Source organism: Podarcis bocagei (assembly GCF_964188305.1).
Source record: "Podarcis bocagei genome assembly, chromosome: W".
In the NCBI taxonomy this organism is placed as follows: Eukaryota; Metazoa; Chordata; class Lepidosauria; order Squamata; family Lacertidae; genus Podarcis; species Podarcis bocagei.
In genome coordinates this window covers 49,216,043-49,288,131 of record NC_138131.1, presented here as the reverse complement: position 1 = coordinate 49,288,131, position 72,089 = coordinate 49,216,043, and positions in this window count along the sequence as shown.

Genomic DNA, 72,089 nt, shown 5'->3' with positions numbered 1-72,089 from the left:
GCCTAAGTACTCCTTCCTTCCTTCCTTCCTTCCTTCCTTCCTTCCTTCCTTCCTTCCTTCCTTCCTTCCTTCCTTCCTTCCTTCCTTCCTGTTTTTTCCCCTCCCTCTTTCCACTGCTCCCCTCTTTCTTTCTTTCTTTCTTTCTTTCTTTCTTTCTTTCTTTCTTTCCTTCCTTCCTTCCTTCCTTCCTTCCTTCCTTCCTTCCTTCCTTCCTTCCTTCCTTCCTTCGTCTCATTCCTTCTTATTTCATTCGTTTTCTTCCATTCCTCCAACCCTTCGATGCTCCTTCCTTCCTCCCTTCCTATTTCATTCCTTTCTTTCCTTTCCTGCAACCCTTCCCTGCTTTTTCTTTCCTTCCTTCCTTCGTCTAATTGCTCCTTATTTCATTCATTTTCTTTCTTTCTTTCCTTCCTTCCTTCCTTCCTTCCTTCCTTCCTTCCTTCCTTCCTTCCTTCCTTCCTTTTCCACCCCCTCCCTCAATCTCACCCTCCCTCCCTCCCTCCCTTCCTTTTTCCTTCCTTTCTTCCTTTCTTTGTTCCAACCCTTTCCTTCCTTCCTTTCTTCTCATTGCTTCCTGTTTCATTCATTCCTTTCCTTTCCTCCAACCCTTCCCTGCTCTTTCTTTCTTTCCCTTCTTCCTTCCCTCTCTCTCTTTCCCTCCCTCCTTCCTTCCTTTTCCACCCCTCCCTCAATCTCACCCCCCTCTCTCTCTCTCTCTCCCTTCCTTCCTTCCTTCCTTCCTTCCTTCCTTCCTTCCTTCCTTCCTTCCTTCCTTTCCTCCAACCCTTTCCATCATTCCTTCTTCTCGTTGCTTCCTGTTTCATTCATTTCTTTCCTTTCCTCCAACCCTTCCTTCCTTCCCCCACCCCTCCTCCCTCCCCCTCTCTCAATCTCACCCCTATCCCTCCCTCCTTCCTTCTCGCCTTCCCCACAGATTCACACTCTCCCCCCCTCACCGCCCGCCCTACAGCCCAGCTGAAACTCTCGCTCACCCTCCAGCCGCAATTGATTTTATATCGCTATTCTCCCTTACTCCCCGCTGCTGCTGCCGCCTCTCCCCTCACCCCCCGCTCCCCCCCGCCCACCTCCCAGTACATGCCTTTCCCTGTGGTGTGTGTGAGAGAGAGAGAGAGAGAAAGGGGGGAGAGGGAGAGAGAAAGAAAGAAAGGGGGCACACACCCTTGTCGATGCCTTCTATACACTGAGAGGTAGAAATCACATTCATAATAGGAACCAGAGAAGCCACACTGAGGCTAGCAGGTGGGCGCTCGTTAGGAGCACGCTGGGCAGGTTGTGTGTGTGTGTGTTTGGGGGTGGTGTCGGTGGAGAGGGGGGGGCGGACAGACCGTAGCTGGGTGCCGTGACATCAAGGCGAGAGGGAAGCTGAGCCGAGGAGCAGAGCTGCGCGATCGGCGGCGGCGCTCTGCTGGAGGGGCGCCCAAGATTATTGGGGGGGCAGAGCCCCCCAAACGAATTTTTGAGGGGGCTCGGGCCCCCTCAGGCCCCATGGAGTCGGCGCCTATGCCCTCAGGTATTTTACTTTTTTGACTAATGTTAAACCTGTCTCCTTCTGAAACCTCTCTTTCTCAATCGGTGTTAAATTTTTCTCAAGCACCTTAGTTTTTAACTTATTCAGCTTAAATCCTGCCACATGACCAAATTCCTGAACCAATTCTAATACTCTTTTAGTACTAGATTCTGGCTCCTGTAACGTCAATACTAAGTCATCTGCAAAAGCTTTCAATTTGTACTGTTTAGCTCCGACCTGTATACCCTTGATCAAACGGTCCCTTCTAATCATGTTTAGCAAAACCTCCAGGACCGAAATGAAAAGCAATGGGGAAATTGGACAGCCTTGTCGTGTCCCTTTTTCTATCTTAAATCCCTCTGTTACCACATTGTTAACTATTAGTTTGGCCTTTTGCTCTGAATAAATTGCACCTATACCATTTTCAAACCCTTGGCCAACCCCCATCCCCTGAAGATTTTTCTTCATGAAACTCCAAGAAATATTGTCAAAGGCTTTCTCCGCATCTACAAAGATTAAGACAGCTTTAGTGTTAATATTCACTTGCAGCTTCTCTAGAATATTAATTATATTTCTCGTATTGTCAGACAAGTGTCTGCCCGGGAGAAAGCCCGCTTGGTCCTTGTGTATCTCCTCTACTAGGACTTTTTTCAGTCTTTTAGCCAAAATGTCTGCAAAAATTTTGTCATCCACATTAAGCAAGGATATGGGGCGGTAATTCTTAAGTTGCGTCTTTTCAGACTCATTTTTAGGTATTAATGTAATATAAGCTTCTTTCCACGACTCTGGCGCTTTTTCCCCCTCCAAAATTTCATTACAAACCTCCTTTAGTGGTTGTATTATCCAGTCCTTCAAAGATCTATAATATTTTGAGGTTAAACCATCTGGCCCTGGAGCTTTGCCCAACTGCATATTCTGAATGGCACCTTCCCAGAGTGGGTTTTTAAAAGTGTTGACCTATCTAGCATTGTAGTTCTCTGCATTGCAGCAGAGACTACTGTGCATGCGATGTTGATTTTGGCATTATAAGAAGCTGTATCTAATTTTTGAAAAGTAGTTTCGAGTAGATAGCTTTGCAATTGTTACTATATGGCCTATTACGCTTATGTATCTAAACTTCCAAGCTGCAAATCACGACTCAGAGTTCAAGGGCCAATGGCAGAGGCCCAAATCCTGAAATGTTCTGTGATTGGACATCATTTATCAAATCAATTTATCAAATTATCACAGGAGCTCAGAATCCTTAGTCCAGGCTCAAGCTCAGGCAAAGACAGACCACTGAATACATAACAGTGAAAATATATTATTCCTTTCCACTTGGGATAATCTTGCCATAAATGCCCAAAACTAGCCTGACTAAGGAGTGGTGGAGAGGTATACTTCTGAATATTCAATAATTCCATAACACTTGCAGTATCAGATTGAGGCCTGCTGTTTCACATCAACAAGCTGAATGGATTTACTCCATGACTTTATACTTTCCTTAATGGTAAATATTAAGTAGGGTAGACAAATTGCAACACTGAGCTATTGTAGTTCCCATGCCAATATTGCAGTTCCCCATTTAAAATTCCTTCTTGCTCCCTGTCAGTGGAGGCTCATCCTTAAGGGGGACTGGGGCACTGCTCCACCAAGCTCAATTGCTTCTCTGCTGTCCTCCAACAGCCTGCTTCTTTCTTACATCCTCTCTAGGGTTGGCATGAGCAGTGAGCTCTTTCCTCCTCAGTCTCAGGCTGCCTTTGCAGAACTCAACGAGGGGAGAGGGGCATGCCCCATATGCCCCTGTCCAGGGGAGGAGAGGGGCAGGGAAGCTGCTGCTCAGGCTCCTTGAGTGCGCCAGGTCAGACGTGACCCGGAGGCGGAGCTGCTGCTGTGACTGGGAGCGAGGTGCACTGCGGCCACCCACCCTCCTGCTCTCTTCCCTGGGTCAGGCCTAACATAAGGACAGAACTCTGGCCAGCAGAAGCACAGCAGCTTAGGTCAGCTCCTTCTCACACAGAGCCAGGCACCAATGAGGGAGCCTGCTTTGGGGGCACCTGTTTGTGCCCCCTGCCACAAATTTGTGCCCCCACGGCCCACACATGCTACACTGTAGTTGGCTTCATCCATGGGCGTAGCCAGCATTTTTGTTAGTGGGGGCAGGCCTTTTGTTAGGGGGTCAGAACCTCAGTTAGCTATGTATTTTTATTTATTTTTATTTAGTAGGCCCCCCTTGGCCACATCCATGGCTCCATCTATCATAACATTTTGGAAATGCCCTGACCCACCCACCCCAACACTGATGTTGATTTTCTGAGATATCAGGCGCTCAAGCACAAGTCAAACATAAAGAATCGCTGCTGTTTCTTTTTGTGTAGCCTGTTTAGGCTGGAAATTTGCCTCAGTTTTTTATTCTCTAAGGAAGGTTCTGTAAAGTGCAGGATAATGTAGTAGCTCACAGCATGGCAGGATCACTTAGTTGGGGACATGGGCATAGCCAGGGGGTGAAGTGGCCACCCCTAAATCAAGTAAATAAATAAAAATACAGAGAGTCTGATATTCCAGATGCAATCACACTTCTTCCTTAGGGCAGCCTCCTATTCATTTATTTCTTGTTGAAAGATAAAGAAGTGTTTTGCAGAAACTAGCAACAACTTTATATATCAAGAAGACACATGTAGTTCATAGTAACTGTCTTTCAGGGCAGTTTGTCTAGGAACAAAAGCAACTGTTGCTATGAACACTGACTAGTCACTAGAATAATAAGATGAAAGCTGGAGGTGGGGTTCGGGGTGGGGTTAGTCTTTCTTTAAACAAACATGTAAGTATGGATGCTAAGCAGAAGAAGAAGTAAGACAAGCGTTTCTGTGGGGGAGGGAGTTTATTGACTGCTCAGATATAAGACTCACAACATCATTTTATAACCAAAGAAAGTGCCTTTATGTGACCATTAAAACAAATCAACTGGAATTATATTCACAGAAAGCCTTTAGCAGAATCATTTCCTGTCCTCGGAATCCAGCTGGAAGTGTTGGGCGAGCTGACTGCATAATCAAAAAAGCCAGTAAGTTACTGTGAGACAAACAGAGGAAGCTGTGTTCCTTTTCAAATCTGTCTGTCAACAGTCACACACACCAAGCAAAAGCCACCCATAACACACGTTTTCCTTGATAAATGGGAGAATTGTCTGATAATCAACAACCATATAATTTTATCCAGTAGTATTAGTTTGATCTGACGGAAACTGCACATTTCCCAAGAAGCACTGAAAGAACGCTTCATTTAACTACAAACCCCCAAATCTGGGATCCCATCAAAACTGATGTTTGGCAAAAGTTTTGCAGCAAAACCCCCACATTTTGTAACACCCCACAAACAGAGTAATTGATACATCAAACTGGGGTGCATAATTAATATCCAAAACCAAACATTGTCCAATTCACTCCACACTGGTGCCAAAGTCTGGCAAAAGTTTTGTAGCATTTTGCAGCACCCCACAAACCAAGTAACTGACAGGGGTCATGAGGTCACCCAAAAACCCAATGTCGTCTGACTCACTCCAAATCAGGGCCAAAGTCTGGCAAAATGTTTACAGTAAAAACCACACATTTTGCAGTGCCCCACAAAGGGAGTGGTTCCTAGCACATCAGGAGGAAGAGTCCAGACAACCAAAAGTGGATAAATAGGTTGTATTTATTAAATATAACAACTTGAGGATCAGCAAAACTAGTCAGATTTGACCAATGAAACCAAATCAAATTAAGTCTGGGCAGGTGTGCTTGTTCACCTCCACCCACAAACACACAAGTGCTCAAACAGAGCTCTTTGCAGATCCTTAAGAATCATGTCACAACCCAAATCAGAAAGATGCATACCACCAGGTCTATACAACTGTGGGGCACAGAACATAATTCTGCCATGAGGGATATAAGCACCCACATTCTCAAACACAAACATCGTTGTAGAATGATTAGCTTTATGTCTTGCCCATCCACCTTCTTAGGAAGGCTGCCCCCACTCCATAAGCACCTCTACAACATTCCAAACCAAACTATGATAAATTCAGGGATGAGGAAGCACAGCTGATATTTAGTGATCTCAACTGAATTTACCTCACCAGATTGTTATCCCCAAGATGGATGACCAGAATATCAGGATTAGGGTTAGGGAGGGGATAGGTGGACGTTCAGGGTTAGGGTTAGTGCCTGGGTTTTTTTTTTTTTCATGCTTTTTAAGCTTCTAATGATATTGCTTCATTTTTATGAGACTCGATAATTCCAAAAAGTAAGCAAACTACCTGAAACGTAGCAAAACCAAGAGAAATGTGAAAACCAAAAGTGAGATACCAGAAACCCAAGAAGGAAGGAATTCATGAAAAAGGAAAATTGCCAGACAGAGACTTCAATCAAATCATTACCAAATTCACCAGAATCCCAAAACCAATTGAAAAGAAGCAGATTTATAACTTTGTAATCAACTTTGCATAGCCTCCCCTCTCCCACGAAGTGTTGCTATCTTTCCTTTCCGGGGATTTCTGTTTGTCGTTGGCTGTGGACTGCCATGGACGCTCAACGGAGTATAAATCAATTTTACAACGGCTAAGAGTACTTCTGCTGACTCACGTGCTCTGACATTTTCTTAGACCAACATTTTCCTGGTTTGAGGAACGGAAATGAATTGTATAAGACTGACATAGACTGACATAGATTGAGAAGAGGGTTGAAAATTGCAGAGAGGGAGTGACTCAAACAGCGACATCAGCTGGTGAATAAAAATTTTGCACTCTTTCGAAAAAGACGTTCCTCTAACAAGACTTATAAGATCAATTACAGGGATTTTTGCAAGATCAGCAACTAGTGAAGATACCAAAGCACTGCATCATAATCTGCTGAAAGAGAAAAGGTTTCATAAAATTTTATAGACCTTATACCCCATTACTGGAATAGCATTCCTGTTGCCCCTGGAAGAGTAACATCTAGAGAGAATAGTACCTAATATTATTGCATTGTACATTATTAATTGAAAATACTCACCAGCTCCTTTCTTATTATTTATATATACTTTTCATATTTTCTTCCCCCTCTTTATTCCTTTACAAATTATAAATTATAAATAGCATTATTATTATTACTTTCTCTTGCTTTATTTCTCTCTTACCCTCCCATCTTTTCTTTGTTTCTTTCTTTTGTAAATTTTTTTGGGGGTATTTTTTGTTTTGTTTTGTTTCTCTGTTTCACTTCTGTTGTTTTTTCTGGTTGTGTTTTTGTGTGGTTTTGTCTTGTGTGTGTTTTTTGTTTTTTGTTGCTGTTTTTTCTGTTTTTATTTGCTTTGCCTTTCGCCATCTATTGGTAGCTAATGCAGCTGATATTAGCATCAGATGTCATTAGTTTTGTTGTAAGGTGCTGATTAACTGAACCGCTAACCTGTTTAAAGATTTGTATATATGATCTATCACCCTGAATGAGTAAGTGAACGCAAGGATTGCAATCATTTATTATATTTATTTGAGCTGATGAATTTGTGATAGTTCTGTTTTGATGATTGGCTGTCACTAATTAGATAATTGTCCATAATCAATTTTAAATATATTTAGTGAAACTGGTGCATATAAAGAATTAGTGGATACATAGGCCAGAGATTATTATCAGATTGGTAAAACTGTCGTGATTGCATTAAGAAAGATTGAATTTAATTGACATTCATTAATTATCACGTTGGAAATATTGTCACGATTGCATTAAGATTGAATTTTATTGATATTCAGTCTGTAAGACAGAAAGAAAGAGAACAAATTACCTTGTGAGCTAATTGAATTTCTTAGTGATGTCTGGTAAAAAAACAACTGTGTCAGGTTCTGTGGCAGTTTCAGTCTCACAAAACAGGAGAACTTCTGTAATTGACATGGATCAACCACTAGATATGAGAGAATTAATTTTAAGTTTGAAGAAAGATATCCAAGATTTAAAAAATAATGTAAATGAAAAGGCAAAAGCAACAGAAGAAAAATTTATTTCAATGGGTGTTAAAATAGATGAAAATGTGAAAATAACAGCTGAGTTATCAACTTAGGTCAACAATTTAGTACAAAAAAATTCAGAACTGACGAAAATAGTGCTAGACCTTAAAGGTAAAACACAGAACCTAGAGGAAGCTCAGAAAAAATTACAAAATGAAAATAGAGAGTCGAAAAGGGAATGTGATAAGATAAGGAAAGAAACAGCAGATCTGAAAGCGCAGCAGGATTCAACTCTGGACTCTGTTGCGATGTTGCAAATGCAGAGAAGGGAGAATACCCTAAGATTCAGAGGACTAACAGAGGACGCAGAAGAAATAACTGGGGGGAAAAACTCAAAAGAGCTACAAGGATCTCCAAGTCAGGTTGGAAGTGCTTACTAAGCAGCAACCGGGACCCAAATCGGAGGGAATTGGGCTGGGGAGAAGAGGAGGCAGCCTTGTATCTCATTTCGATGGGAATTTACAGCAGTACCCCAACTTCCGAGCAGATGTGCAGTTTGCGCTGCAACTGCTGGATAAAGACTTTAGAGATGAGCAAGAGAAGGTGGGGTTTATTTTATCCCATCTGCATGGAGACGCTAAAGCGTGGCTGCGCAATCTATGGAGAGATAAGGATCCGGCGCTCCAAAGTGCGGATGCCTTCATTAAAGCGATGGATTCGTGTTTTCTATCAAATATAGACGTAGAGATCGCCAGAAAAGAGATACATGGGCTGAAACAAGGGAGGGCCAGTGTGAGGCAGTATCATTCCCGCTTTTTTGCACTGGTCAGTGCCCTGGAATGGGACAAGGATTCAGCTCCAGTCAGAGACCTGTTCTGGGAAGGGTTGAACAGTGCGGTAAAAGACGAAATTGCGAGGGGGGAGAGGCCCCGGAGCACTCAGGAGATCGTTCAGAGGGCGCTGACGATTGGAGTGCGTCTAGAAGAACGTCCATGGAGCAGAGATGAAGGGCGTGGAGGACGCGAGTCGGCGAGAGCGCCTTCCTTCTTTCCCAGGGATGCAGCGCGTGCGCTCTCCACGCCTCCGCCAGGAGGAGGAGGGGAACCTATGGAGGTTGGAGGTGCCAGGGCTCAGTCAGCAACCAGAGCCCTAGCACCGGGAGCAGTCAAGGCGAAGCCTCCTAGAGGGAACAGAAAGTGCTACCTCTGTGACAGTCCTCAGCACATGGCGAAAGAGTGTCCCCAGAGGCTCCACAAGCACACTGCAGCCTCCGCGACGGTAACAGAAGCAACTCAGCAGAGAAAACCACAGCAGGGAAACGACGGAGTCTGGCTGGAAACAGAGGCACTGGGGCCCAGCCAGACGAGTCAGTGAAGCAGTCCCCAGGGATGTTGCAGCCCACAGACCCCCTCCCGCCCAAACCAGTAGTGCAGCTCACCGCATCGCTCCAGCTACCCAACGGACTTACAATGGAAGTGCCAATTACCATTGACTCTGGTAGCAACGCGGATTTTATAGGGCAGGATTTCATCGAGCAGCACAAGATAACGCTACTGCCAGCCACGCTGCCCCTGAAGGTTGTCACGGTGGATGGCAGAGAATTGCTAGGGGGGCAAGTGGTGAAGCAAACGCCACCGATGGTGATGCAAATTGGAAATCACAGGGAAGTCATCAGCTTTAATGTCACCCAACTGTCGGACACGCCTGTAGTATTGGGCATGAGTTGGCTGGACAGGCACAGTCCGACGTTGGCTTGGTACCAGCGGCAACTAACTTTCGGCTCCTCTTACTGTGCAGAACACTGCATCCTACCCAGACTGGAGGGGGAAGAAGAGGACGCACAGCTGCAATTGGGAACGCTGCAAGCAGTGCCCCACAAGTACGCAGAATTTTTGGAGGTTTTCTGCGAGAAGGAAGCGGACAAGCTACCTCCACACAGGCCCTATGACTGCAAGATTGACCTTCTGCCAGGGGCGACGCTGCCGACAGGGAACCTGTATTCCATGTCTGAAGATGAACTACAGGAACTCAGGGAGTTCATAGATCATAATTTGAAGCGCGGGTTCATCCGGGAGTCCCAGGCAGTGGGGGGCAGTCCAGTATTCTTTGTGAAGAAGAAGGACACGCCCCCAAAAAGGCTGGTGGTGGACTATCGCATTTTGAACTCGAAAACCAAGCCCACGGCTTTCCCCATGCCCAAGATCGACGACCTCCTCGCGACGGTGCGCAAAGGACGCGTGTTCACCAAGTTGGATCTGCGAGGGGCGTACAATCTTATTCGAATACGGGAGGGCGACGAGTGGAAGACGGCCATGTTCACGCCCCTGGGCACCTACGAATACAGAGTTATGCCCTTTGGATTACAAAATGGCTCCCACTGTTTTCAAGCTTTCATGCATCACGTGTTAGCGGGGCTCCTCTATAAGAAGTGTGTCTGCTTCCTGGACGACATCCTGATATTTTCAGAATCGCAGGAGGTTCACGACAGAGACGTCAAGGAAGTTCTGCAAAGGCTACAGGAGCATAGACTGTACGCCAAGCTGGAGAAGTGTCAGTTCGACATGACGGAGGTGGATTTCCTGGGCTACAAATTGTCGGACAAGGGGCTCGCCATGGACAGCGCCAAGGTTCGCGCAGTGTTGGACTGGAAGAGCCCGCGCAACCGGAAGGAGGTCCAGCGGTTTGTCGGCTTTGCTAACTTCTATCGAAAGTTCATCAAGGGGTTCGCGATGCAGACGGCGGCCATTACCGACACGCTCAGCTCCAAGAAGAAGAAGTTCATCTGGACGGAGCAGGCGGAGCAGTCCTTTCAGAAACTCAAGCGTCTCTTCTCGTCCGAAGAGCAGCTGCTGCATGTAAATCCTAGCAAACCGATGAGGGTTGAGACAGACGCCTCAGACAGGGCCGTGGGAGCAGTCCTGTTGCAGCAAGATCCACATGGGGATTGGAGGCCGTGCGCCTTCTACTCCAGGAAGCTCAGCAAGTCGGAGCAGAACTACACCATCTGGGACAGGGAGTTGCTTGCCATTCATGCAGCATTCAAGGCGTGGAGGCACTTCCTGATCGGAGCCAAACACACAGTGCAGGTCCGCACGGACCATAAGAATCTGGAGTACTGGCGCACGGCGAGGTTCCTGAACCAGAGGCACTTACGTTGGGCGGAGTTCTTTGCGGACTTCAACTTCAGGATAGAGTACGTCCCAGGTGACACCAACATCATGGCGGATGCACTGTCCAGGAAGCCGCAATACCTCGAGGAGGCAACGCCAGCGGCGGCCAAGCACATTTTCGCACCAGAAGCGTGGGCGTGCGCTTCGGCAACCGTCGACCTGGATGCGGTACGTCGCGCGCTGCAGGACGACTCTTTCGCACGAGCGAAGATGGAGGAGGTGCACAGGGGCACGGCGAAGGGCGACAAGTTCCAGATACGCGAAGGGTTGCTCATGCGCAAAGGGGCCCTCTACGTGCCGGGAGACGAACTCCGCGCTAAGGTACTGCAGCAGTTGCACGACGCACCCACCGCTGGGCACTTTGGCACAGAGAAGACGATAGAATTAGTCGCCAGAGACTTCTGGTGGCCCAAGATGCGGGGGGAAGTCGCGGATTACGTCGCGAGGTGCGACACCTGCCAGAGGGCTAAGCCAGTGCACAAACCGCCGGCGGGACTGCTGGAACCGCTGCAAACTCCGCTCGAACCGTGGGAGAGAGTGGCCCTGGACTTTGTCACGGATCTGCCCAGCTCGAGGGGCAAGACAGCAGTGCTAGTGGTGGTGGACTTGTTAACCAAAATGGCACATTTCATTCCATGTGCGAAGGTGGCCACGGCGGAAAAGACAGCCAAACTGTTCATAGATCACATGTTCAAGGTTCACGGTCTGCCACGGTCTATACTGTCCGACCGGGGGCGGCAGTTCATCTCGAACTTCTGGCAGAAGCTGATGGGCATCCTGAACGTCAAGATCAACCTAGCGTCGGCGAGACACCCGCAGACCAACGGGCAAGCGGAGCGGGTCAATGCCATCATGCAGCAGTACCTGAGATGTTACGCAAATCAGCAGCCTGCAACGTGGGTGGACTACCTGCCACTCGCCGAGTTTGTCTACAACAACACGAAGCACGTGTCCACGGGGGTGACGCCGTTCTTCGCCAACAATGGGAGGCATCCCAGAACCTTCCCGGGATTAGAGAGAGTGGGGGAGGGGGAGCCACAGACAGCGGACGCCTTCGTGTCAGAGTTGCAGGAGGTCCACGAACAGCTTCGAAGGCAGTTAGAGCTAGCTAAGCACGCATACAAACTGCAGGCTGACAGACAGAGGAGGGTTGGGGAAGAAATACAGGTGGGAGACTGGGTTTGGTTGGCAGCCCAGGCAGTGCCGGCCAGATCGTTAGCGAAAAAGAAGCTCGGCCATAAGCAGCTAGGGCCCTACCAAGTCGAGGCACAGGTCAACCCGGTGGCTTTCCGGCTGACACTTCCGGAGGGATCCAGGATGCATCCGGTTTTCCATAGATCAGTGCTCACTCCCTACAAGGCACCGCACAGATTTCAGGAGCCAGGGACGGCACCAAGCCCGCTCAGGGAAAGGACCACGCAGGGGGGGGGGTCACCAGAGGGGGAGCCCATCAACGAGGTCACAGAGATTTTAGACTCAAGATGGGGGGAAGACGGAGTGGAATACCTTCTCGCCAGAGAAGGCACCCCAGTCAGTGCCAACAGCTGGGTGCCGGGCTACGCTTTGGAAGAACCTCTGCTAAAAGACGAGTTTCATGCCCTCTTCCCACACAGGCCCATGCCAACCGAGTTTTTCGACGACTGGCTTTTCACACCCACGCTTTCAGCCAGCACGTTCCAGGGGTTCGACTCGGACGAGGAACCGACACTGAACACACGTTCCCCGGAGGGGTCACCCTCGGGATCTGCCTCAGAACCCTCGTATTGGTGGGATGACCGACCAGAGGAGCAGTGGCGCAGGAAGTGGCTGGAGGGTCCCGGGCGAGCAACGTCCCCAGAAGGGACCGAGGGAGAGACGGACATGGACGTGTTCGGGGAGGACCTTGGGTTCGAGCAAGGCGGCACAGAGATGGAAGCAGAGGAGATCGATGTCGGCGAGTGCAAGGAGGAAGAGCCGGACTTATCCAGTTGGATGTACGCCACGGGGAATGAACTGTATCCGGCACTCACCCCCATATCAACGGAGCACCCAGCACCCACGCCTGAAGGAGGGGAGGGGGGAAGGGGGGGCTTCGAGGGGGGGATGGATGTCAGGGGTTCAGGAGCAGAGGCACAGGAAAGGGAGGAAACAGAGAGCGAGGGGGAGGAATCCGAAGGTAAAATGAGCGATGACAGCGGCCCGAGATCTCCAAGTCTTTCCAGTGAGTCGGAAGATTCACAGAAAGGGGCGCCAGTGGTCAGAGCAAGGGGGCGCCTAGGGGGACACCCCAGGTAGAAGGGACCAGAGGGGACTCAGAGAGCAGCAGTTGGAAATCGGGACCAGCTTCCCCACCAGAGCGCAGTAGGGGGGAGGGGTCCCAGGTATCGGGATCTGGCGGCTCGCCGCAAGCGGGAGGGCAGGAGTTAGGATTGGCCACACCTCCATCGGGGAGCGAGGAAACGGTCAAGAGGAAGGTTGAAGGCTGCGCGTGTGTGCCAAGTTCAAATGCACAGGAAGGCGGCACAGTAAGCAGCCCGGATAGGGAGCCAGGTCCTAAAGCCCGCCGCAAGGAGGGAGAAGAGTCGGGGGGGTCAGCGTCAGAAGAGTCCAGGAAGGAAGAGACCACGGGGGGTAGAGGGACCCAGAGGAGAAAGGAAAGATGGAAGAGGTGGAGTAAGGCTAGAGTATTAAGTTGGTGTACAGGAGGCGGAGACTCAGACGGAGCTTCGCCGGTCTAGCTTCTAAGACGTAGAGCTGCGCGCTGCGGCTTGAAAATGGAAACTGTAACTCAATAAAGAAGTTTGTACAATACTGCCGGCTAGCGTGGTCCTCTGTGAGCTGGGACCTGGAAGCGGCTCTGACACTTGGGTATTTGGATCACCCCCAAGAACATAAACTTATTTCAGGATAATTACACCAAAACTTGGTTAGAGATTAGAAAAAACTTTGTAACCTGGAGTAAACTAAAATTAACATTTCTGGGTAGGATTTCCATTATAAAGATGAATGTGCTTCCAAAATTCATCTTTTTATTTCAAATGATTCCAATACTGGGCGAAGCAGGTTGTCTCAAGATATGGCAAAGAGAAATTTCCAAATTCCTGTGGGAAGGGAAGAAACCTAGGATTAAATACCTGATCTTAATAGACATAAAAGAGAGAGGAGGCTTTTCTCTACCCGACCTAAAACTTTACTACGAGGCAGCCTGTTTCACCTGGCTAAAAGATTGGTGCACGTTGCAGGATTCGGACCTCCTGGAAGGTTTTGACAACTGTTGGGGATGGCACGCCTACCTGATATATGGAAAAGCGAAAATTCATAAAAAAATTACCAACCATATAATAAGAAAGTCACTCTTTGCTGTATGGGAAAAATATAAAGACCTGATGGAGCCTAAAGTCCCGTGGTGGACTTCTCCAATAGAAGCCATAGCAGTAAAATGGAAAAAAAACCCAGGAAAGCTGGCCAACATATAAAACACTTCTAAAAAATGGAGATTACCAAATAAAATTTAAAAACTTTGAGGAAATAAGAGAACACATCTCAGACTGGTTTCAATACCATCAGTTATTTGAAAAATTTAAATCTGACAAACAAAAGGGGTTCTCAACAGAAATTTCCCGATTCGAATCTGATCTGGTAAATTCTAAAAGAAAAACTCTTTCCAAAACTTATCGACTCCTCCTTGACTGGACAGTCAAGGAGGAGGAGGTAACAGTGGCAATGGTGAGGTGGTCCCAGAATTTTGGCCATTCAATAACCATGGCACAATGGGAAAATTTATGGAAGATCAATTGGAAATTCACAAATTGTTACACGATTAGAGAGAACTTTCAAAAATGCAACATCGATGGTATTCTAACACCATGGAAACTTTCAAAAATGTATAAAAATGTGTCAAGTAATTGTTGGCAATGCGGGGACTCAGGAACATTCTACCATATGTGGTGGATATGTAGGAAAATACAGATATTCTGGGAGAGTATACATGCAGAACTGCAAAAAATGATAAAGATCTCTTTCAATAAAAAAAAGAGGCCTACCTCCTGGGAATAACAGATTTAGATATTCCACAAAAGAGGAAGGGTATCTTTTTATATGTGACAGCAGCAGCAAGAGTTTTGATCGCAGCAAAATGGTAGAGTAATGAAATCCCCTCTATACAAGATTGGATTCAAAAGCTGACAGAATACCACCGGTATGAAATTTACGGCATGAAAATGATATACAGGTGGTACATGAAAATGATATACAGGTGGTACATGACCCCAGTCAAGCTTGCTAAGATATACCATTTGTCTGATAACAAATGTTGGAAGTGCAAGGAGGCTGAAGGAACATTCTTTCACCTTTGGTGGACCTGTCCAAGAGTGAAGGCCTTCTGGGAAATGATTTATAACGAGTTAAAAAAGGTGTTCAAGTACACCTTTCCTAAGAAACCGGAGGCCTTCCTCTTGGGCATTATGGGCCAAAAGGTGTTAAAGAAGGATAGAACGTTTTTTATGTATGCTACCACAGCAGCAAGAATACTTATCGCCAAATATTGGAAGACTCAAGATTTGCCCACACTGGAAGAGTGGCAAACGCAACTGATTGACTACATGGAGTTGGCCAAGATGACTGCCAGAATCCGAGATTTGGGAGAAGAAGCAATGGAGGAGGATTGGAAAAAATTCAAGGACTATTTGCAAAAATTTTATAAGTTATATGAACTTTAAAATGCCGCATGACTTGAAATGTTAGCTCCAGCAATGAGAGTGGCATATATATGAAATTGGATAATATTATTGAAAGAATCAAAGTTTAAATGGTTAAAAATGATAATATGTTTTGTTCTTAGAGTAAATGGATAATAAGGGATTTAAACTTAAATTGCAATGGAAAGTACAAAAGAAACACATGAAACAAGGTTATAATTTGCTGATAAATTTATTGTTAAGAACGCATTGTGCGGGAGATGTGGGGAAGTTAGATAGAAAGTTGAAAAAAGTTGTTGAAAGGTTATGGTTTTCTTCTTTTTCTTTTTTTGTCTTTTCTTTTTCTTTTTCTTTGTCTGTGATTGGAAAAAATGCAATAAAAACTATTAAAAAAAAAAAGCTGACAGAATATGCCGAATTAGATGGTTTATCAGAAAAAATAAAGAATAAATCAAAACAGGAATTTGTTTCAAAATGGAAGGTTTTCAAAGAATATCTGAAAAATAAATATAGTAGTTTAAATTCTGTTGCAGCATTCGAGTAATAGTTGCAAGGTAGATATAAGAAATTATATTTACCGTATTTTTCGCCCCATAGGAGGCACCGGCCCATAGGACGCATCAAGTTTTTTTTGGGGGGAAATAAAGGGGGGGGAAATTATTTTCCCCCCAGGCGCTTGTGGGGCCGGCAGCAGGGAGAAGCGCTCTTCTCCCCGCTGCCCGCCTTCAGATCAGGTCTGGGGACAGCGGGATGACGCGCTGCGCCTCCCCGCTGTCCCCGGAGCTTGCGGGGCTGGCGGCGGGGTCTCCCCGCTGTCAGCCTCCAAACCACTTCGGGAGACAGCAGGATGGCGGCGTTCCGCCTCCCTCTGTCCCCCGACCTTGTGGGGCTGGCGCTGGGGCTCTCCTGAAGTCTGGAGAGCGAGAGGGGTCGGCGCGCACCTACCCCTCTCGCTCTCCAGGCTTCAGCGAAAGCCTGCATTCGCCCCATAGGACGCACACACATTTCCCCTTCATTTTTGGAGGGGAAAAAGTGCATCCTATAGGGCAAAAAATACGGTATTAAGAATAAGTTTAATTATGATAAAAGTGTGTATTGGCAATAAGTAATATGAATTTGAAATATGGAATAGAAGGGAGGTTGGTTCTTTAGTGTTAAGACCAATAGATGTTTTATTATTTGCTAAGAAAATTATGTGTCTATGGTTATTCTTGTGCGTAATTTGGTACTTGTGTTCTTTTTCTTTTTTCTTGTTGTACCAATAAACTTTATTAAAAAAGAAAAGAAAAGAAAAGAAAAGAAGTAGAAATGTGAGAAGCAGAAGAAATACCACCAGAAACCCCCGACAAGAGGGGAAAAGTAAATTGCGCAGAAACCCCAAAGCCAGTTAAACCTTAGTTTTGCATGGTGTGGGGGTGATTTCGCTTTTGCGTGGCTATTCCTTCCCCCCCCACCCACAGGTGGAATAAATAAAGACAACGGACACAGCGTTTTAGGTTAATGGGCGAAAATGGCCACAACTTTATTGATTACAGGAAATGAAGGGTATTGGCTTTAGGCATTGGCCCCTAACCGACTATCCGGTCTGACCGGGAAGGGTTAAACACGAACAGGGGGAGCCACCCGAGATGCGTATCCCTAGGCGCTCCCCGAGGGGTTACCGCTCGGGGGCGCGCTTTAGGCCCTAGCCTCCGTAGGTTTCGGACGAGGCGTCGCCCCTCGGAGTCCTTTAACGAACTACCCTTCAAGCATTGGGGGAGGTGATGGCGTTCCTCCCCCCCAACCTCATCTGCATGACAATACCCCGGCCAATGCCTACCGCCACCGAGCCTCAAGCCGGCTCGCCGCCAATACCCTCAGACCTGTAACCAATCCCTAACACCTTGAAAAATATCAGCCAACCAAATATCATTTCCCGCATCAGATAGATGCACGCCATCCCAGCGATAAAGCATTTCCTTGTCAAACCGTATGCATGGGTGCTGAATGACCCGACCGCCCCATGCGGCCACTCTACGTGCCACCGTGCGCTCCACAATCCTTCTAGCTTTATTCACAGCCACGGGTTTCTCTGCATCCCGCCAACATCGCCTTTCCAGCAAAGATGACCAAATTATTGTAATGTTTTCATGGGATGCCCTCAACAATTCCAAGTCATTGATAATGTTCCACATCAAGTTCACCCCTTTCCTATACGCCAAGTCGTTCTCGCCCAGCTGGACGACCAAGGCACTGGGTGGGCCCTCGGCAGCGATTTTTTTGGATACAACTGGGAAAAACTCTTCCCAACGCATACCCCTCCTAGTGATCCATGATAGTTTGACCCAGCTGGGTAGCCGTAGCTCTTTAACCCAGCCCCTTTGTTCGGCGCGCCGCTTTGCCCAATATACGATGCTGTGGCCGAGGATCCACAGTCGAACCACACCAGTACCTGAAAAGAGAGAATCGGAGAACCGGATCAGGAGGAGTGCCCGGGGGAAAAGCTGAGGGGAATTTAGAAGGTCTACCGTATATAACCCTGGAATGCGTTGGATTTCCAGCGCCCCATGTCCATAATTCTTTCAGCCGGTAAGCCCATATGGGCGGCGGTGGTTGCCGCCCCAATGCGAAAGGAGTGCGCGGCGTACTCCTCTTGGGGAAGCCCGATGGCGGCAATTGCTTTGCGCATGACCCTCGTGAACTGCTGCTTTGAGAGGGAGGAACCGTCGGAATGCAAGAAAAAGGGGCCACTAGATTCTGGTCTTACACACAGGTATTTTCTAGCATCCTTTACAGGGCAAGGGCCCGCCTTTTGAGTCGCCTGGAGGCGAACCAAGGCTCCCTTGCCAAGCTGATCAGTCTTCGAACTACGGATTCTTAACATTACATGCGCACTGCCCACAGTTACGTCCTCAAGTAGTAGCCCCCTGGACGCTGCGCGGTCCTCACAAACCACTTCGCCTATGCGTAGGGCGCCAAAAAATGCGAAAGAAAACGCTGCTGAAAATAATCTGGCTTCATATCTTGACCAACACAGGGCCCTCAGCTTCCTATGGATTTGGGTGAGTATATCTAAAGTTATTGGCCTTCTCCTGTCCCGGCCGTGAGGCCTGGACCTGCGCCAGCCCTCAAGCATCTTACACACAACGAAATGCGAACAGGGATCCACAGAAAATAAAGTTTTAGAAAAGAAGGATATAGCTGCTGAATGAATATTGAGGGTTTTGGGGGCCCGGCCAAGATCTCTAAGGTGGACCAAGTACTCTATGACTTCAGACTTGGACGGTGGCCTGCCTGGCTTGGACCGTCCCTTTTTGATGCGGAAGGATGTGAAGTCTAGCCACGCCTTATTATACGATCTCAGGGTAGAAGGCGCTAGCGCAGACAATACTCCTTTATTGCTTCTCGTTGCCAATATTCCAGAGGTGCTCCGGGAATGGTTGCGGCTGCTGCTGCGCATCCAGCGCCAATGAGCGAAAGCGTTCCATCTGGAAACGAGATAGAGCATCCGCGATGTTATTATCAATACCAGGGACGAACTTGGCTGAAGCGTGAAGGTTCAACCGCAGGCAGGAGAGGACAAAGTACCGTAAAAGGGACGCTACTCTGGGTGAGCGTGACGATTGTTTATTCAAAACTGACACGACCGCTAGATTGTCCGTCCAGAAACAGACCCTATGGTTCTTGAACTGGTCTTCCCATAAGTGAATTGCAACCACGATGGGAAAGAATTCTAAGAATGTCAAGTCACGTAGTATTGGTTTACCTTGCCAGGAGGGAGGCCAGTGCTGGGCACACCACTGGCCCCTGAAGTAGACCCCAAAACCTAAGGACCCGGCCGCATCCGAATGTACTTGGAAATCAGACTGCAGCACCAAACTATCCTGCCAAAGCGATATGCCGTTGAAACCATCCAGGAATTGCAACCAAACAAGGAGGTCCGCCTTTACTGCCTTGGATAAGCATACCCTATGATGGGGTGACCGTAAGCCCGTGGACAGCTTTGCTAGGCGGCCACACAACGGACGACCGGGGGAAATTACACGGCAGGCGAAGTTGAGGTGCCCCAGGAGGGATTGAATTTGCCTCAAGGTGACCTTCTTTAGGGGCAGTATTTGGCCGATAAGCTCTCTTAAGGCAACCAATTTTTTAGCCGGTAATCGCGAGGTTTGGGCAACGGTGTCAAGTTCAATGCCCAGGTAGGTCATGGTAGTGACCGGGCCCTCGGTCTTCTCGCTTGCCAGAGGGACACCCAGTTCCCTAGCTAAGGACTCGAAGGCCAGGAGGAGGGACCTGCACTCCCCAGCGTCACTTGCCACCAAAATAAAACCATCGAGATAATGACCCACCCCCAGAGAGCCAGTTCTAAACTTTAGGGCCCATTCCAAGAATGTGCTGAAGGTCTCGAACGCAGCACAGGCAACAGAACAACCCATGGGCATAGCTTTGTCAATGAAGTAAGCTCCCTGGAATTTGAAACCCAACCAGTGGTAGTCTTCCGGATGAACCGGGAGTAGGCGAAATGCTGACTCGATGTCGCATTTTGCCAAAAAGGCGCCCCTGCCGAAGCTCCGCACCAACCGCACAGCTTGATCGAAAGACGAATACTTCACCGTGCACATCTCTTGGGGAATGGCGTCATTAACCGAGGATCCTTTGGGATAGGACAGGTTGTGTATCATTCTAAATTCACCGGGGGCCTTCTTTGGGACAATACCAAGGGGGGAGATATGAAGCCCTTCGATAGGCGGAGTTGCGAATGGACCGGCCACCCTGCCGGCTGTAATCTCCTTCTGTATCTTTTTAAACGCGATGTCGGGCCTTTCTAATACTGATTTCTGGTTAGGGGGGCAACTGGAATTGGGTGTGAAGGCAACCGGAATTCTAAAACCTTCAGAAAACCCTTCATCCAGTAGGTGGGCTGCACGTCTATTTGGATAGAACTTTAACAATGCTCTCAAGGGCTCCAATTTTATCGGAGAGCACGCAAGGCCTAGGGAGATGTTAGTAACGAGCCCCAGTTGGCCCTTGGGAGGGGGCTGCAGGTCCGGCGGGGCCACCCCTGTTTCCCCGGGAGAGGTGACCCCTGCCTCCCCGAAAGGGCTGCTGCCTCCCTTTGAAGCAGTTGACTGCTGGGTGGCTGCCTAGGCACCTATCGCATTCGTGCAAGTACTTACAAGTAACGTGCTGACAGGTACCCTTGTTGAAGTCCCAGCACCGCCTACGGCGTTGGGTCTCCACCTTACCAGATTTTGGCTGTTGAGCGGCTTTCTTCTCAATATTGGACCCCACATGTTCAAACCAGCAATTGTTGTCCTTTTGGTCCCAGCACGTTGAAGACAGCAGCAAGGCATTCCTCCGAAAGTCTTCATCATACGCCAAAGCAGCTTCATCTCCTGCCATCTCCCGTGCCCTCCTGACGTGTGCCAGGTAGGACACGAGGTGCGCGCCCCTCTTGGGATAGCAACTTGACACCACAGCCATAAACACTTGATAGCCATTAAGCCAATTCTCGAACGTTCGCTCTACCCGGGGTACCCTGTACCTCCTTTTCCCATAGTACTTAATTTTTTCCCCTTTTCCCTTGACCTGAGCTGGGGGCAGCAAGGAAAACATATCTACATAATTGCCATTCAATATCTTATTCCTCTTCCTCTTAGAGAGGTGGTTCCCCAGAATAAAGTCAGTGGCAGCGTTGGTTGAGACTTTAACGTCTGGAACCAGAGCCCCATCCTTCCAATCAAGCGTGCCGTTAAATGTCTTCCTGTGTGAGTTTGCCCTCCGCTCATGCACCCACTGGGGTGCTCCAGTGTCCTCCCCCTCCCCCCAATATGCCTCCATTGGGGCGTCACTATCCCCATCTGATGAAGAGGTACCTGTTTCCTCCTCGGAGTCCGAAGTGTCCCTCTTCTTGCTTTTCTTCGACCGGTGTTTCTTCTTCGCCTTCTGCTTTCCGCCCCGTGGAGCGTCGTCACGGGGGGCCGGGTCGCTGGCAGCGGCCACCTGCTGAGGGGGCAGCTCCTCCTCAGAAGATGACTCCTCCGATGTGCTTGGTTGCCTAGGGTTATCCTGGAAAACACTGGGAACATCAATCACCTCCTGGCGCGGGGCTGATGTAGAGGCCACCGCCGGCCTGGCCTTTTGTCCGCTCGCCCTAGGTTTTTTAGCTGGTGCCTTGCCTTTCAGTGGACCTGACTTAGATTTTTGAGTTCTAGCAGCTTGTAGGCGCGTCCGTGGCCTGCTGGGGGCCTGCTCAACCACGTTAGCTGCACTAGTGGAGGGACCATCCTGACCCTGCTGACTGGGGAGGGTGTCTGGTATGCAATCTTGTGACACCTCGACAATGTTCGGAGAGGGAGTGATAGGTGCCCTGCACTGCGCGTAGAATGATTGCAGCGCGGAAAAAAGCTGGGCCAAGGCCTGAGGGTTACAAGGGCCTGTTGGCATTAGGGTGTTGCCACGCTGAGATTGTTGGGGGTTGCTGCTGCCCTCCATGACCAAGCTGAAAGCAGTGCCTCGGGGGGGTGGGCGCAAGTCAAGTCAAGTTAGTAAGCAAATCGAGTGTCTATTTTATTTATTTATTGTTTACCTATTTGTTTATTTATATGTTTGCTTGTTTTTTAATTTAATTTTATTTATTTTATTATTATTATTATTATTTATTTATTTATTATTTATTTATTTATGCTTGTTTTTCTATTTATTTATTTATTTATGTATATATATATGTGATTACTTATTTATAATTATTTATGTAACTGGGGCTATATCACTATCAGTCTAACCTGCTAAATGAATTTCCAGGCAGAGGCGGCCTGGATAAGCAACGAAACACAGCAGGAATTGCGGTCAATGGGGTCAGGTAGCCCTTGTCAACCAAGCAAGATATTCTGTATTAATATATTAGCAACCAGTACAATTGACAACCACTTTGGGAATAGCCTTATAAACCACCAAATGTCCTTTTAAATACAACGCGTAAGGCTATCAAATACTAAATCAGCTCAAATTAATTTAGTGCCAACCACCAAATAATTATAAATAATTGTAAATGCTGGGAAAGCGGCCGGAAAAACCGGCTAGGTTATAGCCTATACAACCTCAAATATAATTCAGTACCAGCTAAATCACTATGACTGCGAATGCTTTCCTCAAACCAGGCTAGGTAGCAGATCTAGTTTAAAAAGGCCGCCACCAGGCCACGTGGGCGGAGGCAAATTAAATTAAATTAAAGAGGGACTTCTCAGCCAGGTAAGAAGGGAAGCACTAAGCCTCTATGCGCTCCCAACTAGAGATGCCTCTACTAAAATGGCCGCTTCTAAAGCCACGTGGTTCAATCAAAATGGCGACCGTTGGCTAGGCAACCAGGACGCTGCAATCTGCAACAGTCGCTGCAAAAGCCCCCCGCGTACCCGCAAAAGGACTCTCCGGCCCTGAGGCTTCGTGGCCGCTACCCCTCACCACGCTCCCCAATAGCCTCCCGTTCCCCCTTGTAACCTTCAGTGAGCGCTGCAGCTGCTCACTATGGCGATCCGTCCAGGGAGGGTCAAACAAAGCGGCGCGGCACCAGCGATGTGCCGATGGCTCGTGGGGAAGATGCAGACAGTGGCGCTTCAGCGGCGCGGCTCGTAAGCCTTGAGCGCGGTGGCTGCTCGCACCCGAGAGACCAGCACGGAGGTAGATTCAGGCAGGGGCGCGTCGCTCCGATCCGCTGCCGGAGGATCAGCTGATGGGCGGCCGCTTGCTGGCAGGCTGCTGAGAGGCTGAAGGCGCTCCCTTTCGCTGCCGCAGCTCTGCTGATGAGCGGCCGCTTGCTGGCGAGCTGCTGATCGGCTGCCGGCACGACGATCCCGGGCGCAGCTGACGAGCGGTAGCTGGCGATCCGAAGCTCAGCTGATGAGCGGCCGCTTGCTTGCGAGCTGCTGGGATGCTGCCGGCACGGCGATCTAGTGCACAGCTGAAGAGCGGTAGATCCGATCAGCTGATGAGCGCTGCCGGCGCGGCGATCCGAGCGCTGAAATCCGAACCACGAGGAGCGGCAAGTCTGGAAGACGACGAACCTCACGGCGACCCAGCAAACCGCGTCGTCTCCAGGGTGAAAAGGGGCAAGCCGAGGGCTGCCCCGACCTTAAGTGGCCTTTCTAAGGCCCGCCCCTGCCGCCAGCCGATTGGCTGGCGCCACAGGGGATGCTAATTGGGGGAATCCCTGCCTCCCGCGAGGCTGGCGCCAGCCTCGCAAGAGCGAGTGTGGGCGGGGTCGTGATCCCGCAACCCCCCCTTCTCCTGACGATCGGAAGGGGCATTCCCTGAGATGTTTACTGTGTGGGTTTCTTGTGGTTCTATTCCATTGGTTTTCTCAACTTTGGTGGATGTGGTTTGTTTCTGTTGTTTCTGGTTCGTTTTTGGGCTTATGTTGAATTTGTTTCTTTTAGGGCGGTTTTCGTTTCATGGATTCTTTTATATAAATTACGATTGTGAGATATACTTGGGGTCCTGTATGTATTTCATGCTCTTTATTGCCCCCCCCCCAACAACCTCAGGCTTTTATATACATTATTTACACAATGAGTCCCGTCTGACTGGCTAATTCTGGTTTTTTTTAAAAAAAATATTTTTTATTGGTTTTACAAAAATTTTTATAGACAATACAAACAAATAAAGAAACAAACAAACATGTATAATTTCATATCCTTTTTTTCATAAACCTCACTTCTCTGACTCCCTCAAACCTCCCCTTTCTACACCCCAATTTCCAAAATTATTTCAGCAAATCCTAAACTTAGTTTTATCAAATTTGTCCCTTATTCATTATTTTCTTTTACTTAATCTTTTGTCGCTGTAATCTCATTTTCTTTCTAAAAACCTCAACATTTTAGCATTCATCAATTTTGTAATATTTCTTGAGATAAATTTTAAATTTCTTCCAATCTTCATCCGCCGTCTCTTTCCCCTGATCATGGATTCTGCCGGTCATTTCAGCCAATGTCATATAGTCTATTACCTTCATCTGCCATTCTTCCAGAGTGGGTAGATCTTGAGTCTTCCAATGCTTTGCAATGAGTATTCTTGCTGCTGTAGTAGCATACATAAAAAAGTTCTGTCTTTCTTTGACACCAATTGGCCGACAATGCCCAAGAGAAAGGCCTCTGGTTTCTTAGGGAAAGCTGACTGGCTAATTCTGCTTCCCTCCTGGCGCCTGAATGGCCGGGAGGAAAAGACCAATCAGTTGTTGCATTCTAGGATCCTACTTGCCTATTTTTCTAGGATCCAAGGTTAGTACATAACAGATTGCTTCATTTCTAGGTTTTTGGGGGTTTGCACCTTTGAGTATATTAATTTTTATGAGATCTGATAATCCCCCCCCCCCAAGAAAGGAAAACCACCAGAAATGAAGCAAAACCACCAGAAATGTCTAATGACCATTCCAACAATGAAGTCAACCACTAAAAACACAAGAACCTATTGAAAAGAAGCAGAAGAAACATGTAAAAGCAACATCAATGGAAACTGACAAAGAAGCCAACCAACCCCAAGCAAAGCAGATTCACCAGAAACCCCCAAAGCATTCAAAAGTATTACCACCAGAATGCAAAAACAAGAAAACTTCTCAAAGGAAGCAATAAAGCAAAAGTCCAAAAAACAAGCCAAACCAATGGAAAAGAAATGAAGCCAGCCGCAAATGAAGCACATTCACCAGAAACCCAAGACTAAGTGAAAACTACCGTATTTTTGGCCCTATAGGACGCACTTTTTCCCTTTCAAAAATGAAGGGGAAATGCGTGTGCGTCCTCTGGGGTGAATGCAGGCTTTCGCTGAAGCCTGGAGAGCGAGAGGGACGAACTGGCCGCCACAGGAGACAGGAAAGTGTTTTCTCCTCGTGTATCTTGTCGTGCCAGAAATGGGGTGGCCATGTTACACGGAAACCAAATTCCCTGCTGGGTCTGAGCCCACCCAGGGGCAGCAGCCTGTGCAGCACTAAAATCCAGCACCCTCTGCTTTGAGCATGTCCTGCTTTACAACGTCACAGAATGATAGCATTGTAGAGCTGGATGGCACACCCAGGGTCATCTACCCTGCAGGTGGGTGCTGGGAGTCAAGGAACGGCTCCAGATCCCACCAGCCCTTGTCCTTTCCTAGGAGCTGGCCCCACCAGGTGGGCATGGCGGGGTGGCACCTTGGAACAAGGTCTGCTTGACGACCACACCCTGGGCACACCGGAGGGTGAGTGGTGCCTTGCGGCAGGTTGGACTGGATGACCCCCAGGGTTTCCAATCCAGAAGAAGATCTAACTGGAACACATCTCTTCCCTTCCCCATGGCACTACATGGTTGCCGACACCAGCACTGGCTCTCTGGTGTCAGGTCAAGCAGCGGCACTGCGGATGGGGATATACCCGCTGCTTGGGGGCACCCAATGCATCGGCTTCTGGTACTACCTGAGCTCAGGGTGGGCTGGACGGCCCACAGAGTTCCCTCTTGCCTCCAAGCTAGAGGACCCCAGTGACTTCCACCGCCCCAAGTCCTTCATCCATTCAGCTGAGAGTCCCAAATGCATTGCTGTGCTGGTGGCCCCAATCCGAAAGGAGTTGGCCGCGAATTCAGCTGGGGGTAAACCACAGGCAGCAATCGCCCTTCGCATAGCGCGCATGAACTGATGCCGTGCAAGGTAGGAGCCATCCAAATGTATGAGGAATGGGCCTGAGACGGTTGGTCTCACGTACATGAAATGTCTAGTACTCTTTACTGGGCATGGCCCATTGTGACTAGTTGCTCGGAGCCGAATAAGGGCCCCCTTTCCCTGCTGATCAGTTTTGGAACATCGGACATGCAGGACTAAATTGGATCTGGACAAGGTCAGGTCTCTCAAACTTCCCCAAGCAGCGGAATCTTGTTGGCCCTCACAAACCACTTCGCCAATGCGCAGAGCGCCAAAGGAGGCAATGGTGTAGCCTTATTAGACTTTACTGATTGGTGGGCTCTGCGTTGCTCCCGGACAGGAGGAAGGAAGTCAAATGACACCAAGGTTGGTTCAAAGAAAGAGTTTATTCTGCTCTCCAGATAGCAGAAGGCACTTGTGTGGTGAGTCCACAGCAAGTCCAAAGAAATGAGAAATTTCATGCAGTATATATATCCTCCAGGCACCCTCTCCCTCCTTCCCCAGGAATCCAACCACATCAGCCTATACACGCAGGTTGACATCACATGTGTTCCTGCTCCGGTATTCTTAACCATAAAAGGATATTCGTTCCTGTACTTCTGACCATAAAAGGGTATTCCTGTTCCTACTCTTATCTTGGAGCAAGAGGTCACCAACTCCAAGAACACACTCTGGCACTGTTCCCGGACTAGGTCTATGCGTCAGGACGTAAGATAAGACCTAGACATTGTTGGGATACTGCCAGGGAGAAAAAGGCCATGATGACCCCACGTCGATTCCGGACGATCCATCGATCTCCCGTAGACATGCAGTATCATTCAATTAGTGACACGAGCTCCAGAAATAGCTTGCCACATTCCAGAGCTGGTGCACGCTCTATCAGCAGAATTTGCACAGCGAAAGATGCACGCAGGAGAGCATTATTTACAACTTTATTCAGTGTTGGTCAGAACAAAGAAAACATGACTGCCTGTGTTGATGTCTCGGGCACATAGAGAGAAACGAAAGCAATAGACAAACAGAAACTTCCTGTGAGCAGGAAATACATAGGCTGTGACTCACAACAGCCTGTCCCCTTTTTAAGGTGGAACGGAAATATCCTAACACCCTCCCCCTTTCTGTGTAACCTGTAGTACCTGTGGTTCAACCCAACTGCAACCTCTGTACATAAACCTTAGGTTGTTCTCTGTTAACAACCTTAGACAACAGATCAGCAGGAATTTCATTTCCTGGCATGTAGGACACCTAAATGAGTCCTTTCTGAATACACTCTCTTGCACGATGTAGCTTAATCTGCAAGTACCATATTTTTCGCTCTATAGGACGCACTTTTCCCCCTTCAAAAATGAAGGGGAAATGTGTGTGCGTCCTATGGAGCGAAGACGCCATAGCCCCGCAACCCTCTCCCGGCTGGAGAGGTGATGCGCGGCTATGGCAGGAACCTCTACAGCCCCGTGTCACCTCTCCAGCCGGGAGAGCACGCACGGGCGGGGCTAAAGAAGCACCCCGCGACCCCCTCCCGGCTGGAGAGGTGACACGCGGCTATGGCAGGAGCCTCTATAGCCACGCGTAACCTCTCCAGCCGGGAGAGCACGCGCGGGACTAAAGCAGCCCCCCGTGACCCTCTCCCGGCTGGAGAGGTGACACGCAGCTATGGCAGGAGCCTCTATAGCCGCGCGTCAACTCTGCAGCCGGGAGAGCACTCGCAGGGCTAAAGAAGCCATAGCCCTGCGACCCTCTCCCGGCTGGAGAGGTGACGCGCGGCTATGACAGGAGCCTCTCCCTGCGCCTTTCCGTTGCTCCCTGACCTGCTCTTTGGGACTGGTGGTGGGCTTCCCCGCGCCAGCCCCAAAGAGCAGGTCAAAAGGAACCTGAAGCCTGGAGAGCGAGAGGGGTCAGTGCACACCGACCCCTCTCGCTCTCCAGGCTTCCAAGGTAGCCGCCTGAACGCACCTTAAATGGCACCTTGTTTTAGAGCGGGAAAACAAGAGGGGGAAAGTTCTCCCCCTCTCTGTGCAGCGCCTCCTGCCGCTTCACTGAAGGGGTGCTGGGCAGAGAGGGGGAGAATTTTTTTTTCTTGTTCTCCCCCCTCTAAAACAAAGTGCGTCCTATTGTCCGGTGTGTCCTATGGTGAGAAAAATACGGTACTTGGTTCTTTGCTTGCAACTCTGAGTTCACCAAAACCAAACAGGATCTATTGTCTTGATACACTTGTATAGGACATTTCACAGAAACTCTGATGTCCTTAAACAGTTGCATCAACCATTCACAATCCATGAGTGAAAATGACAGAGCATTGAGTTCTGCTTCACAGGAACTTAGGCTCACTGTTGTCTGCTGCTTGCACAGCCAGTCAAACAGACAGTGGTTGTACATGTAGCATACTCCAGAGGTGCTTGTACCATCTGTGGTGTCACTTCCAAAACTAGCATCTGCAAAGATTTCAAGACCTCCAGTCTTCTGACTGGTGAACCTCAGCCTGTAGTGCAAAGTCCCTTTCAAATAGCAGGCTATGCGTTTCAGAGCTTTCCAATCCTGAACAGTAGGATTGTTGGCATGTCTGCTAAGCAGGTTACAGCTTACAGCTATGTCAGGTCTTGAACATCTAGCAATGAAATTCAGCTTGCCTAGAATGCATCTGTACAGCGTAGTGTCAGAAAACGCTTCAGCAGTACTATCTACCTGGTAACCTGTCACCATCGGTGTGCCTGCTGGGTTTGCATCAACCAAATTCAACCTAGTTAATACATCAGCAATTTTCTGTGTTTGGTGTACCAGAAAATTACCTGCTTGGTCCCTCTCCACCTGCAGAGAAAGATAGTTGGATACCTCACCAAGATCCTTCATGTCAAAGTGCTCCTTCAGCTGAGCTAGGGTGCTTTGGTACAAAGCCTGATTCTTCCAAAACATCAGAAGATCATCAACAAAACATAAACAATACAGTTTGTTTTGCCCCTCCTCCTTGACAAACACACATGGATCAGCTTTGCCCTGGTGAAAACCTAGAGAAAGCAATGTCTCAGTGAGTTTTGTGTTCCAACACCTGGCACTCTGCTTGAGACCATATAAGGATTTCCGAAGTTTACAGACCATTCCCTTCTGTATCTGCATCCTGTCAGGTGGAAGCATAAACAGCTCCTCCCCCAAAACCCCGTACAAAAAAGCTGTATTAATGTCGTGATGGGAAACATGCAGTTTCTCCTCTGCAGCAATCTTGAGCATTAGCCGAATGCTCTCATACGTGACGGTGGGTGAGTAGGTCTCGTGGTAATCCTGTCCTGGTACCTGTGAAAAACCTCTGGCGACCAGTCTGGCTTTGTGTCTGACAACCTTGCCATTCTGGTCTTTCTTGGCCTTGAAGACCCATTTGCTGCCAACCAGTCTCATTCCTGGGACTACTGGTACCAGCTCCCAAGTTTGGTTCCTGTTCAAGGAATCAACTTCAGCCTTCATGGCATTAAGCCAAGGCTCAGCATCTTTAGAGGTTAACTCCTGAACCTCTTTGAAGCTTGAAGGTTCCCACACCTTCTCTGAGCTACTAAGAACAGCAGTTGCTATCTTAGCAAACTCATCAGCAAATCTCTTTGGAGCTTTGCCTTTCGTGGCCCTTTCAGATCTGCGTACTAGACGCAAGTCTTCTGCACTCACCTCCTCCTTCTTAGGAGAAAAGTGACCAATGGTGAACAGTGGTTCTTCCAGTTCATTGTCAGATGCATCAGATGGTCTGACTGAGGCCTTTGCGCTCTTGTAGTCTGCTGTGTCATCACTGTCGCTGACATCAGCAGCAGCGCTGCCCACTGAGCTGGAATCCGAACTCTGATCATCATCATCATCCTCAGCTTCCTCTTCTACCTCAACATTATCTGCTTTTTTCACATCACCTTCATCTTCCTCTGGGTAACTCTGGAAAATCCCCACATTCCCCCCCCCCCCACTTAGGATTGTACGCAACACTCTTTGTGAACTTAATGGACTTAGAATCAGTCATCCATACCCTGTATGCACCTTTTTCTTACCCCATGAACAAACCATGTGCCCCACGCTTCCCAAGCTTGTTGCTCTGTGGGGTGTGTACCCACATGTCAGAACCAAAGATTCTCATGTGCTTGACGTAAGGTTTCTTACCAAACATCTTTTCATAGGGAGTACAACCAATAGGTGATGACAGTCTCCTGTTATAGGAATAAACCAACGTTGATAAAGCCTCCCCCCAATACTTCCCAGGGAGATTGGCATCATGCAACAAGGTTTTTAGGCCTTGAAGCAATGTCTGGTTTGCTCGCTCCGCAAGTCCATTCATCCATGGCGATCTAACCATTTACAAGTCATGCTGTATTCCCTTCTCAGTCAGGAAAGCTTCAAACTGCTGAGAAGTGAATTCCCCGCCCTGATCAGTAAAGAGACAGCCAATACGTTTACTGTGAACATTCTCCAACCAAGCACAGAATGCCTTGAACCTAGGAAACGCTTCCGATTTCTGCTGCAGCATAAACACATGAATGTACCTGGAAAAAGAATCAATTAGAACCATGAAGTACCTTGCTCCACCCAAAGAGGGCGCAAGTGGACCAACCAGGTCTGCGTGGACTAGCTGGTAGGGTTTGGAAGCCTGCCTGCTAGACTCCTTGCCTTTTGGAGCAACCTTCACCTTGTTCTCTGCACAAGATACACATTTCATGTGATACTTACAGGGCTTGATGTTCAAACCCTGAACCAACTCCGGCATCTTGGCCAGTGCCTGCCAAGACATGTGAGCAAACCTTCTGTGTGCCTTGTGAATGCATCCTGCATGAAGAACTTTGTTAGTTTGTGCAACACAACAAGAATCAACATTTGACACAGCAGCACCATTGTCATCATAAGTTATACAGAATAAGCCATCCATAAACTTTGCATGCAAAATGTCCTATTTGCCTTTCCTGATGACACAGATGCTCCTCTTGAAGGAAATCTCAAAGCCACACCCAGTCAGCTGTGGGACACTGAGCAAATTGTCTGCAGCACCTGGAACATAAAGTACATCTTTGATGGTAGTGTGCAGACTTGCAAGTCTCACAGTCCCTTCTCCTGCGATTCACAACGTCTTGCCATCAGCCTGGTGGATCTCTCCGTCTTGAGGTGTGAAGGAGATAAACAGATGCTTATCTTTTGCCAGATGGTGGGTGCATCCCGAATCAACAATAAATCTGGCTTTGGCCTTTGGAGCAGCTTTTACAGCAAGCAAAACCTTGTTTTCCACCGGCGTGGGCTTTTGCTGCTTGCCCCCCTGCTCCTCGCCATCAAACAGGCATCTGTCTCTGTTTACTTCTGGCCTTCTGGCCTCTGCAAAGACGATGACCTTGGCTCTCATGGGAATCAGAGCTCTCAGCTGCCGACTCCTTGGCTCCCCCTGGAGGCTGGAATGCTGCCTGGGATGACATCACAGTCAGCTCCCCCTGCAGCTTGCAACCGGTGCCCTCAGCATCCCTGCATTCACTCGCATTCTGGGAAACAGCCAGGACCTCCGATGCAGTCAAACTCTGGGCTGGGATGACCGGCAGATGAGCTACTTTCAAAGCATTCCACATCTGACGTGCTGTCGTATTGCCAGCTAGCGTAGCAATTTCCTCCAGAGAGACGGACAAGACAATTACGTCTATGGCCCTTGAATCTTGGGCCCTCCATCTATCTGTCAGAGGAACTAGTGGGGCTTCACACACAGTATGCCACACTCCAAACTGACGAAGTAGACTCTCACAGCAACTTGCCCAAGTCTCATAATTGTGCCTGTAACTTTGGGCACTCAGTGCCTTCAGAGGCTTGGAAAAACTCCATTCCAGGCTTTTACTTGAGCCGTGAGCCTTTATGCCTTCAAAAACTTCTTATCTCGGCAGCTCATAAATCACGAAGCGCGGCTCCCAGGTCAATTAAGCCAGCCGGACATCAAAGTCACTCTGCCTCGGCAATTTTTCCACATAACTCACAGCGGTCTGTCGCAGTCTTACTCTCCTGTAAGTGCTGTGAATCTGGGACCATAACCTGTTGTTGGGATACTGCCAGGGAGACAAAGGCCATCATGACCCCACGTTGATTCCGGACGATCCATCGATCTCCCGTAGACACGCAATATCATTCAATTAGCAACACGAGCTCCAGAAATAGCTTGCCACATTCCAGAGCTGGTGCACGCTCTATCAGCAGAATTTGCACAGCGAAAGATGCACGCAGGAGAGCATTATTTACAACTTTATTCAGCATTGGTCAGAACAAAGAAAACATGACTGCCTGCGTTGATGTCTCGGGCACATAGAGAGAAACGAAAGCAATAGACAAACAGAAACTTCCTGTGAGCAGGAAATACGTAGGTTGTGAATCACAACAGCCTGTCCCCTTTTTAAGGTGGAACGGAAATATCCTAACAGACATGTCATCCCTACTCCACTAGAACAGCCAAGGTCATCCTTGCCGTCACAAACTGATAAAGGAGAGGGCTCTGAGCACTTGTTTATACAGCTGGGTTTTGGCTCAAGAGCTCAAGTTAAAGCATTCTAGAAATGCTCCCTTGGAAACAGAAAAAAGTGGATTTTGGGTCCCTGCACAGAAACCCATTCCTTCAATGGCGTATGCAGCCGAAAAATAACCGGGCCTTGTACTTGGACCAACAGATACTTCTTAACTTTTATTTTTGTTGTTGTTGTTGTTTGGATTTGGCATAGAATGTCATATGTTATGGGCCTTCTACCATCACTGCTGGGAGGCAGCAGCCTGCGCCAGCCCCCCAGTGCCCTTCACACTAAGAAATCCGCACAAGGGTCTATGGAGTAAATAGCCTTACAGAAGGAGGAGATTGCAGCTGACTGGATGTTATAGAGTCTTTGCTGCGCGACCCAGCTCCCTAAAATGTACCAAGTATTGCAGAACCTCAGCCTTGGTAGGGGGTGTGTCAAGCCTAGCATTTTTTAATTTGCCTTGAAACTCCATAAAGTCCAACCAAGCCTTTTTATGATGTCTAAGCGTGGATGGGACTACTAAAGCCAATACTCACTTCAGGACATCATGTTCCAAAGGTGCTCCAGGAATGGCTGTGGCAATTGCTGCACCTCTGGTGCTAATGAGCGGAAACAGTCCATCTGAAAACGAGACAGAGCATGCGCGATGTCATTGTTAACCCTAGGTGTAAATTTGGCAGAGAAATAGGTGATTAATTCTAAGCACAAAAGGACAAAGCACCGGAGCACGTTTGCCACCCTAGGAGAGTGTGATGATTGTTTAGACAGGACACTGACAACCGCTTGATTGTCAGTCCAGAAGCATACCTGGTGATTCCTGAACTCATCAGCCCACAAGTGCACCAGAACTACGATAGGAAAATTCTAAGAAGGTGAGGTCACGCGTGATAGGTTTTCCTTGCCAGCTGGTAGGCCAACGCTGAGCACACCAGCATCCCCTAAAGTAGACACCAAACCCCAGGGAACCAACTGCATCAGACTGTACCTGAAAGTCTGAACGCAGCATCAAATTGTCCTGCCACAAAGAATTCCCCTGTACTTATCCAGGAACTTTAACCAAACCTCCAGGCCTTACTTGATCACTTTAGAGAGGCGCACTCTGTGTTGAGGAGCATGCAGTCCCGCTGACAGCTTAGCCAATTTCCTACAAAAGGGGCAGCCAGGGGGCACTACCCGGCATGCAAAGTTGAGGTGACCCAAGAGTGATCGACTCTGCCTAAGGGTGACCTTCTTGAGAGGAAGAAGTTACAGAATTAATTCCTTAAGTGCTGCTAGCTTCTCCCTTGGTAGGCTGATGTCTGTGCGATTGTGTCCAATTCAATACCCAAAATAGGTTATGGTCGAAACTGGACCCTCTGTTTTGTCTGCCACCAAAGGTACCCCAAGCTCCTCAGCCAGGGAGGTGAAAGCCTCTAAAGAGAAGCGCAATCAGGGCTATTACTAGTGATGAGAGAAAAGTTATCGAGGTAATGGGTCACCCTTTCAGAACCAGTTCTAAAGCAAAGGGCCCAGTCTAAAATTGTACTAAATGACTCAAAAGCTGCACAAGCTACTGAGCACCCTATTGGCATAAATTTGTCTATGAATAAGCCCTAAACCTAAAACCTAGCCACAGAAAGTCCTCTGGGTGAATTGGCAGGAGGCAAAAGGCTGACTCAATGACACACTTAGCCAAGAGTGCTCCCCTGCTGAACCTGCGAATAAGCTTTTATAGCCTGATCAAAGGAGGCATATTTCACAGAACAAGGCTCCTGTGGTATTGCATCATTGACTGAGCCACCTCTAGGGTAGGATGGGTTGTGGCTCATACGATACTCTCCTGGAGTCTTTTTAGGGACGATGCCTAAAGGTGAAATGTGTAAAGCCAGTATATAGGCGGCTCCCTGAAGGGGCCAGCCACCCTCCCAGCCAGAATTTATTTGTTTATTTTCTTTTTGCAATAGCTAGCATTTCCCTAACTGGTTTGTTTGTTTGTTTGGTTTAGGGGGTCCCCTGAGTTAGGAGGGATCTAAGAGGTGAGAGCTTAACAGAAGAGAACGCCAAAACCATGGGCCAAATTAATACCGGTTTGCGGCTGAATTAATACCGGTTTGTGGCTGTTCTTTGGGCTGGTCTGTGAGCATTTCAAGACCCCTGGTGGAAATGCCCCCTACCGCCCAGAAAGGGCTGTTTACCTTTAAAACATGAGGCCGCCGGGTAGTTACCTAGGCACTTTTCACATTCATGTGCATACTTACAATTTGGCCCCTGGCACACACCCAGCAAACCTCACGGTGAGGGACTCGCTTAGCTTTGAATTTCCAAACTTAGAGGGATCTGGCTGCTTCTTTTCCACATAGGGACCCACGTGCTCCATCCAGTAATTCTGGTAGCTCAGGTCCCAGCAGGTGGTGGGCAGCAGGGAAGCATTTCTGAATTGTCCTCGGAATCAGAAGGCTTACTTCTCTTGCTCTTCTTGGCCGAATGCTTCTTCTTACTTAGACTTCTTTCTCCCTTGCCCATCATTGGAGACTGGTGCTGTTCTGCAGCCGCTGACACTTCCTGTTGCCCCTGCATCTCTTCCTCCGATGATGTTTCGGAGCCCCCTTCCGTAGTAAGGTTGTGAATCCTGTAGAATACTGGGAAAGTCTGGGGTATAGTGAGAGGCAGAAAGGTTATAATTGGTGGGTTTCTGGATGAAAAATCGGCTCTGGATCCATTCCAGTCCGGCTTCCGCGCTGGTCATGGGACCGAGACGGCTTTGGTCGCCCTAACAGATGATCTCCGCAGGCAGCTGGATCGAGGCGGGTCGGGGCTGCTGATTCTTCTAGACCTGTCAGCAGCCTTCGACATGGTCGATCACGAACTTCTGGACCACCGCCTTGCCGACGTGGGGGTCCAGGGCACAGTCCTTCAATGGCTGCGCTCATTTCCCTCCGGTCGGGGACAGAGGGTGGCGCTTGGGGGGGGAATTGTCATCGCGCCACTCCTTGGTGTGTGGAGTGCCTCAGGGTGCGATTCTCTCCCCGATGCTTTTTAACATCTTTATGCGCCCCCTCGCCCAGCTTGTCCGGAGTTTTGGGCTGGGCTGCCATCAGTATGCTGATGACACCCAACTCTATCTGTTGATGGATGGCCATCCTGACTCGGCCCCAGACACACTGATCAGATGTTTGGAAGCTGTGGCTGGATGGTTACGTGGGAGCCGGTTGAAGTTAAATCCTTCGAAGACAGAGGTCCTCTGGCTGGGACGGAGCGATATGGGATTGAGGGGGCAACTCCCATCTCTTGCGGGGGTGCAATTAGTGCCAGCACCGTCCGTTAAGAGTTTGGGTGTAATCTTTGACACCTCCCTTTCCATGGAGGTCAGATTGCATAACAAAGGCGGCATTTTTTCATCTCCGGCAAGCTAAGCAGTTGGCTCCTTACCTCTCTCGCCCTGACCTAGCCACTGTGATCCACACAATGGTCACCTCCAGACTGGATTATTGTAACTCACTCTACATGGGGCTCTGGTCCATGGGGTCACGAAGAGTCGGACACGACTAAACGACTAAACAACAACAAGCACAACTGGGAAAGGAAACATCTATGCTCCTATCATGTACTAAGGAAGAGGAAAATAAAAGTACCCAACTTTACACAGAACCCTTTTAGCAGATCTTGAGATAGTTTGAGTGAGTTTGCTTCCTTAGACTAAAGAATGCAAGTTCCTAGAGAAATGATCTTTAAAGGAAAATTGAAGTGAACAGTTTTTTCCTAAGATAGGGAGAGGATCTTTTATTAAGCATAGTTAATTCAATTGACATAATCACTCACAAATGATTAAAAGAGCCATAGAATTAATCAATTAAAATAAAATTAAAATTAAAATTAAAAGGAATACAAAAGTGAACATTTTTTCTGAACTTGCCTAGGAACAGTAAGCCTAATTAAGATTTTTTAAAACAACCACACATAGGAAAGTGAGATTCAAGGTACCTTTAGAAAAGATTGCCCCCCCTCCCCGTAGTTTCCTTTTAAAGGAAGCTTACTCAGGAGTAAATTTACCTGGCACAGAAGTAAGAAGGGGGAAAAAACTGAAAGAGACTGATACAAGGGGGGGGGGCATTTTCCAAGAAAAGAGGCCAGGAAGTCTTATAGAGGCTGGTATCAGGGCTCAGATAGACAATTGCTGGCTATGGAAGCTTCTCCCTTTTAATAACAATTTTCTTAGAAGGAACACCATATTTTCATAGGCATATGCTTAATGAAATACGTACACTGCATATTAGCTTGAGAGAGCAGTTGGCTCAACTAGGCTTTTGCAGCAGAAACATTAGTTTCTTCACAGCACATTTCAAAATACTGGAAAAAAAGACTGGAACACGGATGTAGGCTCACAAACTCAAAAGTTGCAACAAAACATCATTTACCGTCAACTTAAAATCATAATCCTCACTTAAGCTACTCGGAGGAAGACTCTTTGGAGCCTCTCTCAAATAACAAACATTTGCACGCTTCATTCTCATTTTTGTCCTGTTTAAGATTGCTAAGGCCCTTATATTTAAAATTTTTGAAGCAAGCTTGCAATTTTAAAACTATGTGCATATAAGAACAGTCTGTGGATGCCAAAGCCAATGTAAACACAAACCCTTTAAATATTTCTAAATCTTTGAGTACATCTCTTATTCATTTTTTTTAGAGAAACTAAGATCTCTAATGCGTGGGCTCTCAGGCTGGGCTGTTATTATATCTACTGCCTTCTGAGCACCATTAAGTTTACGGTTTCACATTCTAGCTTTAGGTTATAGTTTATAGTTTAACAACACAAATTTGATGTGTTCAGCTCTCCCTAAGGGTTCACACCCTGATTTTGTTGAAGGATCTCTGAGGTGGCCGCTGTGCCCTGGGTTCCAGGTGGTGGGCCTAAGCCACCCACTAAAAGTTACAACGGTCTCGCAATTTGTACTTGGAAAGACCATTTTGCCCCTTTATTTTATTTCATTTTATTTTTCCCAGTTGCAGATGACAAACTGGAGGGGCGTATCAGAATCCTCTCTGGGGCAAAAAGGCTTCATGGAAGCTTTGTTGCCAGGAGGAGTCCAGCTAGGGTGTTTAGAAGAGTGAGCTCCCATTTTCCCTCTAATACTGAGGGGGGGGGGTTGCTCAGTAGATTACACTAGGAGATAGAAAAACAAGCACAAGAAAGGGACAGAGAAGGGGGGGATAGAGAGAAGAATATTCTATCAGTACTTGATTTTTTTTTTCTTCAACTAAAAGGCAATCCCTGCCTACCAGAAAACCACAGGCACTAGCCTGGAAACCACGGGTCTCTCTAACCCGGTAAAAACCACGGATTCGGAATTTATTCAGCGCTGCTTACAAGACTAATACTCCGAGGGAAGACGTGGGGGAAAGAGGAAAGGAGACTTTCCACGGTTTCCCCGGTCAGGCTCCGAGAGGGAAATCAGGAAAGAGAAAAGGAGAGAAAGAGTTTAGGACGTTTCTGGGCGACTCCGAGGAAAAACGTCAGAAAAACAGCAAAAGTTCCGCGGTTTCCCCAGTCCGAGAGGGAAATCGGGGGAGGGAAGGATAGAGTTTAGGACGCTTCCAGGCGACTCCGAGGGAAGACGTCAGAGATGGAAAGAAGAAAAGCCCAGCTGTCGTGGAGACGTTACTTTCCCACCCCCTCCCAATGTATTAACTTCAAACCATACTCACATTCGTAGATGTCCCTCGTGGATCCCGGGATCCTTTCTCTTTAGCCAGCTTGACCTTGCCTTTGCTCCCCCTGGCTGGGCTTTTGGTGACGATTGATTAGGTAGGGAGAGGAAAAGGGGATCCCTGGGCTAAGGTTGCCCAGTGGCACCCGATCCCCTCCATCTCCCCCCTCACCTTCACAGGAGGACCAAGTGTCCCTGAGCATGGTCGCCAAACTGTTACCGGAAAAATCTGAGGGCTCCCTTGGACAAAACAAAGACACCAACCAGGATAACTTGGAGCAAAACAGCAGCCTGTAGGGTTGGCCTTTATTGAACTGTTGCAACAGGGTGTTCCCCTCACTTGCAAGAGAGAGAAAAGACACAGAAAAATGGTGTGCAAGGCCTTATAAAAACTTTTGAAATTCTCATCCTGTAGGTCAAGCCCACCCCCAGAAACATCATGCATACATCACAGAAAGGAGGGGTTGAGGGAGGGGTGGTGGTGGTAACCTGAGTGTCCTGTCACCTGGCTGGTTCCCTTCTCCCCCTCCCCATGAGTCATTTTCCAGGTGACAGAGGGGACTTTGCAGTTTCCTGCCCCCAGAGGGAAGAGCTGATTATTGTCCTTTGTTCCAGTCTGTGCCAAATCCACTCCCATATGCAAGTTCTTGTGATCTTGATTGTCTTCTGTCTGGGACCATCAGGGTTATAGAATCATAGAATCATAGAGCTGGAAGAGACCACAAGGGCCATCGAGTCCAACCCCCTGCCAAGCAGGAAACACCATCAGAGCACTCCTGACATATGGTTGTCAAGCCTCTGCTTAAAGACCTCCAAAGTAGGAGACTCCACCACACTCCTTGGAAGCAAATTCCACTGTCGAACAGCTCTTACTGTCAGGAAGTTCTTCCTAATGTTTAGGTGGAATCTTCTTTCTTGTAGTTTGGATCCATTGCTCCGTATCCGCTTCTCTGGAGCAGCAGAAAACAACCTTTCTCCCTCCTCTATGTGACATCCTTTTATATATTTGAACATGGCTATCATATCACCCCTTAACCTCCTCTTCCCCAGGCTAAACATGCCCAGCTCCCTTAGCCGTTCCTCATAAGGCATCGTTTCCAGGCCTTTGACCATTTTGGTTGCCCTCCTCTGGACACGTTCCAGTTTGTCAGTGTCCTTCTTGAATTGTGGTGCCCAGAACTGGACACAGTACTCCAGGTGAGGTCTGACCAGAGCAGAATACAGTGGCACTATTACTTCCCTTGATCTAGATGCTATACTCCTATTGATGCAGCCCAGAATTGCATTGGCTTTTTTAGCTGCCGCGTCACACTGTTGGCTCATGTCAAGTTTATGGTCAACCAAGACTCCTAGATCCTTTTCACATGTACTGCTCTCAAGCCAGGTGTCCCTCATCTTGTATTTGTGCCTCTCATTTTTTTTGCCCAAGTGCAATACTTTACATTTCTCCCTGTTAAAATTCATCTTGTTTGTTTTTGCCCAGTTCTCTAATCTGTCAAGATCGTTTTGAAGTGTGATCCTGTCCTCTGGGGTGTTAGCCACCCCTCCCAGTTTGGTGTCATCTGCAAATTTGATCAGGATGCCCTTGAGTCCATCATCCAAGTCGTTGATAAAGATGTTGAATAAGACCAGGCCCAAGACAGAACCCTGTGGCACCCCACTAGTCACTCTTCTCCAGGATGAAGAGGAACCATTGATGAGCACCCTTTGGGTTCGGTCAGTCAGCCAGTTACAAATCCACTGAGTGGTAGCAGAGTCAAGACCGCATTTTACCAGCTTCTTTACAAGAATATCATGGGGCACCTTGTCAAATGCCTTGCTGAAATCAAGGTAGGCTACATCCACTGCGTTCCCTTCATCTACCAGGCTTGTAATTCTGTCAAAAAACGAGATCAGGTTAGTCTGACATGACTTATTTTTCAGAAATCCATGCTGACGATTGGTGATCACAGCATTCCTTTCTAGGTGCTCACAGACTGTTTGCTTCATGATCTGCTCCAGAATCTTCCCAGGTATTGATGTCAGACTGACTGGGCGGTAATTATTTGGGTCCTCTCTTTTCCCCTTTTTGAAAATAGGGACAACATTTGCCCTCCTCCAGTCTGCCGGGACTTCGCCTGTTCTCCAGGAATTCTCAAAGATGACTGCCAGTGGTTCTGAGATCACATCTGCCAGTTCTTTTAATACTCTTGGATGCAGTTCATCTGGCCCTGGAGTCTTGAATACATCTAAACTAGCCAAGTATTCTTGTACTATCTCCTTAGTTATTCTGGGCTGTGTTTCCTTTGCTGAATCATTTGCTCCAAATTCTTCAGGTCGGGCATTGTTTTCTTTATCGGAGAAGACTGAGGCAAAGAAGGCATTGAGGAGTTCAGCCCTTTCTGTGTCCCCTGTTTGCATTTCACCATCTTCTCCTCTGAGTGGCCCCACTGTTTCTTTGTTCTTCCTTTTGCTACGAACATACCCATAAAAGCCTTTTTTGTTGCTTTTAACCTCTCTAGCCAGCCTGAGTTCATTCTGTGCTTTTGCTTTTCTGACTTTGTGTCTACACGTGCTGGCTATTTGTTTGAATTCCTCTTTGGTGGTTCCCCCCCTTTTCCATTTTTTGTACACATCCTTTTTTAATCTTAACTCAGTTAAAAGTTCTTTAGATAGCCACCCTGGCTTCTTTAAGCACCTTCCATGTTTCCGTCTCATTGGTATTGCCTGACGTTGTGCTTTTACTATCTCCCTCTTAACAAACTCCCAGCCATCATGAACTCCCTTTCCTTTTAGTATTACTGTCCATGGGATCTCACCCAGCACTTCCCTAAGTTTTATGAAGTCGGCTTTCTTAAAGTCAAGAAATTGAGTCCTAGTATGCTTGGCTGCTCCTTTCCGCTGTATAGTAAACTTCAGAAGAGCATGATCACTCGCGCCTAATGATCCTTCCACTTCTACCCCACTAACCAGGTCATCAACATTGCTTAGGACCAGATCTAAAATGGCTGTTCCTCTTGTTGCTTCTCCCACTTTCTGGACAATGAAGTTGTCTGCAAGGCCAGTGAGGAATCTGTTTGACCTTATGCTCTTGGCTGAGTTTGACATCCAACAAATATCCGGGTAATTGAAGTCCCCCATTACTACTATCTCCCTTCCTTTTGCATGCTTGGCCATCTGTTCCAGGAAGGCATCATCTATGTCCTCCGTTTGGCTTGGGGATCTATAGTAAACTCCCACAATGAGGTCTCTGTTATTCTTCTCTCCCTTAATTTTGACCCAAATGCTCTCACTTTGGCTTTGAGGTTCTAAATCTTGGATCTCTTCACAGGTATACACATCCCTGACATATAACGCCACTCCTCCTCCTTTCTTGTCTGGTCTGTTTCTCTGAAATAGATTGTATCCCCCCATTATTACATTCCAATCGTGGGACTTATCCCACCAGGTTTCAGTGATGCCTATTATGTCATATGTAGTTTGCTGTACCAAGAGCTCAAGCTCATCTTGTTTATTTCCCATGCTTTGCGCATTAGTGTACAGACATTGAAGTCCATTAATCATTCCCCTGTGTCTCTTATTTAAGGATTTTTTCCTCCCACCACTAGGTCTGCGTGCTGTTTGCTCCATTTGGTCTATGACATTTGGATGATCATCTTCATCAATTGATAGACTCCTACCTTCAGGAGCACTGTCTCCCTCCCCCACATTAGTCAGTTTAAAGCCCTCCTGATGAGGTTTCTGAGATTTTTGGCAAAAACATTTCTCCCAACCGTTGTGAGGTGCAGCCCATCGCTTGCCAGAAGTCCATCTTCAAGAAACTGCAGTCCGTGATCTAAGAATCCAAACCGTTCCTGTTTTCACCATTTGCGAAGCCAGCTGTTCACTTCCACGATTTTTCCCTCTCTCCCTGGGCCACGTCGTTCAACTGGGAGGACAGATGAGATGACAATTTGTGCATTTAGTTGCTTCAATTTCCTGCCGAGAGCCTCGTAGTCTCTTTTGATCTTCTGGAGGCTATTGCTTGCAGTGTCATTGGTTCCCACATGAACCACGAGGAAGGGGTATTCGTCAGTGGGTTTTATAATTCCTTGCAGTCATTCAGTTACATCTTGGATCTTAGCCCCGGGGAGACAGCACACTTCCCGAGACATCTTGTCAGGCCCACAGATCACTGCTTCTGTTCCCCTCAGTAGGGAATCCCCTATCACCACTACACGCCTCCTCTTAGGTTTGGTCGGGGTTCTTCCGTGAGCTGTCCGTTCCAAGGTCGCCTGCACATTCCCTGAGGACTGACTTTGCTGCTCGTCTTCATATACCTGATCGACTGTAATGAGGGAGAGATCCTCAAATGGAGTCTGCTCTCCGTCTTCCATGCTAGGGGAGAGGACTAGGGGAGAAATATGCCTCGATGCCGGAATTGGAGGCTTCCATTATTCTAAGCCCAATACGCAATCAAGATCCACAGCTTTTGTCAAATTTTGACCCACTAGCAGTACCGACGCAAGATGCAGCTGTTGACCTGCTACCTGTACAGCCTATACGGGTCTGCAAAACCCTTGCTCTGCAAAAACCAGCTGAACATCATGATACATCAGCTGAACAACATGATATTTGTAACAGTGTCATCGAAGATCCTCTGGGCCAAATCAACCTATTGGCCCCTCAGTTAAAGCTATCACACCTACCTAGGGACCAGCGACCTCAAACCTGGAACCACCAAGCAGGGCAGAAAGAGGAGGAGCCCAGCTCAGGAGCCTCAAACCACCGGAAAAGAGATTGACTGCCACTATTTCCACCATCACCCTATTTCCACATCCTTTCTTGGAATGTGGCGGGATGGCTATCTAAGCAGGGTGATGTCGACCTTCTGGATTTCCTTACAAAATTTCAGATTATATGTCTACAGGAGACATGGTGTCTAGATCTCCATGTCCCTTCTTTACAGGGATACGAAGCCTTTGCTACCCCTGCGATAAAACCAAATTCCCGAGGCCGACCTAGTGGTGGTTTAGTCACTTTTGTTTCTACCAAGCTAAAGTGCAAGGCCCGGCAACAGCAGTGGGTGAAGAGCAACAATTTACAAATCTTACTTATTTCTAGCAGTGAAGGAGGAGATTTCCTTTGCTTTAATATATATATCCCTCCCATAGGCACCCCTCCCCAGTCGTTACAAATCTGGGAAGATTTAGAGCTATGTTTGGAGAAGGCTGAATTAGAATTCCCTGGCATGGATATCCTGCTGGCAGGTGATTTCAACGCCAGGATAGGAAATGACATTAATACGTACTGCTCTAAATCCCAGTTCCTGCCAGAGGCAGATTGGTTTATTCCCTGGTCCTCTGACGATAAGGTCTTGAATAAGGCAGGCATTACATTAATGGAGACTGCCTTCAAACATAATTTGTATAATTTGCGTGGTACCCATATGGACAGGTCAGGGGGTTTCTTTTCTTTTCTTGGACCTAGAGGTGCGAGCGTTATTGATTATATCCTGGTCTCCCCAAAACTCTTGGAGAGGTCACAGGGCTTCAGGACTTTCAATAGAATTGAGAGTGATCATCTTCCTATATCAGTTTCACTAATTCCCCGTGGTTTGGAGGATCCGCAATACCGCAATCACTGTGCAGACCCACCTCCAACTCTGGCCCTTCGTAGGCGTAAATGGAACAGCGACCTGGAATCTAAAATCAAACTACACCTGCATTCATCAGACTTACTGGCCTTGAGAGACCAGTGTATCTCATCTAATTCTGACCCCTTTTCAACATTTCAGCAGGTCTCAGAGTCGCTCTTCCCACTACTCACGAATTCCAACCCTCCCAAACAACAAAACAACTCGAGGGCCTGGTTCAACAAAGACTGTAGGAATCTAAGATCTTTGCTTAGGAAATTACAAAATAAGGTAAAACAGGAAGGGACCCTGTCCTCAGTGGAAAACCTGCACAGGTGGCGTTCTCATTATAAAAATACTCTAAAATTTAAGAAATCCCTCTACAGAAAGGAACAATGGGAGGCACTTGACAAAGCGATCAAATTGTGGGACGACAAAAAGTTCTGGGAAATAATTGCTCAGGGAGTTTCACCCAAAGGGAAAATTGTAACCAACAGTATTTCATCTAACTTATGGTACCAACATTTTTCCCGGCTATATACAGCTCCAAACATTGCTAAACCGAGCCAGTTTCCTCCTCTTAAAAATGATCTATTAATGGGCTGGGATCCTGTTACCGAATCAGAATGTTTACAGCTAATTAAAACACTCAAGAATGGCAAAGCTCCCGGTGAAGATATGATTCCTCCTGAGGTGCTTAAATTAAATGCCTAGTGGTGGGCTGCTATTTTGGCCCAACTTTTTACAGCAATAAATGATACATGCAAAATCCCAGAAAACTGGAAACTGAGCCTGGTAGCCCCCATCTATAAGAAGGGAGACCCCCAAGACCCCTCAAACTATCGCCCCATAAGTCTCCCGGACATTGTGTATAAACTTTATACTCGATACCTGCTAAATAAACTGGTTGACTGGGCTGACCACTCTAACTTGCTTAATCCGGAACAGGCAGGGTTTAGAAAGGGCCATAGTACAACAGGCCATTGTTTGGTACTACAGACAATGATAGATAAGTATACAAAGGTACATAAGAGCAAACTTTTTGTGGCTTTTGTAGATCTCACATCCACTTTTGATTCAATCTGTAGGGACAAATTTGTTGGTTTCTGCTCTCTTCACTGTGCAGCGAAGTGCTTGTCACAAGACAATGTTTACATTCCACAGTCAGAGCACTGTTGGGTTTTCCCACGGGAATGGGAAGCTGGATGTGACGTACACTGGTTTCCTGTTTTTCACTGCGCTCTCGGTGTTCTTCATTCCGAGGAGAAGGACGGTTGCTTCTCTGCTCCCGCAGAGGCAAGATGCATGTTTGTAATTTCTCAATACTGAACTGAAAATAAAGCAACCTTAAGCATGTGGCACGTACTGCTCATCATTCCGTTGTGCACAGGACTCTGCAATTACAACAAAATTATGGCAAAAACTATATGAAACAGATATTGATAGACGACTTCTTATCAGAGTTTGCAGGGCAGCGGCGCGCGAAGTTATACGCATCTTTTAGAATTAGGGGAGCTAGTCTCAAACGTTTGTTGGGGGAGACCTAGGGTTTTTTTGTGGGGGAAGTTATTTGTCCTGTCTTCAAGCTTTTTATGATGGAGGACCTCTGTAGCCACCCCCAACGACACAATCTCAAGATGGAAGGGGAGGGAACAGCTGCAGTCACCTGCGATTCCTGCGCAATGTTTGCCATCTTGCCAAAGGTTGCAGAGGACAGGGTCACACTTCAAAACGACCTTGGCCTACCCCCATCCCATGAAGATTCTTTTTCATAAAACTCCAAGAAATATTGTCAAAGGCTTTCTCCGCATCTACAAAGATCAGAACTGCTTTAGTGTTTATATTCACCTCCAATAGTTCCAAAATGTCAATTATGTTCCTCACGTTATCTGATAAATGCCTTTTTGGGAGAAAGCCTGCTTGGTCCCTATGAATCTTCTCCATCAACACTCTTTTCAGTCTTTTTGCCAAAATGTCTGCAAAAATTTTGTAATCCACATTAAGTAATGATATTGGGCGGTAGTTCTTAAGTTGAGTCTTTTCAGTCTCTGTCTTTGGTATGAGTGTAATATACGCTTCCTTCCACGATTCTGGCGCCCTTTTCCCCTTTAAGATCTCATTGCAGACTTCCTTTAACGGTTGTACCAAGCACTCCTTTAAAGCTTTATAGTATCTGGAAGTCAGTCCATCTGGTCCTGGAGATTTGCCCAGTTGCATGTTCTGAATGGCACCCTCTATCTCTTGTTCTGTTATTCTCTGGTTTAGATCCACCTTACTTTGATGAGAGATTTTTTGTAATCCATATTTTTTAAGGAATTCATCTATATCCTCTTCCTTCTGCGGTCCTTGTGAATATAATTTTTTAAAATAACTCAAAAAACAGTTTCTAATCTCATTGGGTTTAGATATATTCTTTCCATCCACTTCTAGGTTTGTAACTGTATTTAGTTTCTGTCTTTTCTTCAATTGCCAAGCCAGAAGCTTACCACATTTGTCTGCAGATTCGAATGTCTTTTGTCTCATTTGCTTTATCTTCCATTCAATCTCTTGGTTCATCAGTTCCATATATTGTGTCTGATATAGCTTAATCTCTCTCAAAATCTCCTGGGACTTTGGTTTTGATCTCAATTTCTTCTCTCCTTCTTTTATCTTTTCCAGGATCTTTTCCTTCTTCTCATTTTGCTTTCTCTTTTTTACTGAATTTTGTTGAATTAAAAATCCTCGCATCACAGCTTTACTTGCGTCCCAGATCACTCTTTTTTCTACATCATTTTTAAAATTTATTTCGAAATAGTCCTTTAAAGTTTTTTGGGCCTTTCTGTGGATCTCCTCATCTCGAAACAGGGTGTCATTCATCCTCCATCTAAATTGACCAGTTGTTGTAGGTTTCATCTCCATCTTCACGGCGTTATGGTCGGAGCAAGTCTTTGGGCAGATTTCCACTTTCTTGATCTTCGGAGCCAGCCCACTAGTAATCCAAATTTGGTCAATTCTGGTTCAAGTCATCATTGCTTGAGAGAAAAAAGTTCCCTCTCGAGAGAGAGGGTTCCTTGTTCTCCAAATATCTATTAAGTCCATATTTTCAGTCATTTCAAAAAAGGTCTTTGGAAAAGACCTTTTTCTGATGGACCAAAAAAGGTCCATCAGAGTTTCATGCAACTTCTTAAAAAAATCCGCCTTCCCTGAAACGGACTGCCAAAGTAAAGTACCAGGACAGTGATCTGCATTTAGAAACTTGTTACAATTACATAGTTGGAGTGCTACTTGATACAAAGTTTTGGGGCTTTGCTGCAACAATTTATTGGACAGTGTTGATAGAGAAACTATATAGAAAAAGTGTTGCAGCATTTATACAGAGGATTCCTGGTTTCTTTGTTCTTTATTCTTTGTCTTTTTCAGTTGGACAAAAAATTAACAGTCATGGAGAGGGTGAGGTTCCAGAATGAAACAGGTTTGACAGTGGTTAAGAAGGTGAAATATCTAGGGGTTCATTTGACATCTAAGAATTTGAACTTGTATAAAGATAACTATGAAAAATGCTGGTCAGAAATTTAAAAAGATCTAGAAATATGGTCAAATTTGAAATTGTCCATGTTAGGCCGAATTGCAGTTATTAAGATGAATGTATTGCCCAGAATGTTATTTCTGTTTCAAACATTGCAAATTCTTGACAAGATGGATTGTTTCAAGAGGTGGCAGAAGGATATCTCGAAATTTGTCTGGCAGGGCAAAAAGCCCAGAATAAAATTTAAAATACTGACGGACGCAAAAGAAAGAGGGGGATTTGCCCTGCCGGACTTAAAACTGTACTACGAAGCAGCTGCGTTTTGCTGGCTGAAAGAGTGGATGCTCCTCGAGAATACAGACATCTTGGATTTGGAAGGTTTTAATAATGCATTTGGTTGGCACGCATATCTATGGTATGATAAAATTAAGGTGCATAAGGCCTTTAAAAATCATATTGTCAGAAAAGCTTTATATAATGTTTGGATAAGATATAAAGATCTGTTGGAAAACAAAACCCCTAGATGGTTGTCACCCTTGGAGGCTAAGGCGTTGAAAAAACTTAATATGGAAGCGGAATGGCCAAAGTATTGGGAAATTTTGGAACAAGATGGAGATAAGTTGAAGTTACAGAGTCACGAGAAATTGAAACCCAAAGTACGAGACTGGCTCCATTATTATCAAATAATGGAGGTGTATAAACAAGACAGGAAAATTGGCTTCCAGGTGGAGAAATCAAAATTAGAAATTGAACTGTTAGAACCCAATACTAAGAATCTGTCAAGAATGTATAATTTGCTGCTGAAATGGAATACACAAGATGAAACAGTTAAATCAGCTATGATTAAGTGGCCACAGGACATTGGTTATAACATTATGTTTGCTGGCTGGGAATGGTTGTGGAACACCGGGATAAAATTCACGGCATGTAATGCCTTAAAGGAAAATATTATGAAAATGATTTACAGGTGGTACACGACCCCAGTCAAGCTAGCAAAAATTTACCATTTGCCTGATAATAAGTGTTGGAAATGTAAAGAAACTGAAGGTACTTTCTATCACCTTTGGTGGACGTGCCCGAAGATTAAGGCCTTTTGGGAGATGATATATAACGAAATGAAAAAGGTACTTAAATGTACCTTCCCTAAGAAACCAGAGGCCTTTCTCTTGGGCATTGTCGGCCAATTGGTGTTAAAAAAAGATAGAACTTTCTTTATGTATGCTACGACAGCAGCAAGAATACTCATCGCAAAGTTTTGGAAGACACAAGATCTACCCACTCTGGAAGAATGGCAGATGAAAGTGATGGACTACATGACACTGGCTGAGATGGCTGGCAGAATCCGTGACCAGGGGAAAGAGACGGCGGAAAAGGATTGGAAGAAATTTAAAATCTATCTTAAGAACTATTATAAAATAGATGAATGCTAAAATGGCGAGGTTTTGAGAAAGAAAAAGAATCATAGAATCATAGAGTTGGAAGAGACCACAAGGGCCATCGAGTCCAACCCCCTGCCAAGCAGGAAACACCATCAGAGCACTCCTGGCATATGGTTGTCAAGCCTCTGCTTAAAGACCTCCAAAGTAGGAGACTCCACCACACTCCTTGGCAGCAAATTCCACTGTCGAACAGCTCTTACTGTCAGGAAGTTCTTCCTAATGTTTAGGTGGAATCTTCTTTCTTGTAGTTTGGATCCATTGCTCCGTGTCCGCTTCTCTGGAGCAGCAGAAAACAACCTTTCTCCCTCCTCTATGTGACATCCTTTTATATATTTGAACATGGCTATCATATCACCCCTTAACCTCCTCTTCTCCAGGCTAAACATGCCCAGCTCCCTTAGCCGTTCCTCATAAGGCATCGTTTCCAGGCCTTTGACCGTTTTGGTTGCCCTCCTCTGGACACGTTCCAGTTTGTCAGTGTCCTTCTTGAATTGTGGTGCCCAGAACTGGACACAGTACTCCAGGTGTGGTCTGACCAGAGCAGAATACAGTGGCACTATTACTTCCCTTGATCTAGATGCTATACTCCTATTGATGCAGCCCAGAATTGCATTGGCTTTTTTAGCTGCCGCGTCACACTGTTGGCTCATGTCAAGTTTGTGGTCAACCAAGACTCCTAGATCCTTTTCACATGTACTGCTCTCAAGCCAGGTGTCACCCATCTTGTATTTGTGCCTCTCATTTTTTTTGCCCAAGTGCAATACTTTACATTTCTCCCTGTTAAAGTTCATCTGGTTTGTTTTGGCCCAGTTCTCTAATCTGTCAAGGTCGTTTTGAAGTGTGATCCTGTCCTCTGGGGTGTTAGCCACCCCTCCCAGTTTGGTGTCATCTGCAAATTTGATCAGGATGCCCTTGAGTCCATCATCCAAGTCGTTGATAAAGATGTTGAATAAGACCGGGCCCAAGACAGAACCCTGTGGCACCCCACTAGTCACTCTTCTCCAGGATGAAGAGGAACTATTGATGAGCACCCTTTGGGTTCGGTCAGTCAGCCAGTTACAAATCCACTGAGTGGTAGCATAGTCAAGACCGCATTTTACCAGCTTCTTTACAAGAATATCATGGGGCACCTTGTCAAATGCCTTGCTGAAATCAAGGTAGGCTACATCCACTGCGTTCCCTTCATCTACCAGGCTTGTAATTCTGTCAAAAAACGAGATCAGGTTAGTCTGACATGACTTATTTTTCAGAAATCCATGCTGACGATTGGTGATCACAGCATTCCTTTCTAGGTGCTCACAGACTGTTTGCTTCATGATCTGCTCCAGAATCTTCCCAGGTATTGATGTCAGACTGACTGGGCGGTAATTATTTGGGTCCTCTCTTTTCCCCTTTTTGAAAATAGGGACAACATTTGCCCTCCTCCAGTCTGCCGGGACTTCGCCTGTTCTCCAGGAATTCTCAAAGATGACTGCCAGTGGTTCTGAGATCACATCTGCCAGTTCTTTTAATACTCTTGGATGCAGTTCATCTAGCCCTGGAGACTTGAATACATCTAAACTAGCCAAGTATTCTTGTACTATCTCCTTAGTTATTCTGGGCTGTGTTTCCTTTGCTGAATCATTTGCTTCAAATTCTTCAGGTTGGGCATTGTTTTCTTTATCGGAGAAGACTGAGGCAAAGAAGGCATTGAGGAGTTCAGCCCTTTCTGTGTCCCCTGTTTGCATTTCACCATCTTCTCCTCTGAGTGACCCCACTGTTTCTTTGTTCTTCCTTTTGCTACAAACATACCCATAAAAGCCTTTTTTGTTGCTTTTAACCTCTCTAGCAAGCCTGAGTTCATTCTGTACTTTAGCTTTTCTGACTTTGTGTCTACACGTGCTGGCTATTTGTTTGAATTCCTCTTTGGTGGTTTCCCCCCTTTTCCATTTTTTGTACACATCCTTTTTTAATCTTAACTCAGTTAAAAGTTCTTTAGATAGCCACCCTGGCTTCTTTAGGCACCTTCCATGTTTCCGTCTCATTGGTATTGCCTGACGTTGTGCTTTTACTATCTCCCTCTTAACAAACTCCCAGCCACCATGAACTCCCTTTCTTTTTAGTATTGCTGTCCATGGGATCTCACTCAGCACTTCCCTAAGTTTTATGAAGTCGGCTTTCTTAAAGTCAAGAAATTGAGTCCTAGTATGCTTGGCTGCTCCTTTCCGCTGTATAGTAAACTTCAGAAGAGCATGATCACTCGCGCCTAATGATCCATCCACATCTACCCCACTAACCAGGTCATCAACATTGGTTAGGACCAGATCTAAAATGACTGTTCCTCTTGTTGCTTCTCCCACTTTCTGGACAATGAAGTTGTCTGCAAGGCCAGTGAGGAATCTGTTTGACCTTATGCTCTTGGCTGAGTTTGACGTCCAACAAATATCTGGGTAATTGAAGTCCCCCATTACTACTATCTCCCTTCCTTTTGCATGCTTGGCCATCTGTTCCAGGAAGGCATCATCTATGTCCTCCGTTTGGCTTGGGGATCTATAGTAAACTCCCACAATGAGGTCTCTGTTATTCTTCTCTCCCTTAATTTTGACCCAAATGCTCTCACTTTGGCTTTGAGGTTCTAAATCTTGGATCTCTTCACAGGTATACACATCCCTGACATATAACACCACTCCTCCTCCTTTCTTTACAGCGACATAAGATTAAGTTGAAGAAAAGACTAGCAAGACATATATTTGATAAAATTATTTAGAAGTTGCTGAAAGAAATTTGGACATTGGGATGCACGAAGGGGAGGTATGGGGGAGTCCGAGAAGTAAGGGATATGAAAAAAGGGCTATGAAATTATACATGTTTGTATGTCTTTTTATTTGTTTGTATTGTTTGAAAAATTTTGTAAAACCAATAAAAGATTTATATATATAAAAAAGAAGGAGGACGAATAAACTTGGATTGTTCTTTCGGTGGTTATTCACCCGAACCCGAACCCGAACCTTAACCTTAACCTTAACCTTAACCTTAACCCTAACCCTAACAGTAACCCTAACCCTAAGCATAACCCCAACCCTAGCAAAGAGAAATGTAATAAGGCTAAACAAAGCCAAACAGGTTGTTTTGGGTTCCAGCTACATAGAAAGAAGAATCTTGGATTTGAAATTAGCCCAATCAGAGCTTTATCAATAAGGCAAAAAAAGCCAAACAGGTTGTTTTGGGTTCCAGCTACATAGAAAGAATAATATTGGAATTCGGTTATTTCGAGTCGTGTTCTTTGGTGTTAATGCACATTGACCCAGAAATCGCAAAGTGTGTGTAATGAGACCAAAATAACACAACACCGTCTTTCCGCTTCCATATGCGTATTAAGAAGACGAATAAGCTTTGATTGGGCTTATTTCAATTCGCATGGTGTTTTTTGGGTGTGTACCAGAATCACCCCCGACCAAAGCTAAAAGGTGTTTTGGGTTCAATCTACATAAAAAGAAGATGATATAGCTCTGATTGGGCTTATTTCAAATTGGTGTTTTTGGGGTTGGAATGCACATTCACCCAAAAATTGCAGAGTGACATGTTTTTTATCAGCCCAAATCAAGTATAGGTGTTTTGGTTCCATCTGAACAGAAAGAGGACGAATAAGCTTGGATTGTTCTTTCGGTGGTCATTCACCCCGAACCTAACCCTAACCCTAACCCTAACCCTAACCCTAACCCTAACCCTAACCCTAACCCTAACCCTAACCCTAACCCCAACCCCAACCCCAACCCCAACCCCAACCCTAAACCTAAACGTAACCCTAACACTAACACTGACACTAACCCTAGCAAAGCGAAGTGTAATAAGCCTAAACAAAGCCAAACAGGTTGTTGTGTGTTACACCTACATAGAAAGAAGAATCTTGGATTTCGCTTATTTCAAGGCGTTTTCTTTGGTGTTACTGCACATTTACCTAGAAATCGCAAAGTGCGTGTAATGAGCCCAAAATAACACAACACCGTCTTTTTGCTTCACTATGCGTAGAGAGAAGACGAATAAGCTTTGATTGGGCTTATTACAATTCGCATGGTGTTTTTTGGGTGTGCACCAGAATCACCCCGAACCAAAGCAAAAAGGTGTTTTGGGTTCCACCTACATAAAAAGAAGATGATAAAGTCCTTATTGGGCTTATTTCAAATTGGTGTTTTTAGGGTTAGAATGCACATTCACTCAAAAATCGCAGAGTGGCATGTTTGTTATCAGCCGAAATCAACCATAGGTGTTTCGGTTCTATCTCAATAGAAGGAGGACGAATAAACTTGGATTGTTCTTTCGGTGGTCATTCACCCTGACCCTAAACCTAACCCTAACCCTAACCCTAACCCTTACCCCAACCCCAACCCCAACCCCAACCCCAACCCTAAACCTAAACGTAACCCTAACACTAACACTAACCCTAGCAAAGCGAAGTGTAATAAGCCTAAACAAAGCCAAACAGGTTGTTTTGTGTTCCAACTACATAGAAAGAAGAATCTTGGATTTCGCTTATTTCAAGTCGTTTTCTTTGGTGTTAATGCACATTGACCCAGAAATCGCAAAGTGTGTGTAATGAAACCAAAATAACACAACACCGTCTTTTTGCTTCAATATGCGTAGAGAGAAGACGAATAAGCTTTGATTGGTCTTATTTCAAGTCGCATGGTGTTTTTTGGGTGTGCACCAGAATCACCCCCAACCAAAGCAAAAAGGTCCTTTGGGTTCCATCTACATAAAAAGAAGATGATAAAGCTGTGATTGGGTTATTTCAAATTGGTGTTTTTGGGGTTAGAATGCACATTCACCCAAAGATCGCAGAATGACATGTTTCTTATCAGCGGAAATCAAGGATAGGTGTTTTGGTTCCATCTCTATTGAAGGAGGACAAATAAGCTTGGATTGTTCTTTCAGTGGTCATTCACCCTGACCCTAACCCTAACCCTAACCCTAACCCTAACCCTAACCCTAACCCTAACCCTAACACTAACACTAACACTAACACTAACACTAACAATAGCAAAGCGAAGTAAAATAAGCCTAAACAATGCCAAACAGGTTGTTTTGGGTTCCAGCTACATAGAAAGAAGAATCTTGGATTTCGCTTATTTCATGTCGTGTTCTTTGGTGTTAATGCACATTGACCCTGAAATCGCAAAGTGTGTGTAATGAGACCAAAATAAAACAACACAGTCTCCTGAATTCCATATGTGTATACAGAAGACAAATAAGCTTTGATTGGTCTTATTTCAATTCGCATGGTGTTTTTGGGGTGTGGACCAGAATCACCCCCAACCACAGCAAAAAGGTGCTTTGGGTTCCATCTGCATAAAAAGAAGATGAGAAAGGCCTGATTGGGCTTATTTCAAATTGCTGTTTTGGGGGTTAGAATGCACATTCACTCAAAAATCGCAGAGTGAAATGTTTTTTATCAGCCCAAATCAAGCATAGGTGTTTGGGTTCCATCTGAATAGGAAGAGGACGAATAAGCTTGGATTGTTCTTTCGGTGGTCATTCACCCCAACCCCAACCCTAACCCTAACCCTAATGCTAACCCCAACCCAAGCCCTAACCCTAACCATAATCCTAACCGTAACCCTAAACCAACAACAACAACAACAAATCCGTTTATTGTGAGGACCACATGGGTCAGTATAGTTGCCTGACATCCCAGTTCTGATTTTAACTGTGGTGTCTGAATGTAACTCTCTAAGTATTTTGAGAATCATAGAATCATAGAATCATAGAATCATAGAATCATAGAATCATAGAATCATAGAATCATAGAATCATAGAGTTGGAAGAGACCACAAGGGCCATCGAGTCCAACCCCCTGCCAAGCAGGAAACACCATCAGAGCACTCCTGACATATGGTTGTCAAGCCTCTGCTTAAAGACCTCCAAAGTAGGAGACTCCACCACACTCCTTGGCAGCAAATTCCACTGTCGAACAGCTCTTACTGTCAGGAAGTTCTTCCTAATGTTTAGGTGGAATCTTCTTTCTTGTAGTTTGGATCCATTGCTCCGTGTCCGCTTCTCGGAGCAGCAGTAAACAACCTTTCTCCCTCCTCTATGTGACATCCTTTTATATATTTGAACATGGCTATCATATCACCCCTTAACCTCCTCTTCTCCAGGCTAAACATGCCCAGCTCCCTTAGCCGTTCCTCATAAGGCATCGTTTCCAGGCCTTTGACCATTTTGGTTGCCCTCCTCTGGACACGTTCCAGTTTGTCAGTGTCCTTCTTGAATTGTGGTGCCCAGAACTGGACACAGTATTCCAGGTGTGGTCTGACCAGAGCAGAATACAGTGGCACTATTACTTCCCTTGATCTAGATGCTATACTCCTATTGATGCAGCCCAGAATTGCATTGGCTTTTTTAGCTGCCGCGTCACACTGTTGGCTCATGTCAAGTTTGTGGTCAACCAAGACTCCTAGATCCTTTTCACATGTACTGCTCTCAAGCCAGGTGTCACCCATCTTGTATTTGTGCCTCTCATTTTTTTTGCCCAAGTGCAATACTTTACATTTCTCCCTGTTAAAATTCATTTTGTTTGTTTTTGCCCAGTTCTCTAATCTGTCAAGGTCGTTTTGAAGTGTGACCCTGTCCTCTGCAACCTTTGGCAAGATGGCAAACATTGCGCAGGAATCGCAGCTGACTGCAGGGACACTTCCGGTCGGCGCCAGCGCTTAATGGCGGTCCTACCTCCGAGCTCCGGAGAAGGACTGCTCCGCAAGTTCGGGTCTTACCCGCTACGGCGAGCGGGGGACCCCTAAAATCTCAGGCGCTGAAGCCTGAGAACAAGGAGATTCGGTGGGCACCTTTGCGCCCCCCGGTACCGTGAAAGAGCCTTTTTAAAGGCTACGGAGCGGCATCGGGAGTGAGCGCGGTGCTGAGAGTCGCTACCCAGCCTGCGGAGTGAAGCCGCGTCGCCATAAGCGGAGAGCGCCGATTCCTTCCTGAAAGGAAAATTTGGACTGAATTCCCGTGAGTAGGAACTGAAAAATAATTGGGACCCTTTAAATCGTGAAAATTGGGCTAAAAGCGGGGAGGTTAAAATCAAGGAAGTCTGCCTCCCCCCGACTGCATGAAAGTGAAAGCAACGGAACTCTAAACCTGCATCCGTTGAAACTTGCTTTTTACTCAAATAAACCGGACATTTAGACCTTAGATCTCCCCTCTAGCTAGCAGGGCAGAGGGGAGGTGAAAGAGACTTTAATAACTGCATGATTTACCCGAAGTAAAAATCCTCCGCTGTCTCATCTATCAAAAGCATGAAACGGTCTGCCTCTTAGGACAATAGGACACTGAATTGACTTTTCCCTGCAAAAGTGAAACTGTGATACAAAGTTTTTACAGTGTCTGGCTACAGTACATTACAAGAAGAAACTGTATAAACTGGGAAACTGTGGCAATTTGTAGCTACAAGCCTCCAGTTATATCTACTTTAACTGTGTTAACTTTCTTTTTACATCTTTGGACATTCTCCTTTGTCTTTGTATTTGGATATCTTATTTTCTGGCCATTTTGATTTGCTCCCCCTAGAGGGAAAAGTAAAGTTCGGCACGGCCTAGGACTGTGGAATTTTCCAACGGGGAATAGCTCCCGTGGGAAACGACCTTGACATGAGTGGCTCACAAGAAGAGATAGTTACAAGAGCCAAGACCAAGCAACAACAACAACAACAGCTGCAGCAGCAACAGACAAAGAAAAGAGGCTCAATCTCAGGTGTAACCGCTGGATCAGCAGGAACAACAGGACAAGAAAAAGGGACAGCTGTCTCTATGGAAGCTGTGACAGAGGCCTTGCTTAAAATAAATCAATCCTTGGAGTCTCTGACAAAACAGACTTCAGAAAATACACAAAAAATAACAGAAATATCAGTAAGACTAAACCAGAACACAGAATCTATAAATAAATTGGTGGAAGAGAACGCTACTACGCGTAAAATTGCCGAAGACGCCAAAGCTACTGCCGGAGAGACACAAGAGAAATTAGAGCCGATTGCTAAGAAGGTTTATGAGCACGACGCAACTTTGGCCTTGTGGGAGTTACAGAGAAAAGAGAGAAATTTGAAATTAAGATTGATTCCAGAGAATGAAAGAGACAACCTTGCGGAATATCTGACACGGGAGTTTGTGGACTGTTGGGATCTCGAGGAAGAAGAATTTAAAATTACAACAGCTTTTAGACTGGGCAAAAAGCAGGACAGAAAGACCCCGAGAGACTGCCTGATTACATTCAGATCCAAGGATGAAAGAGACAAAATATTAGGACTACACTTTGAAAAGGCCTTGCAAATTGGAAACTCAGTTATACAGATCTTTAAAGACATCCCAAAATATATTTTGGATTTAAGAAACTTCTACAAGGATTTAGCTCTTCTGCTAAAGAAAAACTCCATTCGCTTCAGGTGGGAATTTCCACAAGGACTGTCATTTGACTACAAGGGAAAGAAGGTGAAAATAAAGACAATTCAAGACAAAGATAAATTTTTGGCAAGAAATCAGGAAGACCTGCAGAAGGGGACCGTGGACGTACTTGCAGAACAGAGGAGAGCACTAGACATTCTGAATCTCTCGTTTGGACAAAAACCACCACCATCAGAAGAAGGGCAGCAACTCGGAGCTGTTGGAGGAGTTTCAGAAAAATAACAAGATGGCTTTGCAATTCCTCAGCTGGAATTGTAATGGGCTCAATGGGCCTTTGAAGAGAAGACAAGTATTTCATATATTGAACAGAGAACAATTGGACTTGATATGTCTACAAGAAACTCATATAACTAGAGCCCACAGGAGACTACTCACAAACAAAAGGCTAGGACAAGAATTCATTTCATCAGATAAAGTTAAGAAAAGAGGAGTTGTAATATATGTGAAAGAGAAATGGGCCCCAAAAATGATATTTAAAGATGAACAAGGGAGATACCTGGCAGTGGAGATACAAGTACAAGGAGAAAAATTTTTAGTTGTTGGAATCTACGCACCAAATGAAGGCAAGTCTGACTTCTTTAAGAGACTCCATGAAACCCTGACGGACTATTTGGACTACAATATGATAATCATGGGAGACATGAATGGTGTGGTCTCCACTAACATGGACAAGGCACAAAGACTAACAGTTAGTAAGGAAGGGAGACTTCCTAAGACTTTTTTTGAAATGACGGAAAATATGGACTTGATAGATATATGGAGAACAAGGAACCCTCTGGAGAGAGAGGGAACCTTTTTCTCTCAAGCAATGATGACCTGGACCAGAATTGACCAAATTTGGATTACTAGTGGTATGGCTCCAAAGATTAAGAAAGTGGAAATCTGCCCAAAAACTTGCTCCGACCATAATGCCGTGAGGATGGAGATGAAACTTACAATAACTGGTCAATTCAGATGGAGAATGAATGACACCCTCTTTCGAGATAAGGAGATCCTTATGAAGGCCCAAAAAACTTTAAAAGACTATTTTGAAATAAATTTGAGGGCCGACGTGGAGAAAAGAGTGATTTGGGACGCAAGCAAAGCGGTGATGAGAGGCTTCTTGATTCAACAAAATTCAATAAAGAGGAAAAAACAAAATGAGAAAAAAGAAAAGATTTTGGAAAAGATAAAGGAAGGAGAGAAAAAATTAAGAACCAAACCAAAGTCCCAGGAGATTTTAAGAGAGATCAAGTTATATCAAACACAATATATGGAACTGATGAACCAAGAGATTGAATGGAAGATAAAGCAAATGAAACAAAAGACCTTTGAATCAGCAAATAAATGTGGTAAACTTTTGGCATGGCAACTGAAGAAAAGGCAGAAATTAAATACAGTTACAAGCCTAGAGGTGGATGGAAAAAATATATCTAAACCCAATGAAATTAGAAATTGCTTTTTGAGTTATTTTAAAAAACTTTATACTCAAGGCCCGCAAAACGAAGAAGATATAGACAAATTCCTTGATAAATATGGATTACAAAAAATCTCTCATCAAGGCAAGATGGATCTGAATCAGAGAATTTCAGAACAAGAGATAGAGGCTGCCATTCAGAACATGCAACTGGGCAAATCTCCAGGACCAGATGGACTGACTTCTAGATACTATAAATCGCTGAAGGAATGGTTGATTCAACCACTAAAAGAAGTTTGCAACGAGATTCTTGAGGGGAAAAAGGCACCTGAATCGTGGAAAGAAGCATATATTTCACTCATACCAAAGTCAGAGACTGAAAAGACCCAACTTAAGAACTACCGCCCAATATCATTACTCAATGTGGATTACAAAATCTTTGCAGACATTTTGGCAAAAAGATTTAAAAGAGTGTTGATGGAGAAGATTCATAAGGACCAAGCAGGCTTTCTCCCCAAAAGACACCTAGCAGATAATGTAAGGAACGTAATAGACATTCTGGAAAAGCTAGAGGTGAATATAAACACTAAAGCAGTACTGATTTTTGTGGACGCGGAGAAAGCCTTTGACAATATTTCTTGGAGTTTTATGATAAAGAATCTTCATGGGATGGGGGTAGGTCAAGGTTTTGAGAATGGTATGGCTGCAATATATTCTGAACAAAAAGCTAAATTGATTGTAAACAATGTAGTGACTGAGGAACTTAAGATAGAAAAAGGAACACGACAGGGGTGCCCAATTTCCCCATTACTCTTTATTTCAGTTCTGGAGGTGTTGCTGAACATGATAAGGAATGACCAGCAGATTAAAGGAGTGCAGGTCGGAGCTAAACATTACAAGTTAAGAGCGTTTGCAGATGATCTAGTATTGACTTTGCAAGAGCCAAACACTAGTACGAAAAAGGTTTTAGAAATAATACAACAGTTCGGCCAGGTAGCTGGATTTAAGTTGAATAAACAAAAAACCAAAGTTTTAGGAAAAAACTTAACAGATATGGAAAAGGAGAAATTCCAAGAGGAGACAGGGTTGACAGTGGTCAAGAAGGTGAAATATCTAGGGGTTTACTTGACATCTAAAAATGTGAATTTGTATAAGGACAATTATGAAAAATGTTGGTTAGAAGTTAAAAAAGATCTAGAAATATGGTCAAATTTGAAATTGTCAATGTTAGGCCGAATTGCAGTGATCAAAATGAATGTATTGCCTAGAATGTTATTTCTGTTTCAGACCTTGCAGATTCTCGACAAGATGGAATGTTTCAAGAGGTGGCAGAAAGACATTTCGAAATTTGTCTGGCAGGGCAAAAAGCCCAGAATTAAATTTAAAATATTGACAGATGCTAAAGAAAGAGGGGGTTTTGCCCTGCCGGACTTAAAATTGTACTATGAGGCAGCAGCTTTTTGCTGGCTGAAAGAATGGATGCTCCTCGAGAACACGGACATTTTGGATCTGGAAGGTTTTAACAATGCTTTCGGTTGGCATGCATATCTATGGTATGACAAAGTTAATAGTGCCTTTAAAAATCACATTGTTAGAAAAGCATTATTTAATGTTTGGACAAGATATAAAGATCTGTTGGAAAATAAAACTCCTAGATGGGTGTCACCAGTGGAGGCTAAAGCAGTGAAGAAACTCAATATGGAGGTCGGATGGCCGAAGTATTGGGAAATTTTAGAACAGGATGGAGATAAGTTTAAATTACAAAGTCATGAGAAACTGAAACATAAAATACAAAATTGGTTTCAATATCGACAAATAATGGAGTTTTACAAACAGGACAGGAAAATTGGTTTCCAGGTGGAAAAATCAAAACTAGAAACCGAATTGTTAGAACCCAATACTAAGAATTTATCTAGAATGTATAACTTGTTGCTGAAATGGAGTACACAGGATGAAACAGTAAAATCGGCTATGATTAAGTGGGCACAGGATGTTGGACATAACATTATGTCAGCTGACTGGGAATGGTTATGGAACACCGGTATTAAATTTACGGCATGTAATGCCTTAAAGGAAAACATTATGAAAATGGTCTATAGGTGGTACATGACCCCAGTCAAGCTGGCAAAAATCTATCATTTGCCCGATAACAAATGTTGGAAATGCAAAGAGACTGAAGGTACCTTCTACCACCTTTGGTGGACATGCCCGAAGATTAAGGCCTTCTGGGAAACGATCTATAATGAAATGAAAAAGGTACTTAAATGTACTTTCCCTAAAAAACCAGAGGCCTTTCTCTTGGGCATGGTCGGCCAATTGGTGTCAAAGAAGGATAGAATCTTTTTTATGTACGCTACAACAGCAGCAAGAATACTCATCGCAAAGTATTGGAAGACACAAGATCTACCCACTCTGGAAGAATGGCAGATGAAAGTGATGGACTATATGACAATGGCCGAGATGACAGGCAGAATCCGTGACCAACGAAAAGAGACGGTGGAAGAAGAATGGAAGAAATTTAAAAGTTACCTTAAGGACTATTATAAACTTAAGGAATGTTAAAATGTTATGGTTTTCAGAAACAAAGGGGTACAGCGATATAAGGCCAGAATACAAAGAGGGCTAAAATGACAGAGGTTGGAAAGTAACAATTGGGAGTTGCTAAGAAATTATGGACATTGGGATGCAGAAAGGGGGGGTATGGGGAAGTCCAAGAAAAGAGGTTTATGAAAATACGTTATGAAATTATACATGTATGTTTGTCTTTATAAGTGTTTGTTTGTTCTTTAAAAAATCTTGTAAAACCAATAAAAATTTTATTTAAAAAAAAAAAAAGGAATCGCAGGTGACTGCAGCTGTTCCCTCCCCTTCCATCTTGAGATTGTGTCGTTGGGGGTGGCTACAGAGGTCCTCCATCATAAAAAGCTTGAAGACAGGACAAATAACTTCCCCCACAAAAAAACCCTAGGTCTCCCCCAACAAACGTTTGAGACTAGCTCCCCTAATTCTAAAAGATGCGTATAACTTCGCGCGCCGCTGCCCTGCAAACTCTGATAAGAAGTCGTCTATCAATATCTGTTTCATATAGTTTTTGCCATAATTTTGTTGTAATTGCAGAGTCCTGTGCACAACGGAATGATGAGCAGTACGTGCCACATGCTTAAGGTTGCTTTATTTTCAGTTCAGTATTGAGAAATTACAAACATGCATCTTGCCTCTGCGGGAGCAGAGAAGCAACCGTCCTTCTCCTCGGAATGAAGAACACCGAGAGCGCAGTGAAAAACAGGAAACCAGTGTACGTCACATCCAGCTTCCCATTCCCGTGGGAAAACCCAACAGTGCTCTGACTGTGGAATGTAAACATTGTCTTGTGACAAGCACTTCGCTGCACAGTGAAGAGAGCAGAAACCAACAAATTTGTCCCTACAGATTGAATCAAAAGTGGATGTGAGATCTACAAAAGCCACAAAAAGTTTGCTCTTATGTACCTTTGTATACTTATCTATCATTGTCTGTAGTACCAAACAATGGCCTGTTGTACTATGGCCCTTTCTAAACCCTGCCTGTTCCGGATTAAGCAAGTTAGAGTGGTCAGCCCAGTCAACCAGTTTATTTAGCAGGTATCGAGTATAAAGTTTATACACAATGTCCGGGAGACTTATGGGGCGATAGTTTGAGGGGTCTTGGGGGTCTCCCTTCTTATAGATGGGGGCTACCAGGCTCAGTTTCCAGTTTTCTGGGATTTTGCATGTATCATTTATTGCTGTAAAAAGTTGGGCCAAAATAGCAGCCCACCACTAGGCATTTAATTTAAGCACCTCAGGAGGAATCATATCTTCACCGGGAGCTTTGCCATTCTTGAGTGTTTTAATTAGCTGTAAACATTCTGATTCGGTAACAGGATCCCAGCCCATTAATAGATCATTTTTAAGAGGAGGAAACTGGCTCGGTTTAGCAATGTTTGGAGCTGTATATAGCCGGGAAAAATGTTGGTACCATAAGTTAGATGAAATACTGTTGGTTACAATTTTCCCTTTGGGTGAAACTCCCTGAGCAATTATTTCCCAGAACTTTTTGTCGTCCCACAATTTGATCGCTTTGTCAAGTGCCTCCCATTGTTCCTTTCTGTAGAGGGATTTCTTAAATTTTAGAGTATTTTTATAATGAGAACGCCACCTGTGCAGGTTTTCCACTGAGGACAGGGTCCCTTCCTGTTTTACCTTATTTTGTAATTTCCTAAGCAAAGATCTTAGATTCCTACAGTCTTTGTTGAACCAGGCCCTCGAGTTGTTTTGTTGTTTGGGAGGGTTGGAATTCGTGAGTAGTGGGAAGAGCGACTCTGAGACCTGCTGAAATGTTGAAAAGGGGTCAGAATTAGATGAGATACACTGGTCTCTCAAGGCCAGTAAGTCTGATGAATGCAGGTGTAGTTTGATTTTAGATTCCAGGTCGCTGTTCCATTTACGCCTACGAAGGGCCAGAGTTGGAGGTGGGTCTGCACAGTGATTGCGGTATTGCGGATCCTCCAAACCACGGGGAATTAGTGAAACTGATATAGGAAGATGATCACTCTCAATTCTATTGAAAGTCCTGAAGCCCTGTGACCTCTCCAAGAGTTTTGGGGAGACCAGGATATAATCAATAACGCTCGCACCTCTAGGTCCAAGAAAAGAAAAGAAACCCCCTGACCTGTCCATATGGGTACCACGCAAATTATACAAATTATGTTTGAAGGCAGTCTCCATTAATGTAATGCCTGCCTTATTCAAGACCTTATCGTCAGAGGACCAGGGAATAAACCAATCTGCCTCTGGCAGGAACTGGGATTTAGAGCAGTACGTATTAATGTCATTTCCTATCCTGGCGTTGAAATCACCTGCCAGCAGGATATCCATGCCAGGGAATTCTAATTCAGCCTTCTCCAAACATAGCTCTAAATCTTCCCAGATTTGTAACGACTGGGGAGGGGTGCCTATGGGAGGGATATATATATTAAAGCAAAGGAAATCTCCTCCTTCACTGCTAGAAATAAGTAAGATTTGTAAATTGTTGCTCTTCACCCACTGCTGTTGCCGGGCCTTGCACTTTAGCTTGGTAGAAACAAAAGTGACTAAACCACCACTAGGTCGGCCTCGGGAATTTGGTTTTATCGCAGGGGTAGCAAAGGCTTCGTATCCCTGTAAAGAAGGGACATGGAGATCTAGACACCATGTCTCCTGTAGACATATAATCTGAAATTTTGTAAGGAAATCCAGAAGGTCGACATCACCCTGCTTAGATAGCCATCCCGCCACATTCCAAGAAAGGATGTGGAAATAGGGTGATGGTGGAAATAGTGGCAGTCAATCTCTTTTCCGGTGGTTTGAGGCTCCTGAGCTGGGCTCCTCCTCTTTCTGCCCTGCTTGGTGGTTCCAGGTTTGAGGTCGCTGGTCCCTAGGTAGGTGTGATAGCTTTAACTGAGGGGCCAATAGGTTGATTTGGCCCAGAGGATCTTCGATGACACTGTTACAAATATCATGTTGTTCAGCTGATGTATCATGATGTTCAGCTGGTTTTTGCAGAGCAAGGGTTTTGCAGACCCGTATAGGCTGTACAGGTAGCAGGTCAACAGCTGCATCTTGCGTCGGTACTGCTAGTGGGTCAAAATTTGACAAAAGCTGTGGATCTTGATTGCGTATTGGGCTTAGAATAATGGAAGCCTCCAATTCCGGCATCGAGGCATATTTCTCCCCTAGTCCTCTCCCCTAGCATGGAAGACGGAGAGCAGACTCCATTTGAGGATCTCTCCCTCATTACAGTCGATCAGGTATATGAAGACGAGCAGCAAAGTCAGTCCTCAGGGAATGTGCGGGCGACCTTGGAACGGACAGCTCACGGAAGAACCCCGACCAAACCTAAGAGGAGGCGTGTAGTGGTGATAGGGGATTCCCTACTGAGGGGAACAGAAGCAGTGATCTGTGGGCCTGACAAGATGTCTCGGGAAGTGTGCTGTCTCCCCGGGGCTAAGATCCAAGATGTAACTGAATGACTGCAAGGAATTATAAAACCCACTGACGAATACCCCTTCCTCGTGGTTCATGTGGGAACCAATGACACTGCAAGCAATAGCCTCCAGAAGATCAAAAGAGACTACGAGGCTCTCGGCAGGAAATTGAAGCAACTAAATGCACAAATTGTCATCTCATCTGTCCTCCCAGTTGAACGACGTGGCCCAGGGAGAGAGGGAAAAATCGTGGAAGTGAACAGCTGGCTTCGCAAATGGTGAAAACAGGAACGGTTTGGATTCTTAGATCACGGACTGCAGTTTCTTGAAGATGGACTTCTGGCAAGCGATGGGCTGCACCTCACAACGGTTGGGAGAAATGTTTTTGCCAAAAATCTCAGAAACCTCATCAGGAGGGCTTTAAACTGACTAATGTGGGGGAGGGAGACAGTGCTCCTGAAGGTAGGAGTCTATCAATTGATGAAGATGATCATCCAAATGTCATAGACCAAATGGAGCAAACAGCACGCAGACCTAGTGGTGGGAGGAAAAAATCCTTAAATAAGAGACACAGGGGAATGATTAATGGACTTCAATGTCTGTACACTAATGCGCAAAGCATGGGAAATAAACAAGATGAGCTTGAGCTCTTGGTACAGCAAACTACATATGACATAATAGGCATCACTGAAACCTGGTGGGATAAGTCCCACGATTGGAATGTAATAATGGGGGGATACAATCTATTTCAGAGAAACAGACCAGACAAGAAAGGAGGAGGAGTGGCGTTATATGTCAGGGATGTGTATACCTGTGAAGAGATCCAAGATTTAGAACCTCAAAGCCAAAGTGAGAGCATTTGGGTCAAAATTAAGGGAGAGAAGAATAACAGAGACCTCATTGTGGGAGTTTACTATAGATCCCCAAGCCAAACGGAGGACATAGATGATGCCTTCCTGGAACAGATGGCCAAGCATGCAAAAGGAAGGGAGATAGTAGTAATGGGGGACTTCAATTACCCGGATATTTGTTGGATGTCAAACTCAGCCAAGAGCATAAGGTCAAACAGATTCCTCACTGGCCTTGCAGACAACTTCATTGTCCAGAAAGTGGGAGAAGCAACAAGAGGAACAGCCATTTTAGATCTGGTCCTAAGCAATGTTGATGACCTGGTTAGTGGGGTAGAAGTGGAAGGATCATTAGGCGCGAGTGATCATGCTCTTCTGAAGTTTACTATACAGCGGAAAGGAGCAGCCAAGCATACTAGGACTCAATTTCTTGACTTTAAGAAAGCCGACTTCATAAAACTTAGGGAAGTGCTGGGTGAGATCCCATGGACAGTAATACTAAAAGGAAAGGGAGTTCATGATGGCTGGGAGTTTGTTAAGAGGGAGATAGTAAAAGCACAACGTCAGGCAATACCAATGAGACGGAAACATGGAAGGTGCTTAAAGAAGCCAGGGTGGCTATCTAAAGAACTTTTAACTGAGTTAAGATTAAAAAAGGATGTGTACAAAAAATGGAAAAGGGGGGGAACCACCAAAGAGGAATTCAAACAAATAGCCAGCACGTGTAGACACAAAGTCAGAAAAGCAAAAGCACAGAATGAACTCAGGCTGGCTAGAGAGGTTAAAAGCAACAAAAAAGGCTTTTATGGGTATGTTCGTAGCAAAAGGAAGAACAAAGAAACAGTGGGGCCACTCAGAGGAGAAGATGGTGAAATGCAAACAGGGGACACAGAAAGGGCTGAACTCCTCAATGCCTTCTTTGCCTCAGTCTTCTCCGATAAAGAAAACAATGCCCAACCTGAAGAATTTGAAGCAAATGATTCAGCAAAGGAAACACAGCCCAGAATAACTAAGGAGATAGTACAAGAATACTTGGCTAGTTTAGATGTATTCAAGTCTCCAGGGCTAGATGAACTGCATCCAAGAGTATTAAAAGAACTGGCAGATGTGATCTCAGAACCACTGGCAGTCATCTTTGAGAATTCCTGGAGAACAGGCGAAGTCCCGGCAGACTGGAGGAGGGCAAATGTTGTCCCTATTTTCAAAAAGGGGAAAAGAGAGGACCCAAATAATTACCGCCCAGTCAGTCTGACATCAATACCTGGGAAGATTCTGGAGCAGATCATGAAGCAAACAGTCTGTGAGCACCTAGAAAGGAATGCTGTGATCACCAATCGTCAGCATGGATTTCTGAAAAATAAGTCATGTCAGACTAACCTGATCTCGTTTTTTGACAGAATTACAAGCCTGGTAGATGAAGGGAACGCAGTGGATGTAGCCTACCTTGATTTCAGCAAGGCATTTGACAAGGTGCCCCATGATATTCTTGTAAAGAAGCTGGTAAAATGCGGTCTTGACTCTGCTACCACTCAGTGGATTTGTAACTGGCTGACTGACCGAACCCAAAGGGTGCTCATCAATGGTTCCTCTTCATCCTGGAGAAGAGTGACTAGTGGGGTGCCACAGGGTTCTGTCTTGGGCCTGGTCTTATTCAACATCTTTATCAACGACTTGGATGATGGACTCAAGAGCATCCTGATCAAATTTGCAGATGACACCAAACTGGGAGGGGTGGCTAACACCCCAGAGGACAGGATCACACTTCAAAACGATCTTGACAGATTAGAGAACTGGGCAAAAACAAACAAGATGAATTTTAACAGGGAGAAATGTAAAGTATTGCACTTGGGCAAAAAAAATGAGAGGCACAAATACAAGATGAGGGACACCTGGCTTGAGAGCAGTACATGTGAAAAGGATCTAGGAGTCTTGGTTGACCATAAACTTGACATGAGCCAACAGTGTGACACGGCAAATAACTGGTCAATTTAGATGGAGAATGAATGACACCCTCTTTCGAGATAAGGAGATTCTCACGAAGGCCCAAAAGACCCTAAAAGACTATTTTGAAATAAATTTGAGGACCGACGTGGAGAAAAGAGTGATCTGGGATGCAAGTAAAGCGGTTATGAGAGGATTTTTGATTCAACAAAATTCAATAAAGAGGAAAAAACAAAATGAGAAAAAAGAGAAGATCTTGGAAATGATAAAGGAAGGAGAGAGGAAATTAAGAACAAAACCAAAGTCTCAGGACATTTTAAGAGAGATCAAGTTATATCAAACTCAATATATGGAATTGATGAACCAAGAGATTGAATGGAAGATAAAGCAAATGAAGCAAAAAACTTTTGAATCAGCAAATAAATGTGGTAAACTTTTGGCATGGCAATTGAAGAAAAGGCAGAAACTAAATACAGTTACAAGCCTAGAGGTGGATGGAAAGAACATATCTAAACCCAATGAAATCAGAAATTGCTTTTTAAGTTATTTCAAAAAACTCTACACTCAAGGCCCGCAAAATGAAGAAGATATAGACAAATTCCTTGGAAGATATGGATTACAAAACATCTCTCAGCAAAGTAAGATGGACCTGAACCAGAGAATCTCAGAACAAGAGATAGAGGCTGCCATTCAGAATATGCAACTGGGTAAATCTCCGGGACCAGATGGACTGACTTCTAGATACTACAAATCGCTGAAGGAATGGTTGATTCAACCATTAAGAGAAGTTTGTAATGAGATCCTTGAAGGAAAAAGGGCACCTGAATCGTGGAAAGAGGCATATATTTCACTCATACCAAAGTCAGAGACTGAAAAGACCCAACTCAAGAACTACCGCCCAATATCATTGCTCAATGTGGATTACAAAATTTTTGCAGACATTTTGGCAAAAAGACTCAAAAGAGTTTTGATGGAGATGATTCATAAGGACCAAGCAGGCTTTCTCCCTAAAAGACACCTGGCAGACAATGTAAGGAATGTTATAGACATTCTGGAAAAGCTAGAGGTGAATATAAACACTAAAGCAGTATTGATCTTTGTGGACGCGGAGAAAGCCTTCGACAATATTTCTTGGAGTTTTATGAAGAAGAACCTTCATAGGATGGGGGTAGGCCGGGGTTTTGAGAATGGTATGGCTGCAATATACTCTGAACAAAAAGCCAAACTGATTGTAAATAATGTTGTGACTGAGGAACTTAAGATAGAAAAAGGAACACGACAGGGGTGCCCGATTTCCCCATTACTCTTTATTTCAGTTCTGGAGGTGTTGCTGAATATGATAAGAAATGACCAGCAGGTTAAAGGTGTGCAGGTCGGAGCTAAACATTACAAGTTAAGAGCGTTCGCAGATGACTTAGTATTGACTTTGCAAGAGCCAAACACTAGCACGAAAAAGGTATTAGAAATAATACAACAGTTTGGCCAGGTAGCTGGATTTAAGTTGAACAAGCTAAAAACCAAAGTTTTAGGGAAAAACCTAACAGATATGGAAAAGGAGAAATTTCAAGAGGAAACAGGTTTGACTGTGGTCAAGAAGGTCAAATATCTAGGGGTTTATCTAACATCCAAGAATCAGAATTTGTATAAGGACAATTATGAAAAATGTTGGTCAGAAATTAAAAAAGATTTAGAAATATGGTCAAATTTGAAACTGTCAATGCTAGGCCGAATTGCAGTAATTAAAATGAATGTATTGCCTAGAATGCTATTTTTGTTTCAGACCTTGCAGATTATTGATAAGATGGAATGTTTTAAGAGGTGGCACAAAGATATTTCGAAATTTGTCTGGCAGGGCAAAAAGCCCCGAATTAAATTTAAAATATTGACAGATGCTAAAGAAAGAGGGGGCTTTGCCCTGCCGGACCTAAAATTGTATTATGAGGCAGCAGCTTTTTGCTGGCTCAAAGAATGGATGCTCCTCGAGAATACAGACATCTTGGATCTGGAAGGTTTCAATAACGCTTTTGGTTGGCATGCATATCTTTGGTATGATAAAGTTAACAGTGTCTTCAAAAATCACATTGTCAGAAAAGCATTGTTTAATGTTTGGATAAGATATAAAGATCTATTGGAAAACAAAACCCCTAGATGGGTGTCACCAGTGGAGGCTAATGCAGTGAAAAAACTCAATATGGAGGTCGGATGGCCGAAGTATTGGGAAATTTTAGAACAGGATGGAGATAAGTTCAAATTACAAAGTCAGGAGAAATTGAAGCATAAAGTGGAAAATTGGTTCCAATATCGTCAAATAATGGAATTTTTTAAACAGGACAGGAAAGTCGGCTTCCAGGTGGAAAAATCAAAATTAGAAACCGAATTGTTAGAACCCAATACTAAGAATTTATCTAGAATGTACAACTTGTTGTTGAAATGGAACACACAGGATGAAACAGTTAAATCGGCTATGATTAAGTGGGCTCAGGATGTTGGACATAACATTATGTCAGCTGACTGGGAATGGTTATGGAACACCGGTATAAAATTTACGGCATGTAATGCCTTAAAGGAAAACATTATGAAAATGGTATACAGGTGGTACATGACCCCAGTCAAGCTGGCAAAAATCTATCATTTGCCCGATAACAAATGTTGGAAGTGTAAAGAGACTGAAGGTACTTTTTATCACCTTTGGTGGACATGCCCGAAGATTAAGGCCTTCTGGGAAATGATCTATAATGAAATGAAAAAGGTGCTTAAATGTACCTTTTCTAAAAAACCAGAGGCCTTCCTCTTGGGCATTGTCGGCCAATTGGTGACAAAGAAAGATAGAGCTTTTTTCATGTATGCCACAACAGCAGCAAGAATACTCATCGCAAAGTATTGGAAGACACAGGACCTACCCACTTTGGAAGAATGGCAGATGAAAGTGATGGACTACATGACATTGGCCGAGATGACAGGCAGAATCCGTGACCAACGAAAAGAGACGGTAGAAGAAGAATGGAGAAAATTTAAAAGCTATCTTAAGGACTACTATAAACTTAATGAATGTTAAAATGTCGTAGTTTCCAGAAACAAAGGGGTACAGGGACATAAGGTCAGAGTGTAAGAGAGGACTAAGATGATAGAGATTGGAAAGTAATAACTGGGAGTTGCTAGTTGAATTATGGACATTGGGATGCAGAGAGGGGGGGTATGGGGAAGTCCTAGAAAGGAGGTTTATGAAAATATGTTTGAAACTATACGTGTATGTTTGTCATTTTTAATGTTTGTCTGTTTTTCTCAAAAATGTTGTAAAACCAATAAAAATTTTATAAAAAAAAAAAAAAAAACAGTGTGACACGGCAGCTAAAAAAGCCAATGCAATTCTGGGCTGCATCAATAGGAGTATAGCATCTAGATCAAGGGAAGTAATAGTGCCACTGTATTCTGCTCTGGTCAGACCTCACCTGGAGTACTGTGTCCAGTTCTGGGCACCACAATTCAAGAAGGACACTGACAAACTGGAACGTGTCCAGAGGAGGGCAACCAAAATGGTCAAAGGCCTGGAAACGATGCCTTATGAGGAACGGCTAAGGGAGCTGGGCATGTTTAGCCTGGAGAAGAGGAGGTTAAGGGGTGATATGATAGCCATGTTCAAATATATAAAAGGATGTCACATAGAGGAGGGAGAAAGGTTGTTTTCTGCTGCTCCAGAGAAGCGGATACGGAGCAATGGATCCAAACTACAAGAAAGAAGATTCCACCTAAACATTAGGAAGAACTTCCTGACAGTAAGAGCTGTTCGACAGTGGAATTTGCTTCCAAGGAGTGTGGTGGAGTCTCCTTCTTTGGAGGTCTTTAAGCAGAGGCTTGACAACCATATGTCAGGAGTGCTCTGATGGTGTTTCCTGCTTGGCAGGGGATTGGACTCGATGGCCCTTGTGGTCTCTTCCAGCTCTATGATTCTATGATTCTATAACCCTGATGGTCCCAGACAGAAGACAATCAAGATCACAAGAACTTGCATATGGGAGTGGATTTTGCACAGACTGGAACAAAGGACAATAATCAGCTCTTCCCTCTGGGGGCAGGAAACTGCAAAGTCCCCTCTGTCACCTGGAAAATGACTCATGGGGAGGGGGAGAAGGGAACCAGCCAGGTGACAGGACACTCAGGTTACCACCACCACCCCTCCCTCAACCCCTCCTTTCTGTGATGTATGCATGATGTTTCTGGGGGTGGGCTTGACCTACAGGATGAGAATTTCAAAAGTTTTTATAAGGCCTTGCACACCATTTTTCTGTGTCTTTTCTCTCTCTTGCAAGTGAGGGGAACACCCTGTTGCAACAGTTCAATAAAGGCCAACCCTACAGGCTGCTGTTTTGCTCCAAGTTATCCTGGTTGGTGTCTTTGTTTTGTCCAAGGGAGCCCTCAGATTTTTCCGGTAACAGTTTGACGACCATGCTCAGGGACACTTGGTCCTCCTGTGAAGGTGAGGGGGGAGATGGAGGGGATCGGGTGCCACTGGGCAACCTTAGCCCAGGGATCCCTTTTTCCTCTCCCTACCTCCTCTTTGCGGGCGGTAATCAATCATCACCAAAAGCCCAGCCAGGGGGAGCAAAGGCAAGGTCAAGCTGGCTAAAGAGAAAGGATCCCGGGATCCACGAGGGACATCTACGAATGTGAGTATGGTTTGAAGTTAATACATTGGGAGGGGGTGGGAAAGTAACGTCTCCACGACAGCTGGGCTTTTCTTCTTTCCATCTCTGACGTCTTCCCTCGGAGTCGCCTGGAAGCGTCCTAAACTCTATCCTTCCCTCCCCCGATTTCCCTCTCGGACCGGGGAAACCGCGG